The sequence below is a fragment of the Mustelus asterias genome, chromosome 15 (assembly GCF_964213995.1).
Source record: "Mustelus asterias chromosome 15, sMusAst1.hap1.1, whole genome shotgun sequence".
Taxonomy (NCBI): domain Eukaryota; kingdom Metazoa; phylum Chordata; class Chondrichthyes; order Carcharhiniformes; family Triakidae; genus Mustelus; species Mustelus asterias.
This window is the reverse complement of record NC_135815.1, coordinates 2,121,347-2,193,435: the sequence shown is the minus strand read 5'-3', so window position 1 is coordinate 2,193,435 and position 72,089 is coordinate 2,121,347. Positions and strand designations below refer to the sequence as shown.

The window sequence follows — 72,089 nt, the reverse complement described above, 5'->3', positions numbered from 1 at the left end:
ATTTGGTTTTTTGTATTCGCTGCACCCAATGCCTCTCCTTCATACTGGGGAGACTAAACGCAGACTGGGTGACCGCTTTGTGGAACATCGTTTCTCAGTCCACAAGCACAGCCCCAACCTTCTGTCGGCATTTTAATTCGGCATCTTGTTCTGTCCACATGTCCGCCTTCGGCCTGCTGCAATGTTCCAGTGAAGGTTGAGAGGGATATGGGCCAAGTGCAGGCAAATAGGGTTCGCTTAGATGGGCTTATTGGTCGGCATGGACCAGTTTGGGCCGAAGGGTCTGTCTCCATGCTGTTAATTCTATGATTCTATGATCTCATCTTCCAAGTGGGTACCTTACATCCCTGAGGACTCACCATTGAGTTTAACAGCTTTATATTGTCAATTCTCTCCTCCAGTTTGATTCCGTTTTTTGCCGTGCGCTGATTGGAATTTTATTTTTCATGTTTTTGCTTTCAGTTCAAACTGTTCATGATTCTGCCATTTGACACCCCCGCCCCCCCCCCCCCCCGACCACCTGCTAAAACTGCTTCATTTCTTCACTACAACTATTACCACTCTGTTTGTCTTTTGTTTATTTCCAAGTTCTTTCATGGGATGTGGGCGTCGCCGGCTGGACCAGCATTTGTTGCCCATCCCTAATTTCCCTTGAACTGAATGACTTGCTCGGCCATTTCAGGGGGCAGTTAAGAGTCAACCTCATTGTTCCAGGACATCTCTGCTGCTGAATTTCTCTTACCCTTTACCCTATCCCAGACCTCCTGATTTTGTTCTTTCTCCCACTTCCCTTCCAGATGCCATAAAACTTATCGGAGTTCTACCCGCCTTCTGTTCCAGACGGGTTATATTCCATTCAAAACATTGACTCACTTCCCTTACCCTGGCTGATCTGCTGAGTATTTCCAGCATTCATTATAATCCAGATTCATGTCACTCCCACCATCCCCCTCACTTAAAAGTTTAATATTTATTTATTAATGTCACAAATAGGCTTGCATTAACACTGCAATGAAATGTTTTGAGTATAAGGATAGGGATGATTTGCTGCAATTGTATAGGGCATTGGTGAGGCCACACCTGGAGTATTGTGTGCAGTTTTGGTGTCCTTATCTGAGGAAGGATGTCCTTGCTACAGAGGGAGTGCAGCAAAGGTTTACCAGGCTGATTCCTGGGATGGCAGGTCTGTTATAAGAGGAGAGACTAAGTCGGTTAGGATTATATTCACTGGAGTTCAGAAGAGTGAGAGGGGATCTCATAGAAACTTATAAAATTCTAACAGGGTTAGACAGGGTAGATTCAGAAATAATGTTCCTAATGGTGAGGTTGGGGAGGGGGGGGGGGGGGGTCCAGAACTAGGGGTCATAGTTTGAGGATAAGGGGTAAACCTTTTAGAACTGAGGTGAGGAGAAATTTCTTCACCCAGAGGGTGGTGAATGTGTGGAATTCACTACCACAGAAAGTAGTTGAGGCCAAAACATTGTGTGATTTCAAGAAGAAATTAGATATAGCTCTTGGGGCTAAAGGATCAAGGGATATGGGAGGAAGGGGGGATCAGGATATTGAATTTGATGATCCGCCTTGATCATAATGAATGGCAGAGCAGGCTCAAAGGCCTACTCCTGCTTCTAGTTTCTATGTAATTTGGTTTATTATTGTCACACATATTAGCATACAGTGAAAAGTATTGTTTCTTGCGCTGTATACAGACAAAGCATACCGTTCATAGAGAAGGAAAGGAGAGAGTGCAGAATGTAGTGTTACAGTCATAGCTAGGGTGTAGAGAAAGATCAACTTAATGCAAGGTAGGTTCATTCAAAAGTCTGATGGCAGCAGGGACGAAGCTGTTCTTGAGTCGGTTGGTATGTGATCTCAAACTTTTGTATCCTTTTCCCAATGGAAGAAGGTGGAAGAGAGAATGTCCAGGGTGAGGGGGTCCTTAATTATGCTGGCTGCTTTGCCGAGGCAGCAGGAAGTGTAGACAGTGATTGACTGGGCTACGTACACAACCTTTTGTAGTTTATTGCGGTCTTGGGCAGAGCAGGAGCCATACCAAGCTGTGATACAACCATAAAGAATGCTTTCTATGGTGCATCTGTAAAAGTTGGTGAGAGTCATAGCTGACATGCCAAATTTCCTTAGCTTCTAAGAAAGTAGAGATGCTGTTGAGTTTTCTTAACTATAGTGTCAGCATGGGAGGGACCAGGACAGGTTGTTGGTGATCTGGACACCTAGAAACTTGAAGCTCTCAACCATTTCTACTTTGTCCCCATTGATGTAGACAGTAACGTAGATGTAATGAAGTTACTGTGAAAATCTCCTCATTACCACACTCGAGCGTCTGTTTGGGAACACTGAGGGAGAATTTAGCACGGCCAATGCACCTAACCAGCATGTCTTTCAGACTGTGGGAGGAAATCCATGCAGACATGGGGAGAACATGCAGACTTTGCACAGTGACCAGAGGCCGGAATTGAACTTGGGTCCCTGGCACTGTGAGGCAGCAGTGCTAACCACTGTGCCACCTTTGAAATTTTCATAAATTATAAAACAAAACTGCAGTTGCTTTTATTCTGCTGGGTCCAGGAATCTTGGCAAAAAGAGAAATGAAGTTTGAATGCTGAATTGAGTCAGTATTAAAACTCCAGGCCGGGTTTTGTGAATAGCTTGTACAACTGCTTGTAAACAGCACACACGCGGCAGGAACTGTGAATGGACAAAGTGGCATTGGGAATAGAGGGAGAGTGGGATTTGTGTGGGATCTATAGTGAATAGAGAGGGTGTGAGATTTGTTGGGAATAGGGAGTGGAATTGGGGTTTACTGGGAACTGGAACAGGAATTTTGAGGAGGGAATGGGGAGAAGGAATGTGGCTGAGATTGGGAAGTGGGATGGGATTTGGGGCTGTGGAGAGGGAATGTGATTGGGATAGGGGAATTCCCGGGATGGGGAAAGATTGGATTCCCAGTGAGTGTCAGGGACTGAGATAATCAGCTGGCAGAATGGGCTGAACGCTCTGGGTGCAGTTTATCATTCTGATTTTTAATCTCCGGATTTTACATTGCTATTCTTGGATATCACTCGGCTTCCTTCATCCGCTTGAAGTGTTTCTGCTTTTGGACAGTTTTGCGATATTGTCGCTCCGGATTGATGAGGTCAGTGTAATGTCGCTGTGCTCAGTGCTGAGTTCCAGCCAGTGCTGAGTTCCACTGAGTTCCAGCCAGCCAGTGCTGGCAGCTCCGGCTGTACCTGCGTGCAGATCGTGTTGTTCAATGTTCTTGTCTCTGGCCCCTCCTCTCAGCGTGTTCTCTTGCTCAGGGTATTCATAGTGTACGTGCCAAGTCTCACATCGCAGCCCGACCCCTCCCTCTGCCCGCTTCCAGAAAGAACTCAGTGAACTGTGCTGCAGTGAGAGAGCAGCCTCCACACCTCGTCCTCCCTCCCCGCCCCGCCACACACACACACAGGTCTCAGATACAGCATCCCCCCTCCCCTTTCCACACACACTGAGACACTGCAAACTCTCTCTCACACACACACAGTGCTGTCAGACCCTGCCCTGCCCCTCAGCCCCCAGCTGTTTCCAATGTGCTGAATCTACTTTCAGGGACTGAATCACAGCAGAATTAGAAGCATAGATATGGAACCACGTGAGGAGAGAAGGCAGACAGCTCAAAACTTGGTCAAAGGTTTTTGGGTTCATAGAGTCATAGAGGTTTACAGCATGGAAACAGGCCCTTCAGCCCAACTTGTCCATTCCGCCCTTTTTTTTTTAAACCCCTAAACTAATCCCAATTGCCCGCATTTGGCCCATATCCCTCTATACCCATCTTACCCATGTATCTGAACGCTTTTTAAAAGACAAAATTGTACCCGCCTCTACTACTGCCTCTGGCAGCTTGTTCCAAACACTCACCACCCTCTGTGTGAAAAAATCGCTCCTCTGGACACTTTTGTATCTCCCCCCTCTCACCTTAAACCTATGCCCTCTAGTTTTAGACTCCCCTACCTTTGGGAAAAGATATTGACTAGCTGATCTGTGCCCCTCATTATTTTATAGACCTCTATAAGGTCACCCCTCAGCCTCCTACGCTCCAGAGAAAAAAGTCTCAGTCTATCCAGCCTCTCCTTATAACTCAATCCATCAAGTCCCGGTAGCATCCGAGTAAATCTTTTCTGCACTCTTTCTAATATCCTTGTTTTAAAGGTGTTTTAAAGGGGAGATTTAGGGAGAGAATCCCTGGCACCCTGACAGTGCGGCACTCCCTCAGCACTGCACTGGAGTCTCAGCGCCAGCAGCTGGGAATGTGAGTGGGTGGGAGTGGGGGGAAAAGAGGAGGTGCGGAGTGGGATTTTGAGGGTACGGAGCGTGGGTGGGGATATGAGGGGTGGGGGAGTGAGTGGGTTGGGATATGAGGGGTGGGGATATGAAGGGTGGGGTATGTGAGTGGGTGGGGATATGAGGGGTGGGGGAGTGAGTGGGTGGGGATATGAGGGGTGGGGGAGTGAGTGGGTGGGGATATGAGGGGTGGGGGAGTGAGTGGGTGGGGATATGAGGGGTGGGGATATGAAGGGTGGGGTATGTGAGTGGGTGGGGATATGAGGGGTGGGGATATGAAGGGTGGGGTATGTGAGTGGGTGGGGATATGAGGGGTGGGGATATGAAGGGTGGGGTATGTGAGTGGGTGGGGGCAATTGCTCCAGTTCCACTCTCACAGCCCAGCTGTTAGATTACAATTAAAACCAGGGCCATGAAGGAATTTTGGAATGATGTTTCTTCTCTGTTTTTCCTTGAGCTGTGATTCCAGAGCTTCCTCAGGGGTTCCCTCAGTTTACAGAAGGTGTGAATAGTAACTGATCTTTGTTGTGTATTCTGCAGCGACAGACCATGGATCGAATCCAGATAAAAAGTATCTCAGTGACCAGCCTCTGAGCAGCCCCTGATTCCAGTTCCTGCAGCGTGCGGAAGATCAGAGCATGAGCTGCTCTCATTGTCTGGGGTGATCTGAGCTGCTGTGTACGATGCTGTAAGGTCTCAAACCCTTGTTCAGAAGCAGGAATTGTCTGCCATTGTGAAGCAGAGAGCTCTTGGACATGGGCTATCTGTTTGTAAGAACCATGATGTGGAGATGCCGGCGTTGGACTGGGGTGAACACAGTAAGAAGTTTAACAACACCAGGTTAAAGTCCAACAGGTTTATTCGGTCCAAATAAACCTGTTGGACTTTAACCTGGTGTTGTTAAACTTCTTACCCATCACATTGTCAATGTTGTGTCCACAGTACAGGTGGGATTGTGAATGGAGTTTCACCAGGGAGTGATTCAGAGACAGGACATTGAGGTTTCAGCATTTCTAATTGATGATTTTACAGCTATTAAAATTAACAGTTGTAATATGACGGCTGGAGAAGCTGAATTTCCTGTGACACAGTCAGAGTGTCGTGAAGGCTGCCTTGGAGAACGACACGCGACAGCGCAGAGTCGCTGAACAGAAACTGATAGCCAAGTTCCGCACACATGAGGACGGCCTAAACCGGGATGTTGGATTTATGTCACATTATCAGTAACCCCCACAGCTTGCCTCCTAGACTTGCAGAATTTCACTAGCTGTTCTGTCTGGAGACAATACACATCTCTTTAACCTGTGTTTAATGCTCCCTCCACCCACATTGTCTGTACCTTTAAGACCTGGCTGGTTGTAGGGATTCACATTCTAATCAGTATTCTGTAACTTGATTTTGTGTCTCTGTGCACTGTTTGAGAGCACATTTCCACTCCATCTGACGAAGGAGCAGCGCTCCGAAAGCTTATGGTATTTGCTACCAAATAAACCTGTTGGACTTTAACCTGGTGCTGTGAGACTTCTTACTGTGTTCACCCCAGTCCAACGCCGGCATCTCCACATCATGAACACCACTAGTCACAGGCATCCAGCCGGAAAAAGACCCTTCCACTACCACCCTCTGTCTTCTGTGACCAAGCCAGTTTTCCACCCATCTAGCCACCTCCCCCTTTATCCCATGAGATCCAACCTTTTGCACCAACCTACCATGAGGGACTTTGTCAAACGCTTTACTAAAGTCCATGTAGACGATATCCACGGCCCTTCCCTCGTCAACCATTCTAGTCACTTCTTCAAAAAACTCCACCAGGTTAGTGAGGCATGATCTCCCTCTCACAAAACCATGCTGACTATCATTAATGAGTTTATTCCTTTCTAAATGCGCATATATCCTATCTCTAAGAATCTTCTCCAACAACTTCCTGACCACGGACGTCAAGCTCACCGGCCTATAATTTCCCGGGTTATCCTTCCTACCCTTCTTAAATAACGGGACCACATTAGCTATCCTCCAATCTTCTGGGACCTCACCTGTGTCCAGTGACGAGACAAAGATTTGCGTCAGAGGCCCAGCGATTTCATCTCTCGTCTCCGTGAGCAGCCTTGGATAGATTCCATCAGGCCCTGGGAATTTGTCAGTCTTTATATTCCCTAAAAAACCTCACACTTCCTCCCTTGTAATGGAGATTTTCGCTAACGGGTCAACACTCCCCTCCGAGACACTCCCAGTCAACACATCCCTCTCCTTTGTGAATACTGACGCAAAGTATTCATTTAGGATCTCCCCTACTTCTTTGGGCTCTAAGCATAATTCTCCACTTTTGTCCCTGAGAGGTCCGATTTTTTCCCTGACAACCCTTTTGTTCCTAACGTATGAATAAAATGCCTTGGGATTCTCCTTAATCCTGTCTGCCAAGGACATTTCGTGACCCCTTTTTGCTCTTCTAATTCCTCGTTTGAGTTCTTTCCTACTTTGTATTCCCCCAGAGCTCCCTCCGTTTTTAGCTGCCTGGACCTAACGTCTCTTCTTTTTTGACCAATCCCTCAATTTCCCTGGTTATCCACGGTTCCCGAATCCTACCCTTCCTATTCTTTTTTACAGGCACATGCCTATCCTGCAGCCCTAACACCTGTTCCTTAAAAGACTCCCACATGCCTGATGTGGATTTACCCTCAAACAGCCTCTCCCAATCAACAGCTGCCAATTTCTGCCTAATCCTACTAAAGTTAGCCTTCCCCAAATCCAACACCGGCACAGTGGCGCAGTAGTTAGCACTGCTGCTTCACAGCGCAGGGGGAGTTAGCACTTCTGGACAATTGTCGGGTAAACCCTCACCTGGGACCTTCCTAAACGGATTCCCCAGCACATCACTGGGGTACTCCCCAAATCTGACACTGGGGCGTTAAGGGCCATTATGTTACCACAGCTTGAACTTCTGACTTTTTATATTTAATTTAAAAAACTTTAGATTTTGCCATAACAATTAATATTAAAATATATTGAAGAAAGAGAAGCATTTATGTTAAAATACAGTTATAAAACCTCCTCCACAATCATCCTGAACACTGGTGCCCCACAAGGTTTTGTCCTCAGCCCCCTACTATACTCCTTATGACTGTGCGGCCAAATTCCCCTCCAACTTGATTTTCAAGTTTGCTGACGACACCACCGTAGTCGGTTGGATCTCAAACAATGATGAGACAGAGTACAGGAAAGAAATAGAGAACCAGGCGAACTGTTGCGGCAACAATAATCTCCCCTCAATGTCAGGAAAATGAAGGAAATAGTCAGCAACATCAGGAAGCGTATTGGAGAACATGCCCCTGTCTACATCAATGGGGTGAAGTGGAAATGGTCGAAAGCTTCAAGTTTTTAGGTGTCCAGATCACCAACAATCTGTCCTGCTCCCCCCCATGACGACACTATAGTTAAGAATGCACACCAATGCCTCTACTTTCTCAGAAGGCTAAGGAAATTTGGCATGTCAGCTATGACTCTCACCAACTTTTACAGATGCACCATAGAAAGCATTCTTTCTGGTTGTATCACAGCTTGGTATGGATCCTGCTCTGTTCAAGACCGCAATAAACTACAAAGGGTCGTAAATAAAGCCCAGTCCATCACTCAAACCAGCCTCCATTCCATTGAGTCCATCTACACTTCCTGCTGCCTTGGAAAAGCAACCAGCGTAACCAAGGACCCCACGCACCCCGGAGATCCTCTCTTGCACTTTCGTCCATCGGGAAAAAGATACAAAAGTCTGAGGTCACATACCAACTGACTCAAGAACAGCTTCTTCTCTGCTGCTGTCAGACTTTTCATAGAATCATAGAAACCATAGAAACCCTACAGTGCAGAAAGAGGCCATTCGGCCCATCGAGTCTGCACCGACCACGATCCCACCCAGGCCCTATCCCCATATCCTACCTGCTAATCCCTCTAACCTACACATCCCGGGACACTAAGGGGCAATTTAGCATGGCCAATTAACCTAACCCGCACATCTTTGGATTGTGGGGGGAAACCGGAGCACCCGGAGGAAACCCACGCAGACACGGGGAGAATGTACAAACTCCACACAGACAGTGACCCAAGCCGGGAATCGAACCCAGGTCCCTGGAGCTGTGAAGCAGCGGTGCTAACCACTGTGCTACCGTGCCGCATGGGGAAAGTGTACTCGGGGAAAGGGGCCCATTGTACTGTAGCGTGACGCTCTTGAATGGAACTACCTCACATTAAGTTGATCTTTCTCTACACCCTAGCTATGACTGTAACACTACATTCTGCACCCTCTCATTTCCTTCTCTATGAATGGTATGCTTTGTATAGGGTGCAAGAAACAATACTTTTCACTGTGTGTTAATACATGTTACAATAATAAATGAAAAATAAAATCCCACTCTCCGAGCTCCGTTGTATCTGTGCAGATTGCAGGATTGAAGACTCAATGGTTGCTGCCCCTGTTTGGTTTCTGCTTTGCTATAGTTCCATTTTTCAGGATGACATTGCCTCTTCCCCACAGGATGCAGTGTGCGGCAGCTCCCTCAGGGTGATATTCCCAATCACTATGCAGAATATCCTAAACTCTAGACAAATATGAATGAACACAGGGGATTGTCAAAGCTTCTTCTTGACCCTGAGGAATTACAGACACTCTCAAGAGCTGCCTGCAGATTCTGTAGCAATGCCAGGGAGCACATTTAACCCACGGATCCAGGAACATTTGCATTGTCTCTTCCTCCTGAGTGATGCGTGCATCACGGTGCATCATGCACCTAGAAAACCAGCATTCACCATGAAGGAGGCTTTGATTTGATTTGATTTCATTTGATTTATTATTGTCACATGTATTAGTATACAGTGAAAAGCATTGTTTCTTGCACACTATACAGACAAAACATACCGTTCATAGAGAAGGAAACGAGAGAGTGCAGAATGTAGTGTTACAGTCAAAGCTAGGGTGTACAGAAAGATCAACTTAATGCAAGGTAGGTCCATTCAAAAGTCTGACAGCAGCAGGGAAGAAGCTGTTCTTGAGTCAGTTGGTACGTGACCTCAGACTTTTGTATCTTTTTCTCGATGGAAGAAGGTGGAAGAGAGAATGTCCGGGGTGCGTGGGGTCCTTAATTATGCTGGCTGCTTTTCTGAGACAGCGGGAAGTGTAGACAGAGTCAATGGATGGGAGGCTGTTTTGCGTGATGGATTGGGTTACATTCACGACCTTTTGTAGTTCTTTGCAGTCTTGGGCAGAGCAGGAGCCGTACCAAGCTGTGATACAACCAGAAAGAATGCTTTCTATGGTGCATCTGTAAAAGTTGGTGAGAGTCGGAGCGGACATGCCAAATTTCCTTAGTGACAGTGTGGTGCAGTGGGCAGCACCCCTCCCACTGGACCAGAGGCTCCAGGTTCGAGTCCAACACCAGGACTAGTTGGCCAAAGAAGGAGCATTCAGTGAGTTTCAGTGGGCTAATAATCAGCTCAGAAATCCTTCTCCTCTATTCCTCAAAGGGTTTACAATCACACTATGGGTGTGAAGATATGCTAACAACAACAACAACAATCTTGTTTAGGGATAAACAAGCTTCCAGATCCGGTTAAAGGGACATCTTCGAAACAGTATGAATGGTCCCTGGGGAGTGACAGAGCTTGTAAAATGAACTCTCAGTCTGTCCCTTTGAAAGGCAGGGGCTAAGATTTGAAAATCATCTTAACCATCATTATCAAACTGTCTCAAAGTGGGTTACACGGTCTATTACGCTCCGAATGTATGGGACGTTTGACAGTAAATAAAAATATCTTTCGCAAGTGGACTGAAATAGAGGGTACGGGATTTTAAACAGGACACTGCTTCCTCATGAGTGTGAGTCAGCCCAAACTATTTCATGTCTGAACCAAATCATTGCCTTGAGGCAGTGTGTCAATTTGCTCGGAACAACAGTGTGTGGTTTACTCAGGCAAAGACTAACGAGCTGAAATGACAGAAGTGCAGTGCATTTGAGGCTGCAGTGGGTCTGTTGTAACACGTTCAGTTAGAGCACCTGCTGAGACAGCTCATCATTGCTGCTAAACTGTCAGGAAAGCAATCCAAACCCAGACACCATTGAAAGCAGCAAAGTACACAGAGCACTCAGCGCAAATTCTGATCCTCACATTTACCATATACTGTTCAATAATTACAGCCTGACAGCAGCAGGGAAGAAGCTGTTCTTGAGTCGGTTGGTCCGTGACCTCAGAGTTTTGTATCTTTTTCCCGAAGGAAGAAGGTGGAAGAGAGAATGTCCGGGGTGCGTGGGGACCTTAATTATGCTGGCTGCTTTACCGAGACAGCTGGAAGTGTAGACAGAGTCAATGGATGGGAGGCTGGTTTGAGTGATGGATTTGCATACATTCACGACCTTTTGTGGTTCCTTGCAGTCTTGGGCAGAGCAGGAGCCATACCAAGCTTTGATACAACCAGAAAGAATGCAGATCATCTGGCCCCTTGAGCCTGCTCCGCCATTCAATAAGATCATGGCTGATCTTTTTGTGGACTCATCTCCACTTACCCGCCCACTCACCATAACCCTTAATTCCTTTACTGTTCAAAAATTTATCTATCCTTGCCTTAAAAACATTCAATGAGGCAGCCTCAACTGCTTCACTGGGCAGGGAATTCCACAGATTCACAACCCTTTGTGTGAAGAAGTTCCTCCTCAACTCGGTCCTAAATCTGCTCCCCCTTATTTTGAGGCCATGCCCCCTAGTTCTAGTTTCACCTGCCAGTGGAAACAACTTCCCTGCTTCTATCTTATCTATTCCCTTCATAATCTTATATGTTTCGATAAGATCTCCCCTCATTCTTCTGAATTCTAATGAGTATAGCCCCAGTCTATTCAGTCTCTCCTCATAAGCCAACCCTCTCAACTCCGGAATCAACCTAGTGAATCTCCTCTGCACCCCCTCCAGTGCCAGTATATCCTTTCTCAAGTAAGGAGACCAAAACTGTACACAGTACTCCAGGTGTGGCCTCACCAGCTCCTTATACAGCTGCAACATAACCTCGCTGTTTTTAAACTCCATCCCTCTAGCAATGAAGGACAAAATTCCATTTGCCTTCTTAATTACCTGCTAGACCTGCAAACCAACGTTTTTGAGATTCATGCACAAGGACACCCAAGTGCCTCTGTCCTGGTCCCCCCCATGCCAACACTATAGTTAAGAAAGCCCATCAACGCCTCTACTTTCTCAGAAGACTAAAGAAATTTGGCATGTCAGCTACGATTCTCACCAACCTTTACAGATGCACCATAGAAAGCATTCTTTCTGGTTGTATCACAGCTTGGTATAGCTCCTGCGCTGCCCAAGATCGCCAGGAACTACAAAAGGTCATGAATGTAGCCCAATCCATCACGCAAACCAGCCAATCATCCACTGACTCTGTCTACACTTCCCGCTGCCTCGGAAAAGCAGCCAGCGTAATTAAGGACCCCACACACCCCGGACATTCTCTCTTCCACCTTCTTCCATCGGGAAAAAGATACAAAAGTCTGAGGTCACGTACCAACTGACTCAAGAACAGCTTCTTCCCTGCTACTGTCAGACTTTTGAATGGACTTACCTTGTATTAAGTTGATCTTTCTCTACACCCTAGCTATGACTGTAACACTACATTCTGCACTCTCCCCTTTCCTTCTCTATGAACGGTATGTTTTGTCTGTACAGTGCGCAAGAAACAATACTTTTCACTGTAAATACATGTGACAATAATAAATCAAACAGCAGCATGCTGCAATTTTTTTACCATTTACCACTGTTTGTGTTTGGTTCTTATCCAGGTGTGAGTGCTGTTTATGTTAGTATGTGACCCTGCTCTTGTGGGAAACTCATCGAGGTATACAAAATTACGAGGGACATAGATAGGGTAGGATAGAAAGGAGCCTTTCCCCTTAGTAGAGGGGTCATTAACCAGAGGGTATAGATTTAAGATGAGGGGCAGGAGATTTAGAGGGGATTTGAGGAGAAACTTTTTCACCCAGGGGGTGGTGGGAGTCTAGAACTCACTGCCTGAAAGGGTGGGAGAGGCGGGAACCCTCAGAACATTGAAGAATCATTTAGATGAGAACTTGAAATGCCAAGGCTATGGAAGTGCTGGAAAATGGGATTAGAATGGATAGGTGCTTGATGGCCAGTACAGACAGGATGAGCCAAAGGGCCTATTTTTGTGTCGTAAAACTCTATGACTTTGACTCAATCTCTTTGTAGTATTCACATCAACCAACCAATTATCTTTCCCCAGTGCCTCTCCTCCATATCTGACTGCCTCAGCCCCTCCCTTCCATGTACCTCCTGCCCCTTGGTGATCTCACTGGGAGGCAAGGGTACATCCTCCACATACGTTGCTAGAACCATCTCTATCTCCAGGACCTCAGTATTGTCAGGCTGTTTGTCCAACAGCTGATCTTGAATGAGACGCCTTTTCCTTCAGTTCAATGTTGACAAGACCAAAGCAAGTTTAGAAGAGTGAGAGGGGATCTCATAGGAATTAGTAAAATTCTAACAGATTTAGACAGGGTTCCCGATGGTGGGGGAGTCCAGAGCTAGGGATCAGAGTTTGAGAATAAGGGGTAAACCTTTTAGAACTGAGGTGAGGAGAAATTTCTTCACCCAGCGGGTGGTGAATGTGTGGAATTCACTACCACAGAAAGTAGTTGAGGCCAAAACGTCTGATTTCAAGAAAGAATTATGATGTGGAGATGCTGTTGTTGGCCTGGGGTGGACAAGGTGAGAGGCCACACAACACCAGGTTATAGACCAACAGGTTTGATTGAAATCACAAGTGTTCGGAGCTTCCCGATGAAGAAGAAACACTCCAAAGGCTTGTGATTCCAAATGAACCTGTTGGACTATAAGCTGGTGTCGTGTGACCTCTCCAAGAAGAAATCAGATGTAGCTCTTGGGGCTAATGGGATCAAGGGATATGGGAGAAAGTGGGGGGGGCGGGGAGATCAGGATTTTGAATTCGATGATCAGTCATGATCATAATGAATGGTGTAGCAGGCTTAAAGGGCCGAATGGCCTCCTCCTGCTTCTAGTTTCTATGTTTCATCAGCTGCAGCTGGGAGCTCCTTACCCTCACGAATTATTCCACATACAAACATACAAAATTAAGAGCAGGAGTAGGCCATTCAGCCCCTCAAGTCTGCTCCAGCATTCAGTGGAATCATGGCTGATCTGGCTGTGGCCTCAGCTCTACTTTCCTTCCTACCTCTGATACCCTTTGACTTCCTTGTCAATCCTGAACCCCTCTAACTCAGCCTTAAATATATTCAATGACCCTGTCACTTAAGAGAAACAATATCTCCGCATCGGCACGGTAGCACAGTGGTTAGCACTGCTGCTTCACAGCTCCAGGATCCCGGGTTCGATTCCCGGCTCGGGTCACTGTCTGTGTGGAGTTTGCACATTCTCCTCGTGTCTGCGTGGGTTTCCTCCGGGTGCTCCGGTTTCCTCCCACAGTCCAAAGATGTGTGGGTTAGGTTGATTGGCCAGGTTAAAAATTGTCCCTTAGAGTCCTGGGATGCATAGGTTAGAGGGATTAGTGGGTAAAATATGTGGGGGGAGGGCCTGGGTGGGATTGTGGTCGGTGCAGACTCGATGGGCCGAATGGCCTCCTTCTGCACTGTAGGGTTTCTATGTTTCTATCTGAAACTGGAGACCCCTTATTTTTCAAATATTCTGATCTTTCCCACAAGGGGAAACATCCTTTCAGCATCCACCCCCATCACGTACCAGATATCCCCATTGCTCACCGTCTCGGACTGAACAAATACTCAGATAAAGTGGGAGAAAATTCTTGCTGTTTCTGGGGGGGAGGTGGGCGGCGGGAGGGGGGGGGGGGGGGGGGGGCGGGGGGGAGGTTGGGACCCTGCAACCCCCCCCCGAGAGTGGACCTCTTTGCCAGGTTTCCTACCCGATGTCTTCACAACTTGTACCCTGGATATTCCCCATGGATATTTTAAAGAGGGTATCTAACAACTCCCAGTTATCTACTGGGGGTTGGGAGACGAGGTTCTTCAAGAAGTATTCCCAACTCTTTGTACGGTTTTCCAATCCCACTTTGAATTCAGCCAATCAGAGCTCCAACATTCCATTACAGTGGCAATTAGGAACAGCCTTCCAGAGAATTCCCTCTCTTCCCACTCATTTTGAATTTTTGTTTGGTGCGTGACGGGATATAACAGGGAATCCTGGAGTGCTCCCTAAACAATCTTTATCACCACCCACTGATAGCTCAGTTTTACTCAAAGCTGTTGTCCGATGATGTCTGTATCTCTGCACGTCCCCACTCTGAAACAAGCGGGCACCGATTCTTCAGTGAGTAACAACATGAAGAAAATCCAGCGTTACTGATAACAATCCCACCCTTGCAGCATTTCCCAGTAACACAGAGTGTAGCAGCCTCCCTCTTTAAAAACAAACAAGGATATCCCTAGAATAATTGTAAAGAAAGATTAGCATCCACTATAAAGAGGGTCTATTATAGAGAGAGGTCAGATCACTGCCTCCAATCTAAAGAGTGTCTAGAAGCAGGTCCATGCTTACACAGGGGTTCATGTCACCCAAGATTGGGATCATGTCACACTATCTGTAACCCCCACGACTTGCCTGGGCTTGCAAAATCTCACTAACTGTCCTGTCTGGAGACAATACACATCTCTTTAACCTGGGCTTAACGCTCTCTCCACTGACATTGTCTGTACCTTTAAGACTTGATTACCTGTAAAGACTCGCATTCCAACCATTATTTTGTAAATTGAGTTTGTGTCTTTATATGCCCTGTTTGTGACCAGAACTCCCACTTACCTGACGAAGGAGCAGCGCTCCGAAAGCTAGTGGCTTTTGCTACCAAATAAACCTGTTGGACTTTAACCTGGTGTTGTGAGACTTCTTACTATTATTTTCATGTTCAGTTTCTCCTTCATAGCAAGCTGTCACCAGTAACTGTGAGCAGGAAACAGTCAGATTATTGTGATTGCTTCACCAACCTTGGTTGCAGAAAGAAATTTGTGGTTGTTGCCCAGTCTGGGCCCTCTGGGTGACCAATAACTGCAAGGCAGTCATTTATTCAAACTGAAGACCCATCGGCATCTTGGTGAATGGTGCAAGTGAAATAAATTCAGTAGTACAGGCGGGTACAATTTTGTCTTTTAAAAAGCATTTAGACAGTTGCATGGGTAAGATGGGTATAGAGGGATATGGGCCAAACGCAGGCAATTGGGACTAGTTTAGGGGTTTAAAAAAAATGGGTGGCATGGGCAAGTTGGGCCAAAGGGCTTGTTTCCATGCTGTAAACCTCTATCACTCTATTACCCTTCGCAATAATACCCTCATCCTGAGAATAAATTAGACTTTTTAAAATAATTTGAAATGGACAGTTATACACTCACAGTTTAATGATATTCAGAAAACCTCCAGGAGAAAACTGAAGGAAGGCAGGGCGACACTTCACCCAGGGAACCCCTATTAAACTGCTCACGGCAACTCCAGTCTCCTGTTAAAACGCAACAATTGGACAATAAACCTGCTCCTTCAGCATGTGTTCATGTCGAGTCAGGGACTGCAAAGGCCTTTAAGCACATATTGACCGTGTTTCCTGTATAGTGTTTAAGACACAGGAGCCAGGAGTCCTTTCCAATCTGTTGGTGATGTCCTCGTGGTACAGACTGTTTAGAAATCCCATCCAATCCTGGAGCAGTGGTTAAAAGCAGGACTGCCTCAGCATCATACAAGTTTACCCAGAGTTGTACCGTTGTGTGTGGCAACAGAACAGCGATCCTCATTGATATTGGAATCAGCAGACACCCAATCATCCCTCGAGGCTTCATCAGATGCTGTGTCCACCAATGTCTGAAAAGTGAAAATGGTTAACGTGGAGCAGTTATTAACATTCCCGAGACCTGACTCCGGAATATAGGAACAGGAGCAGGCATTTTGATTGAAAAAATGGGAAGACAACTTATTATCTAAACAGGGAGAGACTTTGGGGAGCTCCAGTGCAGAGGGATCTGGGTGTCCTCATTCATAGTCATAGAAAACTAACATGCAGCGACAGCAGACAATAAAGAAAGCGAATGGAATGTTGACATTTATAGCTAAAGGAATAGAATATAAAGGTGAGGAAGTATTGCTGCAACTATACAAGGCATTGGTGAGGCCGCACCTGGAGTATTGTGCACAGTTTTGGTCCCCTTATTTGAGGAAAGATGCAGTGCCATTGGAGGCAGTTCAGAGGAGGTTCACTAGATTGATTCCAGAGATGAGGGGTTTGTCGTATGAAGGGAGATTGAACAGTTTAGGCCGATATTCTCTGGAATTTAGAAGAATGAGGGGAGATCAAATTGAGGTATACAAGATGATAAAAGGTATGGATAAAGTAGACGTGGAGCGAATGCTTCCGCTTGTGGGGCATTCTAGGACGAGAGGTCATAGTCTCAGGATAAGGGGCAGCAAATTTAAAACAGAGTTGAGGAGAAACTACTTCTCCCAAAGGGTTGTGAATCTGTGGAATTCGCTGCCCCAAAGTGCGGTGGATGCTGGGACAGTGAGTAAATTTAAGGAGAAGTTAGACAGATTTTTAATTGGTAATGGGTTGAAGGGTTATTTGGAGGAGGCAGGAAAATGGGGATGAGGAACATATCAGACATGATCGAATGGTGGAGCGGACTGGATGGGCCAATTGGTCTAATTCTGTTCCTATATATCTTCTGAATTTATGAACTAGGAGGAGGTCATTCAAGTCCCTGAGCCTGTTCTTCCATTCAAACATACCATGGATAATCTGTGACCCAATTCCATATTCCTTAATCAATGGGGTTAACAATCTCAGTTTTAAAATGAATAATGGACCCAGCATCCATTGCCAATTGTGGAGAGATTTCCAAACCTGCACTCCCTATTGTCTGAAGGAGTGTTTCCTCTCCTGAGAAGTCTAGCTCTGAATTTTAAACTCTCTCCCTGAATCCTAGACTCCAGGCAAGGAAAAATTGGTTCTCGCTATCTGTCCTATTTATCCCCTTTAACATCCAGAAAGCGACATCTAATCATCACCTAACATTGTAAAATGATCCAATTATTCTAACCTAATAAAATTCCAGTCTGTATAAACTCCCCTCGAAATCTGCTCTGCACTCCCTCCAGGGCTAATATGTCCTTCTGAAGGTGTGGTGTCCAGAGCTGTTGCTGAGGTCTAATCCGAGTTTGGGATAGCGAAGGCATGTCTTTGACCTACCTTGACTGACTGAGATAGGGAAACATTTCTTCATCAAAGGGTCGTGACCTTCTGGAATTCTCTACCACAGAATGCTGTGAAGATCAAGTCACTGATATATTTAAGAAAGAGATAGATAATTGTTTAGAGTTTAACGGCACCACGGGCTATGGGGAGAAAGCGGGAATATGGCATTGGGTCGAGAATCAGCCATGATCATATTGAAAGGCGGAGAGGCTCAAAGAGCCGAATGGCCTCCTCCCAGCTTCCATGTTTCAATGTATTCGTGTCCTCCAGAAATAATGGCCTGTGTAATAATTACCATTTTGATTCTATTCTGTCCCTGTGCATGACACTTTAATGGGCGATATACCGATACACTCGCACTCTGATCCACAACAGTTTCAGCATTTCACCATTTAGAAAGTTCCTTGTTTTTCATCCTGTCTCCATCAAATACTCCCAGGACAGGTACAACACGGGTTAGACACAGAGTGAAGCTTCCTCTACACTGTCCCCATCAAACACTCACAGGACAGGTACAGCACAAGGTTAGATCTAAGAGGAAGAGCATTCTGGGGGAGGATGACCTCAGTGGTCCTGGAGGTCTGGAGTGCATCTGCTTCAATGCAAGAGCGTCACGGGCAAGACAGACGAGCTTAGAGCCTTAATGCTTGAATGGAACTTGGATGTGGTTGCAGTGACGGAGACTTGGTTAAAAGAAGGACAGGACTGGCAGCTGAATATTCCGGGGTATAAGTGTTTTAGGCGAGACAGAGGAGGGGCGAGGAGAGGTGGGAGAGTAGCAATGCTGGTTAGGGAGCATATTACAGTGATACAGAGGGTGGACAATATGGAAGGATCATGTAACGAGACACTGTGGGTGGAGCTCAGAAACAGGAAGGGCGCAGTCACTATGCTGGGGGTATACTACAGGCCTCCCAACAGCCCACGGGAAGTTGAGGAACGGATATGTAAGGAGATTCTGGACAGGTGCAGAAAAAATAGGGTTGTTGTAGTGGGAGACTTTAATTTCCCTCACATAGACTGGAAATCGCTTAGGGCTGGGGGCCTGGACGGGAAAGAATTTATAAAATGCGTAGAGGAAGGTTCTTTGGAACAAAATGTTGACAGTCCAACTAGAGAGGGGGCTATCCTGGACCTAGTACTGGGGAATGAGCCCAGTCAGATCATCCAAGTTGCAGTAGGGGAACATGTGGCAAATAGTGACCACAATTCTGTAAACCTTAGGATAGTAATGGAAAAAGATGAATGTTGTCTTATGGGTAAGGTGCTGAATTGGAGGAAGGCTAACTACAGCTGGATTAGGCAGGATTTGGTGGCTGTTGATTGGGAGAGGCTGTTCGAGGGTAAATCCACATCTGGCATGTGGGAGTCTTTTAAGGAGCAGTTGATAGGACTGCAGGACAGGCATGTGCCTGTAAAGAGGAAGGATAGAAAAGGTAGGATTCGGGAGCCGTGGATAACCAGTGAAATTGTGGGTCTAATCAAAAAGAAAAAAGAGGCATACATGAGGTCCAGGCAGCTAAAAACAGATGGAGCACTGGAGGAATACAGAGAAAGTAGAAAAGAACTCAAACAGGGAGTTAGAAGGGCAAAAAGGGGTCACGAAATGTCCTTGGCAGACAGGATTAAGGAGAATGCTAAGGCATTTTATACATACGTTAGGAGCAAGAGGGTTGTTCAGGAAAGAATTGGACCTCTCAGGGACAAGCTTAGAACCAAAGGAAGTTGGAGAGATCCTAAACGAATACTTTGCATCAGTATTCACAAAGGAGAGGGACATGTTGACTGGGAGTGTCTCAGAGAGATGTGTTGACTCGTTAGAAAAAATCTCAATTATAAGGGAGGAAGTGTTAGGTTTTTTAGGAAACATTAAGACAGACAAATCCCCAGGGCCAGATGGCATCTACCCTAGACTCCTCAGGGAGGCAAGAGATGAAATTGCTGGGCCTCTAACAGAAATCTTTGTCTCTTCACTGGATACAGGTGAGGTCCCAGAGGATTGGAGGATAGCAAATGTGGTCCCGTTATTTAAGAAGGATAGCAAAGATAACCCGGGTAATTATAGGCCGGTGAGCTTGACGTCCGTGGTAGGGAAATTGTTGGAGAAGATTCTTAGAGATAGGATATATGCGCATTTAGAACTGAATAATCTCATTAGTGATAGACAGCATGGTTTTGTACGAGGGAGGCCATGCCTCACAAATTTGGTTGCGTTTTTTGAGGAGGTGACAAAAACGATTGACGAGGGAAGGGCCGTGGATGTCGTCTCCATGGATTTTAGTAAAGTGTTTGACAAGGTCCCTCATGGCAGGCTGGTGCAAAAGGTTAAATCTCACGGGATAAAAGGTGAGCGAGCTCGATGGTTGGAGAACTGGCTTAGCCATAGAAGACAGAGGGTTACAGTGGAGGGATCTTTTTCTGGTTGGAGGTCTGTGACCAGTGGTGTTTGTGATGTGGAGATGCCGGCGTTGGACTGGGGTAAACACAGTAAGAAGTTTAACAACACCAGGTTAAAGTCCAACAGGTTTATTTGGTAGCAAAAGCCACACAAGCTTTCGGAGCTGCAAGCCCCTTCTTCAGGTGAGTGGGAATTCTGTTCACAAACAGAGCATATAAAGACACAAACTCAATTTACATGAATAATGGTTGGAATGCAAATACTTACAACTAATCAAGTCTTTAAGATGTTGTTTTGTTTCTTAAAGACTTGATTAGTTGTAAGTATTCGCATTCCAACCATTATTCATGTAAATTGAGTTTGTGTCTTTATATGCTCTGTTTGTGAACAGAATTCCTACTCACCTGAAGAAGGGGCTTGCAGCTCCGAAAGCTTGTGTGGCTTTTGCTACCAAATAAACCTGTTGGACTTTAACCTGATGTTGTTAAACTTCTTACCAGTGGTGTTTCGCAGGGCTCTGTACTGGGACCTCTGCTGTTTGTGATTTATATAAATGATTTGGAGGAAGGTGTAGCTGGTGTGATCAGTAAGTTTGCGGACGACACAAGGATTGCTGGAGTTGCGGATAGTGATGAACATTGTCAGAGAATACAGCAGGATATAGATAGGCTGGAAAATTGGGCGGAGAAATGGCAGATGGAATTTAATCCAGATAAATGCGAAGTGATGCATTTCGGTAGATCTAATGTAAGGGGGAGCTATACAATAAATGGCAGAACCATCAGGAGTATAGATACACAGAGGGACCTGGGTGTACAAGTCCACAGATCCTTAAAGGTGGCAGAACAGGTGGAGAGGGTGGTCAAGAAGGCATGCTTGCCTTTATTGGACTGGGCACAGAATATAAAAGTTGGCATATGATGTTGCAGCTGTATAGAACGTTGGTTAGGCCACATTTGGAATACTGCGTCCAGTTCTGGTCGCCACATTACCAGAAGGACGTGGAGGCTTTGGAGAGAGTGCAGAGAAGGTTTACCAGGATGTTGCCTGGTATGGAGAGTCTTAGCTATGAGGAGAGATTGGATAAACTGGGGTTGTTCTCCCTGGAGAGACGGAGGATGAGGGGCGACCTAATAGAGGTGTATAAAATTATGAAGGGCATAGATATGGTGAACAGTGGGAAGCTTTTTCCCAGGTCGGAGGTGACGAACACAAGGGGTCACGGGTTCAAGGTGAGGGGGGCAAGGTTCAACACAGATGTCAAGGGGACGTATTTTACACAGAGGGTGGTGGGGGCCTGGAATGCACTGCCAAGCAAGGTGATTGAGGCGGACACGCTGGGATCGTTTAAGACTTATCTAGATAGCCACATGAACAGACTGGGAATAGAGGGATACAAATGAATGGTCTAGTTGGGCACATGAGCGGCGCGGGCTTGGAGGGCCAAAGGGCCTGTTCCAGTGCTGTATTGTTCTTTGTTCTTTCTTTCTTCTAGATATAGAGTAAAGCTCCCTCTACACTGTCCCCATCAAACACTCCCAGGACAGGTACAGCACGGGGTTAGATACAGAGTAAAGCTCCCTCTACACTGTCCCCATCAAACACTCCCAGGACAGGTACAGCACGGGGTTAGATACAGAGTAAAGCTCCCTCTACACTGTCCCCATCAAACATTCCCAGGACAGGTACAGCACGGGGTTAGATACAGAGTAAAGCTCCCTCTACGCTGTCCCCCATCAAACACTCCCAGGACAGGTACAGCACGGGGTTAGATACAGAGTAAAGCTCCCTCTACACTGTCTCCATCAAACACTCCCAGGACAGGTACAGCACGGGGTTAGATACAGAGTAAAGCTCCCTCTACACTGTCCCCATCAAACATTCCCAGGACAGGTACAGCACGGGGTTAGATACAGAGTAAAGCTCCCTCTACACTGTCTCCATCAAACATTCCCAGGACAGGTACAGCACGGGGTTAGATACAGAGTAAAGCTCCCTCTACACTGTCCCCATCAAACATTCCCAGGACAGGTACAGCACGGGGTTAGATACAGAGTAAAGCTCCCTCTACACTGTCCCCATCAAACATTCCCAGGACAGGTACAGCACGGGGTTAGATACAGAGTAAAGCTCCCTCGACACTGTCCCCATCAAACACTCCCAGGACAGGTACAGCCAGGGGTTAGATACAGAGTAAAGCTCCCTCTACACTGTCTCCATCAAACATTCCCAGGACAGGTACAGCACGGGGTTAGATACAGAGTAAAGCTCCCTCTACACTGTCCCCATCAAACACTCCCAGGACAGATACAGCACGGGGTTAGATACAGAGTAAAGCTCCCTCTACACTGTCTCCATCAAACACTCCCAGGACAGGTACAGCACGGGGTTAGATACAGAGTAAAGCTCCCTCTACACTGTCCCCATCAAACATTCCCAGGACAGGTACAGCACGGGGTTAGATACAGAGTAAAGCTCCCTCTACACTGTCTCCATCAAACATTCCCAGGACAGGTACAGCACGGGGTTAGATACAGAGTAAAGCTCCCTCTACACTGTCCCCATCAAACATTCCCAGGACAGGTACAGCACGGGGTTAGATACAGAGTAAAGCTCCCTCTACACTGTCCCCATCAAACATTCCCAGGACAGGTACAGCACGGGGTTAGATACAGAGTAAAGCTCCCTCGACACTGTCCCCATCAAACACTCCCAGGACAGGTACAGCCAGGGGTTAGATACAGAGTAAAGCTCCCTCTACACTGTCTCCATCAAACATTCCCAGGACAGGTACAGCACGGGGTTAGATACAGAGTAAAGCTCCCTCGACACTGTCCCCATCAAACACACCCAGGACATGTACAGCATGGGGTTAGATACAGAGTAAAGCTCCCTCTACACTCTCCCCATCAAACACTCCCAGGACAGGTACAGCACGGGGTTAGATACAGAGTAAAGCTCCCTCTACACTGTCCTCATCAAGTACTCCCAGGACAGGTACAGCACAGTTTGGAGAGGGGACTAAAAGGATTGAAGGTGATCAGGAAAGCGTGAGGCTGAACTGAAGAAAGGGAGTGAGGAATTGATGCAATGAGGAAGACTGAAGAAGAAAGGGTGGCACATGGTTAGCACCACTGCCTCACAGCGCCAGGGTCCCGGGTTCGATTCCAGGGGGCACAGTAGCACAGTGGTTAGCGCTGCTGCCTCACAGCGCCAGGGTCCCGGGTTCGATTCCCGGGGGCACAGTAGCACAGTGGTTAGCGCTGCTGCCTCACAGCGCCAGGGACCCGGGTTCGATTCCCGGGGGCACGGTGACACAGTGGTTAGCACCGCTGCCTCACAGCGCCAGGGACCCGGGTTCGATTCCCGGGGGCACGGTGACACAGTGGTTAGCACTGCTGCCTCACAGCGCCAGGGTCCCGGGTTCGATTCTGGCCTTGGATCACTGTCTGTGTGGAGTTTGCACATTCTCCCCGTGTCTGCGTGGGTTTCCTCCGGGTGCCCCGGTTTTCTCCCACATTCCAAGGGTGTGCAGGTTATGTTGATTGGCCATGCTAAATTGCCACATCATGTCGGATGGAATAGCAGGGTAAATATGTGGGGTTGGGGGGATAGGGCCTAGGTGGGATTGTGGTTGGTGCAGAATCGATGGGCCAAGTGGCCTCTTTCTGCACTGTAGGGATTCTAAGTGTTGGGGTGAGGAAACGTGTGGGAAAGAGAAGGACGGGGGGAGGGGGGGCGGGAAGGAAAATGATGGGTTTGACAGGTGAGAGTCAATGTTAACGTGTTGTACTTGATTTCTGACCTTGCTGTTAGGTGACTCACTGACCACAACATCATCACTGACGTCACTGAAACATTTCTCAGGGATGGGTGGAGGTTCCTCCTCATCCTGCACATTCTCAGGACATGTCGAAGGGCCGGGACGGTTCAGTGATGAGCCTTGCTTTGGTTTTTTGCTGACTTTGGCATACACAGGTGCCACTTTCCCCAACTGGCAGCCAGCCTCATCGCTGCCAACATCGTCCTGAATGATGAACTCAGTCTTTGGTGTTTCCAGGCTGAACTGGTTGGAAGCTGCGTAGGGTGGTTCAATGGTGTCCTCTCCAAACTGCCCGTCTGCGCCAGCTGCCAGCTCGCTCGCTGTTTGGTACACAGGGTCAACCTTCCCATCGGAATTCTCCTTACTGAGAGAGGCATTGGGAATCTCTGGCAGGGCTCTGCTGTGTTGAGATGGGAAGTCTCCACGTTCTGGTGTACCAGTCACATGTATGTCATTCTGCCAACTTACTTTCCGTGATCCAGGGGCACCTGTGATGGTCCAAGAGGAAGGGGAAATGTGATGTAAACACAAGTTTGTCACACACCTTACACCGAGGCCTGGACTGATCTTCAATGAAAGACAGAGCCTCAAGTTATATGAAGCTTCATTAATGTCCCAAGGCCCTTCACAGACAACAACCTACCTTTGAGGTGTAGATACAGCTGGGATGTAGGAACCCAGCGACAACTTTCTAAACAGCAAACTGCCAGAGAGCATTGTGATGAAGGGCCTGTTTTTAGTGATCGTCCTTTGGGGTAACCTTTGGACAGGACACTGGGAAGAACATCCCTGCCCGCTTCAAAGGAATAATCTGAAAGTGATTTGGATTTAGGTCAGAGAGAGTTGAGTGCTGCCAGTTGCTGATCTGCGAGTGTCACAATCCCCGAGTGCAACAATCCCCGAGTGCATGCTGAGTGTCTTGAGTTGTGAAAATGCAATCAGCTCTTCAATGATTCAGTCTGTGATGTAACTTCTGCAAACCACAGTCAAAGATAATCTCACAGTCTGTTTATACACATCAACATAGCCCTTGCAGCTAAAAAGATCGAAGGGGGAAAGTGGGGGTGGGATACTGAAAGTGCATGATCAGCCATGATCATATTGAATGGTGATGTAGGCTCGATGGGCCGAATGGCCTCCTCCTGCACCTGTTTTCTATGTTTCCAACAAGTCAGTTTCAACACAAACCTTTCCTAATGAACAGACTTGCCAAATACATCAAGACAAAGAAATGTGCCTCGTTGCAGATAGCTGGGTGAAGTATGTACATGTGCCTCACCCACACAGAGTTGTGTGCACACACATGTAGCACAGAGTCACACTCACACACACACACTCACACACTCACTCACACACACTCACATGCACACACACACGCACACACACACTCACACACACACTCACACACACACTCACACTCACACACATACACACTCTCACACACTCACACACACACACTCACACACTCACTCACACACACACACGCTCTCACACACACACACACACTCACACACAGACACACTGTCACACACACACACTCTCACACACACTCACACACTCACTGACACAAGAGGTGCAGCAATATCCAACAAAGCCAATCGAGGAAACTCCTCCATTGCAGCATTAGGATGTGGGATTGAGTCACTGCAATGATTTCACCAGCTCTGACTTCCCAGCCTGTCACTCAGACACAAACGCAGCATCTTCACAATTCCCAATTCATTTAACAAGGTGAAACTGAGGGCAAGGCACTGAAACCAAATAGTTCCAACCTCAAACCAGAAACCCAATAGCTCCAACCTCAAACCAGAAACCAAATAGCTCCAACCTCAAACCAGAAACCCAATAGCTCCAACCTCAAACCAGAAACCCAATAGCTCCAACCTCAAACCAGAACAGGAGCACACACACAGCAAACAAACCTCTCAAAGCACCCTTCCACCACACACAATCACCCTCACCCTCACCCTTGCCCTCACCCTCGCCTCACCTTCACACTTGCCCTCACCCTGGTATGTCACGCACTCACTCTGGAACAGGTTCTAGACCGGGCTCTCCACTGGGTTCTAGATTCTCTTCTCTCTTACCTTTTATTGTTGCCTTGGAGATGTTCTTTGGATAATTGGGATCTTCTAATTGGCTCTGGAGAAAGAGGACAGAATTTCTTATTATTTCAACTCAACATAACTTGCATTATCAATTCAACATAGAAACATAGATAATAGCTGCAGGAGAAGGCCATTCGGCCCTTCGAGCCTGCTTCACCATTCAATGTGACCATGGATGTTCATGCACTCTCGGTATCCCACTCCCGCTTTCTCTCCATCCCCCTCGATCCCTTTAGCCACAAAGGCCACGTCCAGCTCCCTCTTGAACATATCTAACGAACTGCCCCCAACAGCTTTCTGTTGGAGAGAATTCCACAGGTTCACAACTCTCTGAGTGAAGAAGTTCTTCCTCATCTCAGTCCTGAATGGCTTACCCCTTATTCTTGGGCTGTAACACTCTCATGTGTGTGAATATATAATCTTACGAGCATATGAATTAGGAGCAGGAGGAGGCCACTCGGCCCCTCAAGCCTGCTCTGCCAGTCAATAAGATCATGGCTGATCTGACTGTATCCTCAACCCCACATTCTTGCCCACCCTGTTGTTAATCAAAGATCTATCTAGCCCTGGGTTAAAAATGTTCAAAAATTCTGCTTCCACTGCCTTTGAGGAAGAGAGTTCCAGAGACTCACGATTCTTTAAGAGAAAAAACTTCTCCCCCCCTCTGTCTTAAATGGGTGACCCTTATTTTTAAACAGTGACTCCTCATTCCCGATTCTCCGACTAGAGGAAACATCCTCTCCACATCCACCCTGTCAATACCCCTCAAGCTCTTAAATATTTCAGTCAAGCCGTCTCTTATTCTTCTAAACTCTAGTGGATACAAACGTAACCTCCCTAACCTTTCCTCAATAGACAACTCACAAACCTTCTCTGAACTGCTTCCAATGCATTTACATCTTTCCTTAAATAAGGAGACCAATTCTGAACACAATACTCCAAATATCCTGTACAACTGAAGCACACTCTCACTATTTTTGTAATGAATTCCCCTCACATTAAATAATATTCTATTAGCTTTCTGAATTCATTGTTGTACCTGTATACCAACTTTCTGTGATTCATGAACAAGGACACCCAGATCCCTCTGCCTCTCGGAGCTCTCCAATCTCTCACTGTTTAGATAATAGGCTTCTTTTTATTCTTCCTGCCAAAATGGACAATTTCACATTTTCCTACATTATCGTCCATTTGCCTGATTTTTGTCCACTCCCCTAGCCTATCTATACATAATAGCAAAATACTCACCATGCACACTCCTCTCTGTCCTGTGTCCAAGATAAATTTGTCAATATCTCCTTTTCCCTGAACTGTCCCTGGTCTTCCATTCTGCCCCACCTCCTCCACCCTCTTTCCCATTCCATAATTGTGTACATTTCTACCTTCGGTTCTATAGAAGGGTCATTTAGACCCAAAGTGTTAACTCTGCTTCTCTCTCCACACGCGCTGAGTTTATCCAGCATTTTCTGTTTTTATAACCTTTAGTTATAAGTTTAGAAGAGTGAGAGGGGATTTCATAGAAGGTTATAAAATTCTAACAGGGTTAGACAGGGTAGATTCAGAAAGAATCTTCCCAATGGTGGGGGGAGTCCAGAACTAGGGGGTCATAGTTTGAGGATAAGGGGTAAACCTTTTAGAACTGAGGGGAGGAGAAATTTCATCACCCAGAGGGCGGTGAATGTGTGGAATTCACTCCCACTGAGGCCAAAACATTGTCTGATTTCAAGAAGAAATCAGATATAGCTCTTGGGGCTAAAGGGATCAAGGGATATGGGAGGGGGGACGGGGGGATCAGGATATTGAATTTGATGATCAGCCATGATCAAAATGAATGGTAGAGCCGGCTGGAAGGGCCGAATGGCCTCCTCCTGCTTCTAGTTTCTGTTTCTGTGTAATTTGATTTATTATTGTCACATGTATTGGGATACAGTGAAAAGCATTGTTTTGCGGAGCAGGCCCAAAGCTCCGAATGGCCTATTCCTCTTCTAGTTTCTATGTTTTATATGTCTCTATAGCTTTGTGTCATCAACATATTTAGCAACCATACATTTAGTCCTTTTATCCAAGTCATTGATATAAATTGTGAACAGTTGAGGCCTCAGCACTGATTCCTATGGGACGCCACTTCTCCCATTCTGCCAACCAGAAAATGATCCATTTTAGCCAGCTCTTTGCTTCCTGTTAGCGAGGCAATCTTCTATCTATGCCAATATGTTACCCTCTACACGATTGGCTGTTTTTTCTGCAATAACCTTTGATGTGGCATCTTATCAAATGCTTTCTGGGAATCTAAGTACAGTACATTCACCTGTTCCCCTTTATTCACATGTTATTTCCTCAAAAGAATTGAAATTAATTGGTTAAAGATCTAGTATAGTCTGCTCTCTGGTTGGTTCATGAACTTGCTGTTCTAAGAAACTATCTATGAATTCTTCATCTCAGCTACCTTTGTCTATCTGATTTTCTGATGCGTACATTAAAATTCCCCCATGACTATTGCCATACCTCTCCGAGCAGCTCACATTTTTTCTTCTTTTATACTTTATCCTATGGTGCCGTTACAATTCGGCATTCCCACAAGTGACTTTTTGCTTTTATCATTTCTTATCTCCATCTAAACTGTTTTTACATCCTGATTTCCTGAACTTGGGCCCTCCCTCTCTGATGTGCTAACACCATCATGAATTAACAGAACCACCCCTTCCTGTTCTTCCTAAATGTTAAGAAGTGACTCACCTCAGGGAGGAGCAGTGCTCCGAAAGCTCGTGATCCCAAATAAACCTGTTGGACTTTAACCTGGTGTTGTGAGACTTTGAAATCATAGAAACCCCACAGTGCAGAAAGAGGCCATTCGGCCCATCGAGTCTGCACCGACCACAATCCCACCCAGGCCCTACCCCCTTATCCCTACACATTTACCCGCTAATCCCTTTAACCTATGCATCTCAGGACACTAAGGGGCAATTTTAGCATGGCCAATCCACCTAACCCGCACATCTTTAGACTGTGGGAGGAAACCGGAGCACCCGGAGGAAACCCACGCAGACACGAGGAGAATGTGCAAACTCCACACAGACAGTGACCCAAGCCGGGAATCGAACCCAGGTCCCTGGAGCTGTGAAGCAGCAGTGCTAACCACTGTGCTACCCCAGTCCAACGCCGGCATCTCCACATCATTCCTAAATGTTACATAACTTTCAATATTCAGGTCCCAATCTATGTCGCCCTGTAGCCATGTCTCTGTAATGGTTATCTGATTGTATTGATTTATTTTGATTTGCAGTATCTGTTAATCTGTTTTGTTTCGGATGTTACATGAATTCTGATACAGAGCATTTTTGTCCTTTTATTTATTTTAGAATTTCCAGCATTATCTGCTGATTTACGCTTCGATTCTCTGTCCCTCCATTTCCGATATTAATACCTTCCTCTTTTATCTTGTCTCGATGCTTTAATTTACCTTCCCAAATTGGACACTTTTCTTCCATGAGTCAGTTTAAGGCCCTCTCTGCTTCCCCAGTTATGTGGTTTACTAGAACATAATCCGAGCACAGTTCAGGTACAGACCATCCCATTGATACAGCCCTCTCTTTCCCCAGTCCTGATGCCAGCATCCCTCAAACTGAAACCCATTCCTCCAACAGCAGTCTTTGAGCCGCTCATTCATCTCTCCAATCTGATTTGTCCTCTGCCAATTTGCACGTGGCTCAGGTAATGATTCTGAGATGATTACCTTGGAGGTTCTGTTGTTTAATTGAGTGCCTCGCTCCTCATAATCTCTATGTAGAACCTCTTTCCGAGTTCCACCGATAACATTGGTACCTACATGGACCATGGCAATGGAATCCTCCCCCTCCCACTGCAAGTTCCTCTTCAGTCCTGAGGTGCTGTCCTGAACCTGGCACCAGGCAGGCAACACAGCTGCCTGGACTCTGGTTCCTTGCTACAGAGAACAGCTTTACTCTACTTTCCTAACAGTGGCAATCCCCCTGACTATACTGTCCGCCACTATCACTACATTCTGTTTAATTCCCCACACGTGCCCGGCTGCCAGTACCATGATGCCCAGCTCAGTCTGCTCACCCACACTACAGCCCTCATTCGTCTCCTCACAAGCCGCAAGAACTTCAAACTTGTTGCTCAGTTGCAATGGCTGAGGTTCCTCCACGCCCACTTTCTCCATTCCCTTACCTCCCTGTCTCACAATCACATCCTCCTGTACCTGACCGACCACTCACCAAATCAGGTGATGCTAACCTGAGAAATGTGACTGCAAGCTGGAATAAAGTGTCCAGGAAACGATCACCCTCCCTGATGTGTCGCAGTGTCTGCAGCTCAGCCTCCAGCTCATTAACTCTGAGCTAAAGCTCCTCAAACTCTAGATACTTACTAAAGATGTGGTTCCCATGGATTGCAGTCACATACAGGAGCTCCCGCACACTGTTGCTACCAACAGACAGACAGAGAGGCTGACAGACGGAGAGATAGCCAGAGAGGCAGAGAGAGACAGAGAGACAGGAAAGGACAGACAAACAGAGTCAGACAGAGCGACAGAGCATCAGACAGATAGACAAACGGAGAGACAGAGTGACCGACAGACGGAGAGATGGACAGTGAGGCAGAGAGAGAGAGAGACAGAAGGAGACAGCAAGACAGAGACAGAGAGACACATAGAGAGAGAGAGAGAGACAAACAGAGAAAGACAAAGACATAGAGAAACAGAGAGACAGAAAAAGACAGAGAAACAGAGAGACAAGCAGAGTGACAGGCAGAGAGACAGACAAACGAACAGACAGAGAGACAGAGAGAAAGAGGCAGAGAGACAGAAAGAGAGAGAGACAAAGAGAGAGAAACAGAGAGAGAGAGAGAGACAGAGAGACAGGCAGAGACAGACAGACACCCTCCTGGCTTGACACTGTGAACTCAAAACAACACTCAGTGTATAGAAGCAGCACTGAGGAATTCCAGTTTTCACTTTTCTGAAAAACAAACTATTCAAGCTCTGAAATCGGGGTTAAGATCGTTCGTTAATTAACCGACCGTGGCTGCTCTGAGAGAGCTTGTATAATTCTTCCGCCTGCCACTCCCCCCTCACAGCTCTACCCCGACACCCTGTGAAAGCTGGAATAAGCTTAACTCCTCCTCACTGAAGAAGCAACTGTTAGCTGATTGCTGAACAAAAGAGAGTGAACTTAGCTTCAGAGATCAATTAACCCTTAAAACTCCCTCACTCACCAAACTCAGCAACACTCTGAGACTCCGGTGAGGAGCCCAGGTTGGGTGTAGAGTTCTCCTCTCTCTGTGCTGCCCGCACTGTGGCAAGCCTGAAGATTACTCTTTAACTTTGCTGCTCCGAGTCCCCAATGAAGCCTCACAAACACTTGGCAGAAATCTCACTTCCGTGGGAAAACAGGATTTTCCATCGCACATCTGGCACCTGAATGGAGGAATTTCAGGATAATTCTTCCCCCTTACACTCCCCACAGCTCTATCCCGACACCCCATACCCCTACACCCCATACCCCTACACCCCATACCCCTACACCCCATACCCCTACACCCCATACCCCTACATCCCATACCCCTACACCCCATACCCCCACACCCCGTACCCCTACACCCCATACACCTATATCCCATACCCCTACACCCCGTACCCCTACACCCCATATCCCTACACCCCATACCCCTACATCCCATACCCCTACACCCCATACCCCTACACCCCATACACCCCATACCCCTACACCCCATACCCCTACACCCCATACCCCTACACCCCATACCCCTACACCTCATACACCTACATCCCATACCCCTACACCCCGTACCCCTACACCCCATACACCTACATCCCATACCCCTACACCCCGTACCCCTACACCCCATACCCCCACATCCCATACCCCTACACCCCATACCCCTACACCCCATACACCCCATACCCCTACACCCCATACCCCTACACCCCATACCCCTACACCCCATATCCCTACACCCCATACCCCTACACCCCATACCCCTACACCCCATACCCTTACACCCCATACCCCTACACCCCATACCCCTACACCCCATACCCCTACACCCCATACCCCTACACCCCTATACCCCTACACCCCATACCCCTACACCCCATACCCCTACACCCCATACCCCTACACCCCATATCCCTACACCCCATACCCCTACACCCTATACCCCTACACCCATACCCCTACACCCCATACCCCTACATCCCATACCCCTACATCCCATACCCCTACACCCCATACCCCCACACCCCGTACCCCTACACCCCATGCCCCTACATCCCATACCCCTACACCCCATACCCCAACAACCCATACACCCCATACCCCTACACCCCATACCCCTACACCCCATACCCCTACACCCCTATACCCCTACACCCCATACCCCTTTACCCCATACCCCTACACCCCATATCCCTACACCCCATATCCCTACACCCCATACCCCTACACCCCATACCTCTGCATCCCATAACCCTATACCCCTACACCCCATACCTCTACACCCCATACCCCTACACCCCATATCCCTACACCCCAAACCCCTACACCCTATACCCCTACACCCCATACCCTTACACCCCATACCCCTACACCCCATACCCCTACACCCATACCCCTACACCCCATACCCCTACATCCCATACCCCTACACCCCATACCCTTACACCCCATACCCCTACACCCTATACCCCTACACCCATACCCCTACACCCCATACCCTTACACCCCATACCCCTACATCCCATACCCCTACGTCCCATACCCCTACACCCCATACCCCCACACCTCGTACCCCCACACCTCGTACCCCTACACCCCATACCCCTACACCCCATATCCCTACACCCCATACCCCTACACCCCATACCCCTACACCCCTACACCCCATACCCATACACCCCATACCCCTACACCCCAAACCCCTACACCCCATACCTCTACACCCCATATCCCTACACCCCATACCCCTACACCCCATACCCCTACACCCCTATACCCCTACACCCCATACCCCTACACCCCTATACCCCTACACCCCATACCCCTACACCCCATACCTCTACACCCCATATCCCTACACCCCATACCCCTACACCCCTATACCCCTACACCCCATACCCCTACACCCCTATACCCCTACACCCCATACCCATACACCCCATACCCCTACACCCCAAACCCCTACACCCCATACCTCTACACCCCATACCCCTACACCCCATATCCCTACACCCCGTACCCCTACACCCCATACCCCTACACCCCATATCCCTACACCCCATACCCCTACACCCCTATACCCCTACACCCCATATCCCTACATCCCATACCCCTACACCCCATATCCCTACACCCCATACCCCTACATCCCTACACCCCATACCTCTACATCCATACCCCTACACCCCATATCCCTACACCCCTATACCCTTACACCCCATACCCATGCACCCCATACCCCTACACCCCAAACCCCTACACTCCATACCTCTACACCCCATCCCCCTACACCCCATACCCCTACACCCCTATACCCCTACACCCCATACCCATACACCCCATACCCCTACACCCCAAACCCCTACACCCCATACCCCTACACCCCATACCCCTACATCCCTACACCCCATACCCCTACACCCCATACCCCTACACCCCAAACCCCTACACCCCATACCCCTACACCCCATACCCCTACATCCCTACACCCCATACCCCTACACCCCATATCCCTACACCCCCAACTCCAACGCCCCAAACCACCTCCTTGCCAAATGTGAACAATCTGATTCATTGTTTCATCAACTTACAATTCTGAGGAGTTGAGAGTCACTTTTAGCGTCTGTGTAGCTCCTCTCCGGGAACAATTCAGCTGATTTCCTGCAGGAGGAAGAGATGGTAAATGTTAGAAAATCCCTGAACTGCTTTGATCCACTCTACTCATGATGTGGAGATGCCGGCGTTGGACTGGGGTAAACACAGTAAGAAGTACCTGATATGCTGCAGGAAAGGATGACCCGAGGCACGGTATATTGGGGAGACCATGCAGACGCTACAACAATGGATGAATGAACACCGCTCGACAATCACCAGGCAAGACTGTTCTCTTCCTGTTGGGGAACACTTCAGCGGTCACGGGCATTCAGCCTCTGATCTTCATGTAAGCGTTCTCCAAGGCGGCCTTCACGATACACGACAACGCAGAGTTGCTGAGCAGAGACTGATAGCCAAGTTCTGCACACATGAGGACAGCCTCAACCAGGATCTTGGGTTCATGTCACACTATCTGTAACCCCCACGACTTGCCTGGGCTTGCAAAATCTCACTAACTGTCCTGGCTGGAGACAACACACATCTCTTTAACCTGTGCTTAACCCTCTCTCCGCTCATTGTCTGTACCTTTAAGACTTGATTACCTGTAAAGATTTGCATTCCAACCATTATTCTCTAAATTGAGTTTGTGTCTTTATATGCCCTGCTTGTGAACAGAACTCCCACTTACCTGACAAAGGAGCAGCAAGCTCTCCGAAAGCTAGTGGCTTTTGTTACCAAATAAACCTGTTGGACTTTAACCTGGTGTTGTGACACTTCTTACTGTGTTGATCCACTCTAACAGTTTTGACAACACCAGGTTAAAGTCCAACAGGTTTATTTCGTAGCAAATACCATTAACATTCAGAGCGCTGCTCCTCCGTCTGATTGAGTGGAAATCCATCTGACGAATTTGACGGATATCCACTCCATCTGACGAAGGAGCAGCGCTCTGAAAGCTAATGGTATTTGTGACGACATAAACCTGTTGGACTTTAACCTGGTGTTGTTAAAACTGTTTCTGTGTTTACCCCAGTCCAACGCCGGCATCTCCACATCATTGATCCACTCTGCCAGCTCTGCACCAGACTGAGTGTGTACAGACATGGTTTGTACAGTGTGAAATCTCTCAGGCTAATCGGTTCCATTCTCAGTTGGTGCTGCGGTCAGTTGATGGTGGATGCTGCTTGATTGGAACGGGACAGCGGTGTTGTTAAACGCTGGAGCCTGCCACTGCCTCACCCTCTGCCGATCCTCATCCTTGCTTCAAGCTGTCAGTCTCCAGTTCAAAAGGAAAAGTGCTGAGCTGAGAGACAGCCACACAAAGCTACCTTCAAACTAACCTGACCTGGCAGCTACTCATGAACGGTTAATTTTATTCCCAGGGAGGAGGGCATCGTTAACCATTTCATGCGAATGAGGATTCATTTCAGACAGATATATTTTAAGAATCAAGTCACCACAAGCCAGAGTGATGCTTGACACACTCGCCCCAGGCACACTCGCCCCAGACACACTCGCCCCAGGCACACTCGCCCCAGGCACACTCGCCCCAGACACACTCGCCCCAGACACACTCGCCCCAGACACACTCGCCCCAGTTACACTCGCCCCAGACACACTCGCCCCAGACACACTCGCCCCAGTTACACTCACCCCAGACACACTCGCCCCAGACACACTCGCCCCAGACACACTCGCCCCAGACACACTCGCCCCAGACACACTCGCCTCAGACACACACACCCCAGACACACTCGCCCCAGACACACTCACCCCAGACACACTCGCCTCAGACACACTCGCCTCAGACACACTCGCCTCAGACACACTCACCCCAGACACACTCGCCTCAGACACAATCGCTTCAGACACACTCGCCCCAGACACACTCGCCCCAGACACACTCACCCCAGACACACTCGCCTCAGACACACACACCCCAGACACACTCACCCCAGACACACTCGCCTCAGACACACTCGCCTCAGACACACACATCCCAGGCACACTCACCCCAGACAAACTTGCCCCAGACACACTCGCCCCAGACACACTCGCCCCAGACACACTCGCCCCAGACACACTCGCCTCAGACACACTCGCCTCAGACACACTCATCCCACACACACTCACCCCAAACACACTCGCCCCAGACACACACGCCCCAAACACACTTGCCCCAGACACACTCGCCTCAGACACACACGCCCCAGACACACTCGCACCAGACACACTCGCCTCAGACACACTCGCCCCAGACACACTCGCCTCAGACACACTCACCTCAAACACACTCGCCTCAGACACACTCGCCCCAGACACACTTGCCTGAGACACACTCGCCTCAGACACACTCACCTCAAACACACTCGCTTCAGACACACTCGCCCCAGACACACTTGCCAGAGACACACTCGCCTCAAACACACTCGCCTCAGACACACTCGCCTCAGACACACTCGCCTCAGACACACTCGCCTCAGACTCACTCGCCCCAGACACACTCGCCCCAAACACACTTGCCCCAGTCACACACACCTCAGACACACTCGCCCCAGACACACTCGCCTCAGACACACTCGCCTCAGACACACTCGCCTCAGACACACTCGCCTCAGACACACTCGCCTTAGACACACTCATCCCAGACACACTCGCCCCAAACACACTCGCCCCAGTCACACTCGCCCCAAACACACTCGCCCCAGTCACACACACCTCAGACACACTCGCCCCAGACACACTCGCCCCAGACACACTCGCCTCAGACACACTCGCCCCAGACCCACTCACCTCAGACACACTCGCCTCAAACACACTCGCCTCAAACACACTCGCCCCAGACACACTCGCCTCAGACACACTCACCTCAAACACACTCGCCCCAGACACACTCGCCCCAGACACACTCGCCTCAGACACACTCGCCCCAGACCCACTCACCTCAGACACACTCGCCTCAAACACACTCGCCTCAAACACACTCGCCCCAGACACACTCGCCTCAGACACACTCACCTCAAACACACTCGCCTCAGACACACTCGCCCCAGACACACTTGCCTGAGACCCACTCGCCTCAAACACACTCGCCTCAGACACACTCGCCTCAGACACACTCGCCCCAGACACACTCACCCCAGACACACTCGCCTCAGACACACTCGCCCCAGACACACTCACCCCAGACACACTCGCCTCAGACACACTCGCCTCAGTTACACACACCTCAGACACACTTGCCCCAGACACACTCGCCCCAGACACACTCGCCCCAGACACACTTGCCTGAGACCCACTCGCCTCAAACACACTCGCCTCAGACACACTCGCCTCAGACACACTCGCCCCAGACACACTCACCCCAGACACACGCGCCTCAGACACACTCGCCCCAGACACACTCACCCCAGACACACTCGCCTCAGACACACTCGCCTCAGTTACACACACCTCAGACACACTTGCCCCAGACACACTCGCCCCAGACACACTCGCCCCAGACACACTCGCTTCAGACACACACGCCCCAGACACATTTGCCTGACACACACTCGCCTCAGACACACTCGCCACAGACACACTCGCCCCAAACTCACTCGCCCCAAACACACTCGCCCCAAACACACTTGCCCCAGTCACACTCGCCTCAGACACACTCACCTCAAACACACTCGCCTCAGACACACTCGCCCCAGACACACTCGCCTCAGACACACTCGCCTCAGACACACTCGCCTCAGACACACTCGCCTCAGACACACTCGCCTCAGACACACTCGCCTCAGACACACTCGCCTTAGGCACACTCATCCCAGACACACTCGCCCCAGACACACTCGCCTCAGACACACTCGCCCCAAACACACTTGCCCCAGTCACACACACCTCAGACACACTCGCCCCAGACACACTCGCCTCAGACACACTCGCCTCAGACACACTCGCCTCAGACACACTCGCCTCAGACACACTCGCCTCAGACACACTCGCCTCAGACACACTCGCCTTAGGCACACTCATCCCAGACACACTCGCCCCAGACACACTCGCCTCAGACACACTCGCCTCAGACACACTCGCCTCAGACACACTCGCCTTAGGCACACTCATCCCAGACACACTCGCCCCAAACACACTCGCCCCAGACACACTCGCCCCAAACACACTTGCCCCAGTTACACACACCTCAGACACACTCGCCCCAGACACACTCGCCTCAGACACACTCGCCCCAGACCCACTCACCCCTGACACACTCGCCTCAAACACACTCGCCTCAGACACACTCGCCCCAGACACACTCGCCTCAGACACACTCGCCTCAGACACACTCGCCTCAGACACACTCGCCTTAGGCACACTCATCCCAGACACACTCGCCCCAAACACACTCGCCCCAGACACACTCGCCCCAAACACACTTGCCCCAGTTACACACACCTCAGACACACTCGCCCCAGACACACTCGCCCCAGACACACTCGCCTCAGACACACTCGCCTCAGACACACTCGCCTCAGACATACTCGCCCCAGACCCACTCACCCCTGACACACTCGCCTCAAACACACTCGCCTCAGACACACTCGCCCCAGACACACTCGCCCCAGACACACTCGCCTCGGACACACTCGCCTCAGACACACTCGCCCCAGACACACTTGCCTGAGACACACTCGCCTCAAATACACTCGCCTCAGACACACTCGCCTCAGACAGACTCGCCCCAGACACACTCGCCCCAGACACACTCACCTCAAACACACTCACCCCAGACACACTCGCCTCAGACACACTCGCCTCAGACACACACACCTCAGACACACTCGCCTCAGACACACACACCTCAGACACACTCGCCCCAAACACACTCGCCCCAAACACACTTGCCCCAAACACACTTGCCCCAGTCACACTCACCTCAAACACACTCGCTTCAGACACACTCGCCCCAGACACACTTGCCTGAGACACACTCGCCTCAAACACACTTGCCCCAGTCACACTCACCTCAAACACACTCGCTTCAGACACACTCGCCCCAGACACACTTGCCTCAGACACACTCGCCTCAGACACACTCGCCTCAGACACACTCGCCTCAGACACACTCGCCTCAGACTCACTCGCCCCAGACACACTCGCCCCAGACACACTCGCCTCAGACACACTCGCCTCAGACACACTCGCCTCAGACACACTCGCCCCAGACACACTCGCCTCAAACACACTCGCCCCAGACACACTCGCCTCAGACACACTCACCTCAAACACACTCGCCCCAGACACACTCGCCCCAGACACACTCGCCTCAGACACACTCGCCCCAGACCCACTCACCTCAGACACACTCGCCTCAAACACACTCGCCTCAAACACACTCGCCCCAGACACACTCGCCTCAGACACACTCACCTCAAACACACTCGCCTCAGACACACTCGCCCCAGACACACTTGCCTGAGACCCACCCGCCTCAAACACACTCGCCTCAGACACACTCGCCTCAGACACACTCGCCCCAGACACACTCACCCCAGACACACTCGCCTCAGACACACTCGCCCCAGACACACTCACCCCAGACACACTCGCCTCAGACACACTCGCCTCAGTTACACACACCTCAGACACACTTGCCCCAGACACACTCGCCCCAGACACACTCGCCCCAGACACACTTGCCTGAGACCCACTCGCCTCAAACACACTCGCCTCAGACACACTCGCCTCAGACACACTCGCCCCAGACACACTCACCCCAGACACACGCGCCTCAGACACACTCGCCCCAGACACACTCACCCCAGACACACTCGCCTCAGACACACTCGCCTCAGTTACACACACCTCAGACACACTTGCCCCAGACACACTCGCCCCAGACACACTCACCCCAGACACACTCGCCTCAGACACACTCGCCCCAGACACACTCACCCCAGACACACTCGCCTCAGACACACTCGCCTCAGTTACACACACCTCAGACACACTTGCCCCAGACACACTAGCCCCAGACACACTCGCCCCAGACACACTTGCCTGAGACCCACTCGCCTCAAACACACTCGCCTCAGACACACTCGCCTCAGACACACTCGCCCCAGACACACTCACCCCAGACACACGCGCCTCAGACACACTCGCCCCAGACACACTCACCCCAGACACACTCGCCTCAGACACACTCGCCTCAGTTACACACACCTCAGACACACTTGCCCCAGACACACTCGCCCCAGACACACTCGCCCCAGACACACTCGCTTCAGACACACACGCCCCAGACACATTTGCCTGACACACACTCGCCTCAGACACACTCGCCACAGACTCACTCGCCCCAAACACACTTGCCCCAGTCACACACACCTCAGACACACTCGCCCCAGACACACTCGCCTCAGACACACTCGCCTCAGACACACTCGCCTCAGACACACTCGCCTTAGGCACACTCATCCCAGACACACTCGCCCCAAACACACTCGCCCCAAACACACTCGCCCCAAACACACTTGCCCCAGTCACACACACCTCAGACACACTCGCCCCAGACACACTCGCCTCAGACACACTCGCCTCAGACACACTCGCCTCAGACACACTCGCCTTAGGCACACTCATCCCAGACACACTCGCCCCAAACACACTCGCCCCAGACACACTCGCCCCAAACACACTTGCCCCAGTTACACACACCTCAGACACACTCGCCCCAGACACACTCGCCTCAGACACACTCGCCCCAGACCCACTCACCCCTGACACACTCGCCTCAAACACACTCGCCTCAGACACACTCGCCCCAGACACACTCGCCCCAAACACACTCGCCCCAGACACACTCGCCCCAAACACACTTGCCCCAGTTACACACACCTCAGACACACTCGCCCCAGACACACTCGCCCCAGACACACTCGCCTCAGACATACTCGCCCCAGACCCACTCACCCCTGACACACTCGCCTCAAACACACTCGCCTCAGACACACTCGCCCCAGACACACTCGCCCCAGACACACTCGCCTCGGACACACTCGCCTCAGACACACTCGCCCCAGACACACTTGCCTGAGACACACTCGCCTCAAATACACTCGCCTCAGACACACTCGCCTCAGACAGACTCGCCCCAGACACACTCGCCCCAGACACACTCACCTCAAACACACTCACCCCAGACACACTCGCCTCAGACACACTCGCCTCAGACACACACACCTCAGACACACTCGCCTCAGACACACACACCTCAGACACACTCGCCCCAAACACACTCGCCCCAAACACACTTGCCCCAGTCACACTCACCTCAAACACACTCGCTTCAGACACACTCGCCCCAGACACACTTGCCTGAGACACACTCGCCTCAAACACACTCGCCTCAGACACACTCGCCTCAGACACACTCGCCTCAGACACACTCGCCTCAGACTCACTCGCCCCAGACACACTCGCCCCAGACACACTCGCCTCAGACACACTCGCCTCAGACACACTCGCCTCAGACACACTCGCCCCAGACACACTCGCCTCAAACACACTCGCCCCAGACACACTCGCCTCAGACACACTCACCTCAAACACACTCGCCCCAGACACACTCGCCCCAGACACACTCGCCTCAGACACACTCGCCCCAGACCCACTCACCTCAGACACACTCGCCTCAAACACACTCGCCTCAAACACACTCGCCCCAGACACACTCGCCTCAGACACACTCACCTCAAACACACTCGCCTCAGACACACTCGCCCCAGACACACTTGCCTGAGACCCACCCGCCTCAAACACACTCGCCTCAGACACACTCGCCTCAGACACACTCGCCCCAGACACACTCACCCCAGACACACTCGCCTCAGACACACTCGCCCCAGACACACTCACCCCAGACACACTCGCCTCAGACACACTCGCCTCAGTTACACACACCTCAGACACACTTGCCCCAGACACACTCGCCCCAGACACACTCGCCCCAGACACACTTGCCTGAGACCCACTCGCCTCAAACACACTCGCCTCAGACACACTCGCCTCAGACACACTCGCCCCAGACACACTCACCCCAGACACACGCGCCTCAGACACACTCGCCCCAGACACACTCACCCCAGACACACTCGCCTCAGACACACTCGCCTCAGTTACACACACCTCAGACACACTTGCCCCAGACACACTCGCCCCAGACACACTCACCCCAGACACACTCGCCTCAGACACACTCGCCCCAGACACACTCACCCCAGACACACTCGCCTCAGACACACTCGCCTCAGTTACACACACCTCAGACACACTTGCCCCAGACACACTAGCCCCAGACACACTCGCCCCAGACACACTTGCCTGAGACCCACTCGCCTCAAACACACTCGCCTCAGACACACTCGCCTCAGACACACTCGCCCCAGACACACTCACCCCAGACACACGCGCCTCAGACACACTCGCCCCAGACACACTCACCCCAGACACACTCGCCTCAGACACACTCGCCTCAGTTACACACACCTCAGACACACTTGCCCCAGACACACTCGCCCCAGACACACTCGCCCCAGACACACTCGCTTCAGACACACACGCCCCAGACACATTTGCCTGACACACACTCGCCTCAGACACACTCGCCACAGACTCACTCGCCCCAAACACACTTGCCCCAGTCACACACACCTCAGACACACTCGCCCCAGACACACTCGCCTCAGACACACTCGCCTCAGACACACTCGCCTCAGACACACTCGCCTTAGGCACACTCATCCCAGACACACTCGCCCCAAACACACTCGCCCCAAACACACTCGCCCCAAACACACTTGCCCCAGTCACACACACCTCAGACACACTCGCCCCAGACACACTCGCCTCAGACACACTCGCCTCAGACACACTCGCCTCAGACACACTCGCCTTAGGCACACTCATCCCAGACACACTCGCCCCAAACACACTCGCCCCAGACACACTCGCCCCAAACACACTTGCCCCAGTTACACACACCTCAGACACACTCGCCCCAGACACACTCGCCTCAGACACACTCGCCCCAGACCCACTCACCCCTGACACACTCGCCTCAAACACACTCGCCTCAGACACACTCGCCCCAGACACACTCGCCCCAAACACACTCGCCCCAGACACACTCGCCCCAAACACACTTGCCCCAGTTACACACACCTCAGACACACTCGCCCCAGACACACTCGCCCCAGACACACTCGCCTCAGACATACTCGCCCCAGACCCACTCACCCCTGACACACTCGCCTCAAACACACTCGCCTCAGACACACTCGCCCCAGACAGACTCGCCCCAGACACACTCGCCCCAGACACACTCACCTCAAACACACTCACCCCAGACACACTCGCCTCAGACACACTCGCCTCAGACACACACACCTCAGACACACTCGCCTCAGACACACTCGCCCCAGACTCACTCGCCCCAAACACACTCGCCCCAGTCACACTCACCTCAAACACACTCGCTTCAGACACACTCGCCCCAGACACACTTGCCTGAGACACACTCGCCTCAAACACACTCGCCTCAGACACACTCGCCTCAGACACACTCGCCTCAGACACACTCGCCTCAGACTCACTCGCCCCAGACACACTCGCCCCAAACACACTTGCCCCAGTCACACACACCTCAGACACACTCGCCCCAGACACACTCGCCCCAGACACACTCGCCTCAGACACACTCGCCTCAGACACACTCGCCTCAGACACACTCGCCTTAGACACACTCATCCCAGACACACTCGCCCCAAACACACTCGCCCCAGTCACACTCGCCCCAAACACACTCGCCTCAGACACACTCGCCCCAAACACACTCGCCCCAAACACACTCGCCCCAGTCACACTCGCCTCAGACACACTCGCCCCAGACACACTCGCCCCAGACACACTCGCCCCAGACACACTCGCCTCAGACACACTCGCCTCAGACACACTCGCCCCAGACCCACTCACCTCAGACACACTCGCCTCAGACACACTCGCCCCAGACACACTCGCCCCAGACACACTCGCCTCAGACACACTCGCCCCAGACCCACTCACCTCAGACACACTCGCCTCAAACACACTCGCCTCAAACACACTCGCCCCAGACACACTCGCCTCAGACACACTCACCTCAAACACACTCGCCCCAGACACACTCGCCCCAGACACACTCGCCTCAGACACACTCGCCCCAGACCCACTCACCTCAGACACACTCGCCTCAAACACACTCGCCTCAAACACACTCGCCCCAGACACACTCGCCTCAGACACACTCACCTCAAACACACTCGCCTCAGACACACTCGCCCCAGACACACTTGCCTGAGACCCACTCGCCTCAAACACACTCGCCTCAGACACACTCGCCTCAGACACACTCGCCCCAGACACACTCACCCCAGACACACTCGCCTCAGACACACTCGCCCCAGACACACTCACCCCAGACACACTCGCCTCAGACACACTCGCCTCAGTTACACACACCTCAGACACACTTGCCCCAGACACACTCGCCCCAGACACACTCGCCCCAGACACACTTGCCTGAGACCCACTCGCCTCAAACACACTCGCCTCAGACACACTCGCCTCAGACACACTCGCCCCAGACACACTCACCCCAGACACACGCGCCTCAGACACACTCGCCCCAGACACACTCACCCCAGACACACTCGCCTCAGACACACTCGCCTCAGTTACACACACCTCAGACACACTTGCCCCAGACACACTCGCCCCAGACACACTCGCCCCAGACACACTCGCTTCAGACACACACGCCCCAGACACATTTGCCTGACACACACTCGCCTCAGACACACTCGCCACAGACACACTCGCCCCAAACACACTCACCCCAGACACACTTGCCCCAGTCACACACACCTCAGACACACTCGCCCCAGACACACTCGCCTCAGACACACTCGCCTCAGACACACTCGCCTCAGACACACTCGCCTTAGGCACACTCATCCCAGACACACTCGCCCCAAACACACTCGCCCCAGACACACTCGCCCCAAACACACTTGCCCCAGTTACACACACCTCAGACACACTCGCCCCAGACACACCCGCCTCAGACACACTCGCCCCAGACCCACTCACCCCTGACACACTCGCCTCAAACACACTCGCCTCAGACACACTCGCCCCAGACACACTCGCCCCAAACACACTTGCCCCAGACACACTCGCCTCAGACACACTCGCCCCAGACACACTCGCCCCAGTCACACACACCCCTGACACACTCGCCTCAAACACACTCGCCTCAGACACACTCGCCTCAGACACACTCGCCTCAGACACACTCGCCTCAGACACACTCGCCTCAGACACACTCGCCCCAGACACACTTGCCCCAGTCACACTCGCCCCAAACACACTCGCCCCAGACACACTCGCCTCAGACACACTCGCCTCAGACACACTCGCCTCAGACACACTCGCCCCAAACACACTTGCCCCAGACACACTCGCCTCAGACACACTCGCCTCAGACACACTCGCCTTAGGCACACTCATCCCAGACACACTCGCCCCAAACACACTCGCCCCAGACACACTCGCCCCAAACACACTTGCCCCAGTTACACACACCTCAGACACACTCGCCCCAGACACACTCGCCCCAGACACACTCGCCTCAGACACACTCGCCCCAGACCCACTCACCCCTGACACACTCGCCTCAAACACACTCGCCTCAGACACACTCGCCCCAGACACACTCGCCTCAGACACACTCGCCTCAGACACACTCGCCCCAGACACACTTGCCTGAGACACACTCGCCTCAAACACACTCGCCTCAGACACACTCGCCTCAGACACACTCGCCCCAGACCCACTCACCTCAGACACACTCGCCTCAAACACACTCGCCTCAAACACACTCGCCCCAGACACACTCGCCTCAGACACACTCACCTCAAACACACTCGCCCCAGACACACTCGCCCCAGACACACTCGCCTCAGACACACTCGCCCCAGACCCACTCACCTCAGACACACTCGCCTCAAACACACTCGCCTCAAACACACTCGCCCCAGACACACTCGCCTCAGACACACTCACCTCAAACACACTCGCCTCAGACACACTCGCCCCAGACACACTTGCCTGAGACCCACTCGCCTCAAACACACTCGCCTCAGACACACTCGCCCCAGACACACTCACCCCAGACACACTCGCCTCAGACACACTCGCCCCAGACACACTCACCCCAGACACACTCGCCTCAGACACACTCGCCTCAGTTACACACACCTCAGACACACTTGCCCCAGACACACTCGCCCCAGACACACTCGCCCCAGACACACTTGCCTGAGACCCACTCGCCTCAAACACACTCGCCTCAGACACACTCGCCTCAGACACACTCGCCCCAGACACACTCACCCCAGACACACGCGCCTCAGACACACTCGCCCCAGACACACTCACCCCAGACACACTCGCCTCAGACACACTCGCCTCAGTTACACACACCTCAGACACACTTGCCCCAGACACACTCGCCCCAGACACACTCGCCCCAGACACACTCGCTTCAGACACACTCGCCTCAGACACACTCGCCTCAGTTACACACACCTCAGACACACTTGCCCCAGACACACTCGCCCCAGACACACTCGCCTCAGACACACTCGCTTCAGACACACACGCCCCAGACACATTTGCCTGACACACACTCGCCTCAGACACACTCGCCACAGACACACTCGCCCCAAACTCACTCGCCCCAAACACACTCGCCCCAAACACACTCGCCCCAGACACACTTGCCCCAGACACACTCGCCTCAGACACACTCGCCTCAGACACACTCGCCTCAGACACACTCGCCTCAGACACACTCGCCCCAAACACACTCGCCCCAGTCACACACACCTCAGACACACTCGCCCCAGACACACTCGCCTCAGACACACTCGCCTCAGACACACTCGCCCCAGACACACTTGCCTGAGACACACTCGCCTCAGACACACTCACCTCAGACACACTCGCCTCAGACTCACTCGCCCCAGACACACTCGCCTCAGACACACTCGCCTCAGACACACTCGCCCCAAACACACTCGCCCCAGTCACACACACCTCAGACACACTCGCCCCAGACACACTCGCCTCAGACACACTCGCCTCAGACACACTCGCCCCAGACACACTTGCCTGAGACACACTCGCCTCAGACACACTCACCTCAGACACACTCGCCTCAGACTCACTCGCCCCAGACACACTCGCCCCAAACACACTTGCCCCAAACACACTCGCCTCAGACACACTTGCCCCAGACACACTCGCCTCAGACACACTCGCCCCAAACTCACTCGCCCCAAACACACTTGCCCCAGTTACACACACCTCAGACACACTCGCCTCAGACACACTCGCCTCAGACACACTCGCCCCAGACACACTCGCCTCAGACACACTCGCCCCAGTCACACTCGCCCCAAACACACTTGCCCCAGTCACACACACCTCAGACACACTCGCCCCAGACACACTCGCCTCAGACACACTCGCCCCAGACACACTCGCCTCAGACACACTCGCCCCAGTCACACTCGCCCCAAACACACTTGCCCCAGTCACACACACCTCAGACACACTCGCCTCAGACACACTCGCCTCAGACACACTCGCCTCAGACACACTCGCCTTAGGCACACTCATCCCAGACACACTCGCCCCAAACACACTCGCCCCAGACACACTCGCCCCAAACACACTTGCCCCAGTTACACACACCTCAGACACACTCGCCCCAGACACACTCGCCCTAGACACACTCGCCTCAGACACACTCGCCCCAGACCCACTCACCCCTGACACACTCGCCTCAAACACACTCGCCTCAGACACACTCGCCCCAGACACACTCGCCTCAGACACACTCGCCTCAGACACACTCGCCCCAGACACACTTGCCTGAGACACACTCGCCTCAAACACACTCGCCTCAGACACACTCGCCTCAGACACACTCGCCCCAGACACACTCGCCCCAGACACACTCACTTCAAACACACTCGCCCCAGACACACTCGCCTCAGACACACTCGCCTCAGACACACACACCTCAGACACACTCGCCTCAGACACACTCGCCCCAGACACACCCACACCTCAAACATGACCTAGATTTAATACAATTGGTAGAAAGACCAGAGTGAGAGTTGGGGAGTTAATTTCTTCACCCGGACGTTGGTGAGACTTCACTGTCTGAAAGGGTGGAAGAGGCTGAATCGTCACTGTGTTGAAAATATACTCAGATACACTGTGAGAATGCTGGAATCCAGACCAAAAACTGGCAGGGGAGATTCGAGTGGCTCTTCATAAATCAGCATGGGCACAATGGACCGAATGGCCTCATTCTGTGCATAAATTGCTGTGATTCTGGATTTGGTGACGCTGGACTAAGGCTTTAGTTATCTGCTCTAATGTCTCCTTAGTTTCCTCAGTGTCCGACTGTGCTCGATTACACTCTTGTGAAGTAACTCGTGTTATGTTCTGACGTTATATGGCTATATCAATGCATGATGTTGTTGCTGTGACCAATCCCCACCCCTTGCCCCTGTCTCATGTCACCAGCCCCTTACTGTGAATTTGAATGTGGCTAACGAGGAGTAGCAGGATTTGAAATGAAATCTCAGCAAACTGTAGCAGCAGAGAAACATGAGTGGGGCGTTTCTGAGGGTCTTTCCTCATCCCACAGGGAAAGTCTGAGTCTGGAACTCATACATCGGAATTACTGAATGTGAAAAGATCAAACTCAGAGAAATTGACAACATGGAAGGAAGCTCCACGTAGTTCACACTCTATCACTGCGGTAACCACATGGTGTGGAGATGTCGGCATTGGACTGGGGTAAGCACAATAAGAAGGCTCACAACACCAGGTTAAAGTCCAACAGGTGATAAACAAAATAAACTTGTTGGACTTTAACCTGGTGTTGTGAGACTTCTTACTGTAATCACATGACCCAATGATAAGGGATTTGTTGACTTACCAGGTGATCAGTGAGTCTACAGCAGGATCAGACATGAGGTGAGGACACCCCTCGAGTGGTTGGGAGCTTTGGGACCCAGCGCTCCAATGTCACCCACACCTCCCACACAGCATGTCTCAACTTACTCAGATAATGAGTCTCAGAATGTTACTTTCAATAAGAAATCTATCTCACACAAATCGCCACTCGCAGTTTCTTACACTCATCATGATATTTGCAAGAATACTTGCTATTTGTTAAATAATTTGCCAAATAATTATTTGCTAAATAATCCTCAAAGTGCTAAAATTATGCCGACACCAATTAAAGATTGCTAAATGTGCTCACAGTGTGGTGTATTTATGTATCCTGGAAGCTGCATATATTGATACGCAGGTCCCGGTTCTTTGAAGACAGAAAGAACAGATGCACACATTGCACTTGTTTCAGCCATTCGGCCATTCACTGGTTCATTCCTCAGGGCAATGCCTTGACCAATCAGAGCCAAATTTCGAACAATACTTACAAGTCAGTCACCATCAATTGGCTATGCCTTTACAAATCAGTGTCCACTTGCCAACAAATCAACATTCTCTTCTCATTCAGTAAAAGTTGTTGCTTCTCCCTCTTATTGGTATCCTTGCAATGAGTCCTGATGAGTGCAAGGTGAAAAGCTTCTACAAAATGTCTTTTTTTCAGCAATACTCAAAAACTAGTTTCCTAAATATCTAAATTAGTCATTTCAGCCAATGAGGATTCATTGTGGTATCTCTGACAAGACTGTCACAACCTGTGTAAATGCTTCAATCAATCCCTCTGCCTCCTTCAGCCACTCACCCTGCTGACTCACAACCTCCCCAGCCCAATCCCAACCTTTGGGGCGGCACGGTGACACAGTGATTAGCACTGCTGCCTCACAGCGCCAGGGACCCGGGTTCGATTCTCGGCTTGGGTCAATGTCTGTGCGGAGTCTGCATGTTCTCCCCGTGTCTGTGTGGGTTTCCTCTGAGGGCTCCGGTTTCCTCTGAAAGACGTGCAGGTTAGGTGCATTGGCCATGCTAAATTCTCCCTCAGTGTACACGAACAGGTGCCAGAGTGTGGCGACTAGGGGATTTTCACAGTAACTTCATTGCAGTGTTAATGTTAGCCTACTTGTGACAGTAATAAATAAACCTAAACTTCCCTGCTCTTACCTCGTGCAGTTCCCACAGGCGATCAGCAGCAGGATGAGCAGCAGCAAGGACAGGGTGAAGAACAGTCCCAGATGCGTTGGATAGGGTCCAGTGGTCAGGGACCAAAACTCTGGGCCCATTATCAAAGATGGAGTTACAAGGTGCTGGAGTTAATTTATCTGAAACAGCGATAATAAAATTCCTCACTGACAGAGATTTCAACAGAAAATATCAAGACAATTGATTCAGAAAGTCAGGTGTTGAGACATTTGAAGGTTATGGGATGGGTGTTCAGTGTGATCGCTGGGGCAGAGATCTCCATTTCTGGGGCAATGTACTGCTCGCAGAGGGTGTGGGTCTTGTTTACCACAGGCCTGGATCCCCGCACCTGCCCCTCATCCACATTAAGTAGAAATTTCAAAATCAACCACTCAGCGGGGGTGGGGGGGGGGGGGGGGGGGGGGGGGGGGGGGGGGGGGGGGGGGGGGGGTGGGGGGGGGGGGGGGGTGGGGGGGGGGTGGGGGTGGGGGGTGGGGGGGGGGGGCCGGGGGGGGGGAGAATCTGGGATGCAGGAGGCTGGTTGGGCCTCCATTGGAAGCAGGGGGAGTCTGACCTCTTTTTAGCCTCTGAAAGGAAGCTTCGCTGGTGTTTATGGCATTAATACGTTCTGGGATTTGGGCGTCACGGGCAGGGCCGACATTTGTTGCCCACTGGGTTAGCTGCTCTGGGAGGTGCCGCTGGGTCTTATCCATGGTATGGCAGTGGGAGGTTCACAATATTATGAGTGGCATGGACAGGGTGGATAGTCAGATAATCTTTCCTAGGGTAGAAAAGTCAAGTACTAGGTTTAAGGTGCGTGGGGGCAAGTTTAGAGGAGATGTGCAAGGCAGGTTTTTTTACACAGAGGGTGGGGAATGTCTGGAACACGCTGCCTGGGGAGGGGGTGGGAGCGGGTACGATAGCGGCATTTAAGGGGCATCTAGACGAACACATGAATAGATGGGAATGGAAGGATACGGACTCCATTATTGCATCAGGTTTTAGTTCAATGCAGGCTTAGACCATAAGACATAGGAGCAGAATTAGGCCATTCGGCCCATCGAGTCTGCTCCGACATTCAATCATGGCTGATATTTTTCTCATCCCCATTCTCCAGCCTTCTCCCCATAACCCCTGATCCCCTCACTAATCAAGAACCCATCTATCTCCATCACGGAGATGTCTGCGTGGGTTTCCTCCGGGTGCTCCGGTTTCCTCCCACAGTCCAAAGATGTGCGGGTTAGGTTGATTGTCCATGCTAAAATTGCCCCTTAGTGTCCTGAGATGAGTAGATTAGTGGGTAAAATATGTAGGGATATGGGGGTAGGGCCTGGGTGGGATTGTGGTCGGTGCAGACTCGATGGGCCGAATGGCCTCTTTCTGTACTGTAGGGTTTCTATGATTTCTATGATCTTAAAGACACTCAATGACCCGGCCTCCACAGCCTTCTGCGGCAAAGAGTTCCACAGATTCACCACTACCTGGCTGAAGAAATTTCTCCTCATCTCTTGGAGGGCCGAAGGGTCTGTTCTTTTGTTCTTTGTTTGTTTGCTCAGCTACTTCTGAGGATAGCGAGCAGACCATCCACTCTGGGCGGGAGACAGACCTAAACACAGGCTGGGTCACCGGGCGTCTCTCTCTGACTAGTACGAGTCAGACTAGAACTTTCTACATCCATCTGGCAGCTTCATGGTCAGTTTTTTGAAAAACTGAATTCAAATTCTCAAAATGCAAGGTGGGGTCTGAGCTCCAACTACACTCGCACGCAGCGGGAGTGCTCCACACCCCTTCCATCGCAACTCCACCAAGCCCTCCCTATAAGATCAGATCAGTCCAGTTTGCGGAGTTTTACTTGGTGAGATTTTGTCAGGACAATGAAACTCCACCTCAGTTTTTATTGATGTTGAAGTCTCCCGTTTTACAACAATTCCCAAGCTCACAGTCCACCCACTTTTCCCTCTAAATGGAGTTTATTTCCCTGTGGATCTGTCTGTCACTGGGCTAGATTTCATCCGGCAAGGCTGTTCTCCTATCCTGTCTCCTCCCAATCCCCTTGTACAGTGTCTCATTGGGATTGCAGTGTCTCTGCTCCTGTTCAGCTCCCAGTTGGTTAAAGACTGTTAAATCCACTTTGTACTCACAGATATCTCTGGTGTCACAGACGGAGTGATGGTCTGCAATGCTGTCTGCACCTTGCATGCTGCTTTCCTCTCAGGGGCAAGTAGCTATCCATTATACCGAAGGAGGTGAATGAAGGAATGTCTCCACATAACAGCTCCACAAAGCCCAAAGCAAACTTCAGTATGAAGTTGCAGAGTAGGCTGTGCAGAAATCTGGTGCGACTCAGCCACACGACCTTTGCACAGGCACACTGCACGGTGACAGAGAACTCTTCACTTCCTCACTCTGTCCTTTCCTTTCCCCCCAAGGAAAGTCAGAAAAACTCCACTGTCAGACCAGCTGTAGCGAGGGAAGGTCAACTAGAACGTGTCCTTCACTCAGCCAGTGCGCTCTGACCCTGAAACACAGCAGCTCATCACCCGGCCAGCTTTAACTGTTTCATAGCTGCAATCCTCTCGCATCACAGCTGCTGTCACCCAGCACTCCTCCACACTATGGGGTTCGGTTCAGTCAGGGCAGTGTATCTTTGCCTGTGCTGGCCACTAGCTAACTGAAGTGCCCCCTCCCTCGTTTCCCATTCTATTTGTGTCCTGTGTCCAACACTAACCCACCACCCTTCCCTGTAGCTTTCATCAGGATCTGAATTTACCATGGAGCAAGGAACCGCCTCCTCCTCCAATGGGACGCAGTCAAGGAGCAGTCTGGTCATAGTGAAGGGATGTGAAATGAACAAGTAGGTTCATCCGGGAAAATGTACTTGCACTTTGGAAGGAAGTTCAATGAGTTAGGAGAGTGTCTGATGGGGGGGTGCGGGGGGGAGTATCTGAGGGGGAGTATCTGATAGGGGAGGCTATTTGAAAGGGGAGGGATACAGGATCATAGAATCTACAGCATGGAGACAGGCCCTTCCGCCCAAACTGGTCCATGCCGACCAAAATGCCCATCTAAGTTAACCACATTTGTCTGCATTTGGCCCATATCCCTCTAAACCTTCCCTATCCATGTCTCTGTCCAAATGCCTTTTAAACATTGTCAATGTCCCTGCCTCAACCACTTCCCCCAGCAGCTCATTCCACACACGTACCACCCTCTGTGTAAAAAAGTTGCTCCTCAGGTTCCCATTAATTCTTTCCCCTCTTAACTTAAACCTCTGCCCTCTCGTTCTGGATTCCCCAACCCCTGGAAAAAGACTGAGTGCATTCACCCTATCCATGCCTCTCATGATCTTATACACCCCTATAAGATCACCCCTCAGTCTCCTACGCTCCAAAGAAAAAGGTCCTACCCTGTCCAATCTCTCCCTATAATTCAGTCCCTTGAGTCCTGGCAATATCCTTGTAAATCTCTTCTGCACTCTCTCCAGTTTAATAACATCTTTTACAGGAGGTAGTAAGTCCACTTGCTGCTCCTCCCTTGGGTTAGTCAGTTGAAGAGAGAGTGAGGGCAGTGTGGTTGATTACTGACCCTCTCACGCTCTGTATAACCCTCCTGACTCTCTGCATTCTAGATAGGGGTGAACCATTGATACAGTAAGAGTTTTAATAACACCAGGTTAAAGTCCAACAGGTTTATTTGGTAGCAAATGCCATTAGCTTTCGGAGCCCTGCTCCTTCGTCAGATGGGGTGGAAATCTGCTCACAACTACACGACACTTTGAGAGCAGATATCCACTCCATCTGACGAAGGAGCAGGGCTCCGAAAGCTAATGGCATTTGCTACCAAATAAACCTGTTGGACTTTAACCTGGTGTTGTTAAAACTCTTACTGTGTTCACCCCAGTCCAACGCCGGCATCTCCACATCATGAACCATTGATAGCCAGACTGCAGCCACCAATCAAACAGCAGCACTGTGCTTCATTTAGACACAGCCCTCAGTGCAGAAACTGCAGCAGAATCTGTGCAAAGAATAATTGGAAAGTTGAGGCGTAGACATGTTGTCCCTGTCAGGATGTCTGTCCTTGGGAGGAGGCTGCTCGCACTAATTTAATCAGTCTGTGTAACAAGAACAAGTGAGGGCTTGCTCAACAATCCCTATTTACCCAATTGATATGATCCCAATAACATTCAACCTTCCTGACAATTAGTTCCCTACATCACATAACACAAACAGAGGGACAGACAGAGAGAGAGAGACAGAGAGAGGGAGAGAGGAGGGGAGCGAGACAGAGAGAGAGGGGGGAAGAAGAGAGAGAAAGGGGGGAAGAGAGAAGGGGGGACAAGAGAGAGAGGGGAAGAGAGAGTGGGGGAGGGAGAGAGAGAGAGAGAGGGGAAGGAAGGAACAGAGAGAGGGGGAAGAGAAATTGAGGGGGGAAGAGAGAGATGGGGAAGAGAGAGGGGGGAGAGAGGGAGAGAGGGGGGAGAGAGACAGAGAGAGGGGAGGGAGAGAGACAGAGAGAGGGGGGAGAGAGACAGAGAGAGGGGGGGAAGAGAGAGAGAGGGTGAAGAGAAAGAGGAGGGAAGAGAAAGCGGGAGAGAGGGGGCAGGAGAGACAAAGGGGGGAGAAGACAGAAGGGGGGAAGAGAGAGAGAGGGGTGAAAAAGGAAGAGGGGAAGAGAGAGAGAGGGGGTGAAGAGAAAGGGGGGAAGAGAGAGAGGGAGGAAGAGAGAGAGAGGGGGTGGGGAGAGAGAGAGAGGGGATGGGGAGAGAGAGAGGGGGTGGGGAGGAAGAGAGGGGGTGGGGAGAGAGAGAAGGGCAGACAGGGAGAGAGCTTCTGCAGTGGGTATCTGATAGTGTCCCCTTAAAATCGGACCTCACAGAGAATGTACTTGGAGCTTAGCAAATCAAAAAAACTTGTTTTGTAACAAATTTCATGGTCCCGGAACATTCCAAAGAGTTTCAAAGCCAATGAAATATTTTTGAAGTGTAGCCACTGTTGTAAAGTAGGAGTGACTGGCATGGTGTTTTTTATTCATTCTTTTCTGGAATGTGAGTGTCGCTGGCTAGACCACCATTTTTTGTCCATCCCTAATTGCCCCCGAGAAGGTGGTGCTGAGCTGCCTTCTGAACCGCTGGAGTTGCGCCTTCTCGTGTGGCTCGGCCAACGTTGTCTACCTGATACGCTGCAGGAAAGGATGTCCCGAGGCATGGTACATTGGGGAGACCATGCAGACGCTATGACAACGGATGAATGAACACCGCTCGACAATCACCAGGCAGGAGTGTTCCCTTCCTGTCGGCGAACACTTCAGCAGTCACAGGCATTCAGCCTCTGATCTTCGGGTAAGCGGCCTTCAAGACACATGACAACGCAGAGTTGCTGAGCAGAAACTGATAGCCAAGTTCCGCACACATGAAGATGGCCTCAACTGGAATCTTGGGTTCAAGTCACACTATCTGTAACCCCCACCATTTGGCCTGGGTTGCAAAATCTCACTCACTGTCCTAGCTTGAGACAATTCACACCCCTTTAACCTGCGCTTAACCCTCTCTCCACTCACATTGTCTGGACCTGGAAAGACTTGAATACCTGTTAAGACTCGCATTTCAACCATTATCTTGCAATTGAGTTTGTGTCTATATATACCCTGTTTGTGAACCCAACTCTCCACTCACCTGATGAATGAGCGGTGCAACGAAAACTCGTGCTACCAAATAAACCTGTTGGACTCTAACCTGGTGTTGTGAGACTTCTTACTTCTAGGGGGGAACGGTGGTTTGGGGTAATGTGGTTGGACAAGTAATCCAGGGCCCCAGGCTAATACTCTGGGTCCAATTCCCACCAGGGCAGCTGGAGGAATTTAAATTCAATTAATAAAATCTGTATTGAAAGCTGGTCTCAGTGCCGTCCTTACCTGGCCCGGCCTACATGTGACTCCAGAACCGCAGCAATGTGATTGACTATTAATTACCCTCTAAAATTGTCCACTGAGTATTTCCTCAGTGTGGAGGAGGAGGCATCGAACCAGCCCACAAAAGTGGTGGTGAGGTATCCCAGCGATAGTGAAAGAACGGCGATAGAATTCCAATTCAAGACAGTGTCAGCAATGGCAACAAGATAAATAGACAGATAGTGTGATAGATTTGAAGTGTAGGTTATTTGGAGGCTCAGTCCAGTTTGAGGGTTGGACGCGACAGTGTGTGAGCTGCCAGGACACATCGAGGACCATCGCAGGACTAGGCCGCAATGTCAACCTCCAGGTGGATAGAGGATCGATTGGGTCATGGAGCTTGGTCCACTCTTGTGGTGCCTGGGAGGTTATTCCTGCTCCTCCCAGTCCCACAACAACAAATAGAAGACTTACCCATGAGATCCTCTGCAGCTGGTAGGGCTGATATCAGGAGACGCTGGCATGCCTCCAACCTGCTCCACTCCAGCCCTCCTCAGTTGGCTAGCAGCTTCCTGTTCATGTTGTCGGGTCCATGAACCCATGTACAGTGGCTCTGCGGCCTAGCTGAGGATTGCTATCAGAACAGGACACATTCCACTGGGTCTGCAGGGCCCGGTCTGCCAGCTGATTGAAATATTGTCTCAGGCAGTGGCCAGAATCCCCCCTACTCTTCTTCCAATAATGCCGCAGGATCTTTTACACTCACCTGAGCAGTGAGGAGGGAGCGGAGGGAGATACCCTTCACCTGAGAGGCAGCACCTCCCACAGTGCAGCACTCAGCCTGTACAGCCCTGAAGTGGGAACTAAGATAATGGATTCAAGCCTCTGGATTGAAAACTTAAACCCAGAACCTTGACGGCACAATGGCACAGTGGTTAACCCTGCTGCTTCACAGCTCCAGGTACCTGAATTCCCAGCTTGGATCACTGTCTGTGTGGAGTCTGCATGTTCTCCCCATGTCTGCGTGGGTTTCCTCCAGGTGCTCCAGTTTCTTCCCACAGTCCAAAGATGTGCGGGTTAGGTGGATTGGCCATTCTAAATTGCCCCTTAGTGTCAGGGGGACTATCAGGGTAAATACGTGGGGTTACAGGGATAGGGGCTGGGAGGGATTGTAGTTGGTGCAGACTTTTTGGACCGAGTGGCCTCTTTCTGCACTGTAGGGATTCTATGAACCTTCTGCCACAGAGGCATGAGTGCAAGGAACCCTGACACAAGCTAAAGTGAATGGGCTGAACATTTACCATACCACCTATCAGTGCCTTTCACATTGTGTATACGAGTCCGATTTAGTCATGGATTTGTTATACATAAAGCTAGATTCAGTCAACTGGAACCCTGGCTTCAGGAGAGTGTAGTCACGTGGATTCAAATATTATCAAACATTCAAGATAGATACACTAAACAAGGTCATGCATAGCAAACTGTGCCAGATAGATAGCCAGAAACATCAGCTAGAAAAGATAGCTACAGTGCGAGGGTGTTACAGGCAGGGCTAATTCCAGACTGTTACACCGTGGGTCATATCAGAGAGAAATTGCAGACTCTAGGCTAAATCACTTATGCTAAACTGGGAGTGATATCAGAGGTTTACACAGCAAGTTTCCCTTAAACTGTACCTGATAGGAATGAGGTCAAAGAAAATGCTTGATTCCTGCCAACTCTGGGCGGCACGGTAGCACAGTGGTTAGCACTGCTACCTCACAGCGCCAGGGACCTGGGTTCAATTCCCGGCTCGGGTCACTGTCTGTGTGGAGTTTGCACATTCTTCCCGTGTCTGCGTGGGTTTCCTCCGGGTGCTCCGGTTTCCTCCCACATTCTGAAAGATGTGCTGGTTAGGTGCATTGACCCGAACAGGTGCTGGACTGTGGCGACTAGGGGAATTTCACAGTAACTTCATTGCAGTGCGAATGTAAGCCTTACTTGTGACTAATAAATAAACTTTAATTTATCATATAATGCCCATGTTTCAATACCACTGTCACACTGTCCATTCTCCATGAGGTCAGAGTGTGTGGGTCAGTGTCAGTGTGTCCATTCCCTGTGCGGTCAGTGTGTTGGTCAGAGTCAGTGTGTCCATTCCCTGTGGGGTCAGTGTGTGGGTCAGTGTCAGTGTGTCCATTCCCCGTGCGGTCAGTGTGTTGGTCAGTGTCAGTGTGTCCATTCCCCGTGCGGTCAGTGTGTGGGTCAGTGTCAGTGTGTCCATTCCCCGTGCAGTCAGTGTGTTGGTCAGAGTCAGTGTGTCCATTCCCTGTGCAGTCAGTGTGTGGGTCAGTGTCAGTGTGTCCATTCCCCGTGCGGTCAGTGTGTCGGTCAGTGTCAGTGTGTCCATTCCCCGTGCAGTCAGTGTGTTGGTCAGAGTCAGTGTGTCCATTCCCCGTGCAGTCAGTGTGTTGGTCAGAGTCAGTGTGTCCATTCCCCGTGCAGTCAGTGTGTGGGTCAGTGTCAGTGTGTCCATTCCCCGTGCGGTCAGTGTGTGGGTCAGTGTCAGTGTGTCCATTCCCCGTGCAGTCAGTGTGTTGGTCAGTGTCAGTGTGTCCATTCCCCGTGCAGTCAGTGTGTTGGTCAGTGTCAGTGTGTCCATTCCCCGTGCGGTCAGTGTGTTGGTCAGAGTCAGTGTGTCCATTCCCCGTGCAGTCAGTGTGTGGGTCAGTGTCAGTGTGTCCATTCCCCGTGCAGTCAGTGTGTTGGTCAGAGTCAGTGTGTCCATTCCCCGTGCAGTCAGTGTGTGGGTCAGTGTCAGTGTGTCCATTCCCCGTGCGGTCAGTGTGTCGGTCAGTGTCAGTGTGTCCATTCCCCGTGCAGTCAGTGTGTTGGTCAGAGTCAGTGTGTCCATTCCCCGTGCAGTCAGTGTGTGGGTCAGTGTCAGTGTGTCCATTCCCCGTGCGGTCAGTGTGTCGGTCAGTGTCAGTGTGTCCATTCCCCGTGCAGTCAGTGTGTTGGTCAGTGTCAGTGTGTCCATTCCCCGTGCAGTCAGTGTGTTGGTCAGAGTCAGTGTGTCCATTCCCCGTGCAGTCAGTGTGTTGGTCAGAGTCAGTGTGTCCATTCCCTGTGGGGTCAGAGTGTGTTGGTCAGTCTCTTAGTGTGTCCATTCCCCATGGGGCCACAGTCTCAAGATAATGGGGCAGCTCTGCCCATTCCAATCTCTCAACCCCTCTCAGCTTTTTCAAAGATTTGATTCATTTCCTGCATAAACTCTTTCATAGATCACATCCCACAGAGAGGAAACCACAGAATTAAATCACTACTTCAGTGTCACTTCTTGTACAGCTCAACTGACTCCACCCAACCATTGAACTCCAATAGCCCCATGTACCTTCACCCCATCACTGACTCTAATCCCCCCATTGAAACTCTAATAGCCCCATGTACCCTCTCCCCCATCATTGACTCTAACCCCCCCCCATTGAAACTCCAATAGCCCCATGTACCCTCTCTCCATCACTGAATCCAACCCCCCCATTGAAGCTCCAATAGCCCCATGTACCCTCTCCCAACCCTGAGTCTAACCCCCCATTGCCTCTAATAGCCCCATGTACCCTCTCCCCCATCATTGACTCTAACCCCCCCCATTGAAGCTCCAATAGCCCCATGTACCCTCTCCCCAACCCTGAGTCTAACCCCCCATTGCCTCTAATAGCCCCATGTACCCTCTCCCACATCATTGACTCTAACCCCCCCCGTTGAAATTCCAATAGCCCCATGTACCCTCTCCCCCAACCCTGAGTCTAACTCTCCCATTGAACCTCTAATTGCCCCATGTGCCCTCTCCCCATCACTGATTCTAATCTCCCCCCATTGATCCTTCAATCATCCCATGTGCCCACCCCCATCATTTAGTCATGGCCAACAACAACACTTATTTATATAGTACCTTTAATATTATTCATTTATATAGCACCAAGAGACACATAAGTGAACATAACTGAACAACTTTTAAGTTGCACAGAATCGTCAGCATCAAGTAGTGGAGGAGATTGCTGAGAGATAGACACAGAGGTCGCGGGTCCAATTCCATTATTACAAACTGTGACATTAAATTTAACAATCTGGCAATTGAGGCTATTAAGACCTTAAAACTTGCGAGATTCTTCTCAGAATGCCAGTAAAAGTAATTCTGAGGTCTCAACTTGCTTGGGTTTTACTGAGTTGCGAAGGATGGACTCTGTGTCACTCTGATTCCAAGAGCACATTCAAACCAAACTCCTTGTGGGATTACATGGCTTTCCCCCTGTAACTTTAATGGGAGCTGGGGAGAATCCTCAGAGGCTGGGTAAACCCTTTCCCAGAGATCACCCCAATGTCTTTTGAAAATGATGGTGAGAGTCTGGGTGAAGTCTGATGGAAGGTCAGGTCTAATGATCTGAGTGGAGGCTCAGAACGATCATTCCCAACCCTCCAAAGATAATAGGGGGAAATCCCCAATCTTCATCCGTTCTACTTGTTATGTATGTTGGGGCATAGCCCCTTTAAAGGAATAGGTCAGGTGACCCTGGGTGTGGGGTGATCTGTCCGGGGACTCCCTGAGAGGGCAGTTGTCATTTGGAGTGTGGAGTGAGTAAAGCTGCAATAAATACCAGTGTCCCCTGACGTACTTCTCTGATGTCCTACTGAGGCTGTGTAAGGCTCTGGTCAGACCTCATTTGGAATATTGTGAGCTGTTTTGGGCCTTGTATCTAAGGAAGGATGTGCTGGCCTTGGAAAGGGTCCAGAGGAGGTTCACAAGAATGATCCCTGGAATGAAGAGCTTGTCGTATGAGGAACGGTTGAAGACTCTGGGTCTGTACTCGTTGGAGTTTAGAAGGATGAGGGGGGATCTTATTGAAACTTACAGGATACTGCGAGACCTGGATAGAGTGGACATGGAGAGGATGTTCCACTAGTAGGAACCTCAGGCTAAAGGGACGATCCTTTAAAGCAGAAATAAGGAGGAATTTCTTCAGCCAGAGAGTGGTGAATTTGTGGAACTCTTTGCTGTAGAAGGCTGTGGAGGCCGGGTCATTGAGTGTCTTTAAGACAGAGATAGATAGGTTCTTGATTAATAAGGGGATCACGGGTTATGGGGAAAAGGCAGGAGAATGGGGATGAAGAAAATATCAGCCATGATTGAATGATGGAGCAGACTCGATGGGCCGAGTGGCCTAATTCTGCTCCTATGTCTTATGGTCTGTCTGTGGACTGAGTTCCTGAAGATACTCCTCAGTGGTAAAGAACTCGTAAATATCCAAAACTGTTCAGCTCCCACCGCTCACACTGGCTTAAACCAATCACCACTCATTCATCTACCAGTGCTCACCACTGCTCAATTCTGCCTGAAATTCCCCAAACCCTAATTCACTGATTGGACTGAAACTGAATGACTCAGCAAATGGAACTGAATTGAAGATGGTATTTCTCTGCACAGGATGGTGGGTTCAGCCCTCTCTCACTTCCAATGGTTATCCTGTATGTCGGCGCCACCTGCTGTTTTACACAGAGACTGACTGACCCATTGTACTAAATTACACAGTCAAAGAATACAGGCATATCTAAAATTAAAGGAGAAGTGGGACTCTGACATTCACTTCCCTTGACAATCATTCATCTTGCTGAACAGTTTTAAAATTATACAAGTATATAAATCAACACTTCATTCATTTTCAAACATTTCGGTTCAGATTTTAGCTAAGCAACAGTCCCAGGACAGGTACAGCACAGGGTTAGATACAAAATAAAGCTCCCTCGACACTGATCCCCATCAAAACTCCCAGGACAGGTACAGCACAGGGTTAGATACAGAGTAAAGCTCCCTCTACACTGTCCCCATCAAATACTCCCAGGACAGGTACAACACGGGGTTAGATACAGAGTAAAGCTCCCTCTACACTGTCTCCATCAAACACTCCCAGGACAGGTACAGCACAGGGTTAGATACAGAGTAAAGCTCCCTCTACACTGTCCCCCATCAAACACTCCCAGGACAGGTACAACACGGGATTAGATACAGAGTAAAGCTCCCTCTACACTGTCCCCATCAAACACTCCCAGGACAGGTACAACACGGGGTTAGATACAGAGTAAAGCTCCCTCTACACCAGTGGTTCCCAAACTTTTTTCACTGGGCCGCTCTTTTGGAATAAAAATTTGCTCGCGCCACACCAAATTTTTTATTGATAAGAAATACATTCAAAAACAAAAAAAAACAACTCCTAGCAGTGCTTGATTCATAACATAGAACACAACTACTTTATAATATGATCATGGGACATACAGAAAGTATAAAACAATCACTTTGGAAAAATATCTAATCCATGTTTAAATGTTTCTTTGATTGTCCTTGAATCTTCCCGCCACACTTGCCATCCTCTCTCGCCGCACCAGTGTGGCGCGCCGCACCCTTTGGGAACCACTGCTCTACACTGTCCCCATCAAACACTCCCAGGACAGGTACAGCACGGGGTTAGATACAGAGTAAAGCTCCCTCTCCACTGCCCCGATCAAACACTCCCAGGACAGGTACAGCACGGGGTTAGATACAGAGTAAAGCTCCCTCTACACTGTCCCCATCAAACACTCCCAGGACAGGTACAGCACGGGGTTAGATACAGAGTAAAGCTCCCTCTACACTGTCCCCCATCAAACACTCCCAGGACAGGTACAGCACGGGGTTAGATACAGAGTAAAGCTCCCTCTCCACTGTCCCGATCAAACACTCCCAGGACAGGTACAGCCAGGGATTAGATACAGAGTAAAGCGTCCCTCTACACTGTCCCCATCAAACACTCCCAGGACAGGGACAGCACGGGGTTAGATACAGAGTAAAGCTCCCTCTACACTGTCCCCATCAAACACTCCCAGGACAGGTGCAGCACGGGGTTAGATACAGAGTAAAGCTCCCTCTACACTGTCCCCATCAAACACTCCCAGGACAGGTACAGCACAGGTTAGATACAGAGTAAAGCTCCCTCTACACTGTCCCCATCAAACACTCCCAGGACAGGTACAACACGGGGTTAGATACAGAGTAAAGCTCCCTCTGCACTGTCCCCATCAAACACTCCCAGGACAGGTACAACACGGGGTTAGATACAGAGTAAAGCTCCCTCTACACTGTCCCCATCAAACACTCCCAGAACAGGTACAGCACGGGGTTAGATACAGAGTAAAGCTCCCTCTACACTGTCCCCATTAAACACTCCCAGGACAGGTACGGCACGGGGTTAGATACAGAGTAAAGCTCCCTCTACACTGTCCCCATCAAACACTCCCAGAACAGGTACAGCACGGGGTTAGATACAGAGTAAAGCTCCCTCTACACTGTCCCCCATCAAACACTCCCAGGACAGGTACGGCACGGGGTTAGATACAGAGTAAAGCTCCCTCTACACTGTCCCCATCAAACACTCCCAGAACAGGTACAGCACGGGGTTAGATACAGAATAAAGCTCCCTCTACACTGTCCCCATTAAACACTCCCAGGACAGGTACAACACGGGGTTAGATACAGAGTAAAGCTCCCTCTACACTGTCCCCATTAAACATTCCCAGGACAGGTACAACACGGGGTTAGATACAGAGTAAAGCTCCCTTTACACTGTCCCCATCAAACACTCCCAGGACAGGTACAGCACGGGGTTAGACATCAAGTTTAATATTTATCCCTTTTTGGATATGATTGTTTTTATTCCTTGACCTGGGACCTGTTAAATTCCAGCTTTGTTGAAGTGTGCTGCTCCTGCCTGTCATCCTTTCCTTCTGGAAGCTTCCTTATCCTTCCCTTATTCCATCTGTGCTCCACAGTGGAGCCTGTCCCAGTTTGGGAAGCTGTGCCAGACCGAACCTAGCGCTCTCAGATCGGTGGCTCAGTGAGCTGTCTCCGATAGCAACAACAGCATCAGCCTCTTACGCTGCTGCAGGATTCCCCCCCTCCCCCCGTGACAGTGAGGCAGGGATGAGGAGAACAGGCACTCACCCCATCCCACCCCAGCTCCCCTCACCAACAAATAAATACAGACAAAACTCTGGAGTCATGTTGGGCCTGGAGATCTGCATATATTCAAAAAGAATCAGTGAAATTTGTTTGAGGGCATTGGTGAGCTCCTGGGGAAAAGGCAGGAATGAAGGTGAAGCCTGTGGACTGGGCCTCAGTTCCTTCGCTTGTCCAGCTTGCGTTTGATGATTCCCCGCAGGTAGAGAGCTGAGAAGCTGCTGCAGGTTATCAACAGGATAAAGTTCATACAGGCAGCGTACACTGTGTCCTTATCACCCCGGGCAAAGAACATCTCGCGCCGGTCCCTGTAGTCGATCAGCACTGCCTCCAGCTGTGCCAGAGTGCAGAGGGACAGAAAGATGTGGAATATCTGGTGGCCGTGCCCCACGATGTCGAAGCTCCCGGGGAAATACTTCTCTGGCACCGGGGAGGAGAAGAATCCGGATGCGATGACAAACAGAACAATCTGCCAGCTGTGGTACCAGATGGCATGGTCCGAGCAGCCCCTGGCCCAACAGCTGCCAATCCGGTGGACAATGGGGCTGATGTCCAGCACGTAGGCCAGAGAGGCAGGCACCACCTGGCAGATCTTCCGACTGATCGGATACGGCCGCTGGAAGTGGATCTTCGAGAAACAGCAGCCCATACAGGAGAGCCAGCCCAGGAGAGCAGCAGTGGGAAGAAAGAAGTGACGGATCAGTTGGTACCACTCGGGCTCTGTGCAATAGTAGTAATGTGCCAGGGCACTGCCGTACTGATACGCACCCACGCCAACATAGTCCAGGAAGTAGAATGAGTAATGAGCCAGCTCAGATTTGGACTGGAAGAGGTGGGCCAGGACACTGCAGGATAGGTAGGTCACACAAGCAATGACAAAGAAGTATAGCGGTAAGCTGTAGACGGTGGGGATTGGCGAGGTAGTCTCCAGGAATGCTCGGAAGCGGATCAGGAGCACCAGAGCAGCCACCAGGTGAGTCCAGACATTGAGGGATTCATTGTGTTGCTGGAAAAGGCTGAGAAGGTAGTATTTCCAATCCTGCTCCACCAACCGGTAGCCGCTGTGGATGTAAGGCTCCCGGAAGAGTTTGGGAACGTCAGTCTCCCTCACGGTACTTGGGACTCTTGGCAACACATCTTCGATAATCTGCTGAGGACTGATGGTGATGGTGCTGAGTTTCTCCAGGACACTGCCAAGCACATTCCCACTGAGAGGATTCTTCAGTTTCATTTCACAGACCATTGGGACCACCTGAGAGAAAAAGAAACAGGTTTAACACCAGCCAGTGATATCGAGCAAACCACACACAAAGAACAAAGAACAATACAGCACAGGAACAGGCCCTTCGGCCCTCCAAGCCCGCGCCACTCATGTGCCCAACTAGACCATTCGTTTGTAAACCCCTCTATTCCCAGTCTGTTCATGTGGTTATCTAGATAAGTCTTAAACGATCCCAGCGTATCCGCCTCAATCACCTTGCTTGGCAGTGCATTCCAAGCCCCCACCACCCTCTGTGTAAAATATGTCCCCCTGACATCGGTATTGAACCTTGCCCCCCTCACCTTGAACCTGTGACCCCTTGTGTTCGTCACCTCCGACCTGGGAAAAAGCTTCCCACCGTTCACTCTATCTATGCCCTTCATAATTTTATACACCTCTATTAGGTCGCCCCTCATTGTCCGTCTTTCCAGGGAGAACAACCCCAGTTTACCCAATCTCTCCTCATAGCTAAGACCCTCCATACCAGGCAACATCCTGGTAAACCTTCTCTGTACTCTCTCCAAAGCCTCCACCTTCCCCTCCAACCCCCTCCCACAGGTCCACACACCCACTTCACAATTCCTCACATGGGAAGAGGCTCTTGGACCCAGGAGGCCTTTGTGCTCCCCGGCAGTTTGGACTGTTGACTCCAATCCCATTTTCCTGCGATTAGGCGAGATTTAGCTGGCATAGTTCGGGGAAGGAAACTGCAGGGGATGGACACAATTGTAATGTGGAACTTGTTCAAGGAACAGCTACTACGCGTCCTTGATAAATATGTACCTGTCAAGCAGGGAGGAAGCAGACGTGTGAGGGAACCGTGGTTTACTAAGGAGGTTGAATCTCTTGTGAAGAGGAAGAAGGAGACTTATGTTAAGATGAGACGTGAAGGCTCAGTTAGGGCGCTTGAGAGTTACAAGTTAGCCAGGAAGGACCTAAAGAAAGAGTTAAGAAGAGCCAGGAGGGGACATGAGAAGTCTTTGACAGGTAGGATCAAGGAAAACCCGAAAGCTTTCTATAGGTATGTCAGGAGTAAAAGAATGACTAGGGTAAGATTAGGGCCAGTCAAGGACAGTAGTGGGAAGTTGTGCGTGGAGTCTGAAGAGATAGGAGAGGCAGTAAATGAATATTTTTTGTCGGTATTCACACTGGAGGGGGACAGTGTTGTCGAGGGGAGTACTGAGATGCAGGCTGTTAGACTGGATGGGATTGATGTTCCTAAGGAGGAGGTGTTAGCAATTCTGGATAGGGTAAAAATAGATAAGTCCCCTGGGCTGGATGGGATTTATCCTAGGATTCTCTGGGAGGCGAGAGAGGAGATTGCAGAGCCTTTGGCTTTGATCTTTGTGTCGTCATTGTCTACAGGAACAGTGCCAGAAGACTGGAGGATAGCAAATGTTGTCCCCTTGTTCAAGAAGGGGAGTAGGGACAACCCTGGTAATTATAGACCGGTGAGCCTTACTTCTGTGGTGGGCAAAGTATTGGAAAGGATTATAAGAGATAGGATTTACAATCACCTAGAAAGGAATAATTTGATTAGGGATAGTCAGCACGGTTTTGTGAAGGCTAGGTCGTGCCTCACAAACCTTACTGAGTTCTTTGAGAAGGTGACCAAAGAGGTGGATGAGGGTAAAGCGGTTGATGTGGTGTATATGGATTTCAGCAAAGCGTTTGATAAGGTTCCCCATGGTAAGCTTTTGCAGAAAATACGGACACATGGGATTGAGGGTGATTTAGTGGTTTGGATCAGGAATTGGCTCGCTGTAAGAAAACAAAGGGTGGTGGTTGATGGGAAATATTCATCCTGGAGTTCAGTTACTAGTGGTGTACCACAAGGATCTGTTTTGGGGCCACTGCTGTTTGTCATTTTTATTAATGACCTGGATGAGGGCGTGGAAGGATGGATTAGTAAATTTGCGGATGACATTAAAGTCGGTGGAGTTGTAGACAGTGCGGAGGGAAGTGGCAGGTTACAGAGGGGCGTCGATAAGCTGCAGAGCTGGGCTGAGAGGTGGCAAATGGAGTTTAATGCGGATAAGTGTGAGGTGATTCACTTTGAAAGGAGTAACAGGAATACAGAGTACTGGGCTAATGGTAAGATACTTGGTAGTGTGGATGAACAGAGGGACCTGGGTGTCCATGTGCATAGATCCCTGAAAGTTGGCACCCAGGTTGATAGGGTTGTTAAGAAGGCGTACGGTGTGTTAGCTTTTATTGGAAGAGGGATTGAGTTTCGGAGCCAGGAGGTCATGCTGCAACTGTACAAAACTCTGGTGCGGCCGCATTTGGAGTATTGCGTACAGTTCTGGCCGCCGCATTATAGGAAAGATGTGGAAGTGTTGGAAAGGGTGCAGAGGAGATTTACCAGGATGTTGCCTGGTATGGTGGGAAAATCGTATGAGGAAAGGCTGAGGGGCTTGAGGTTGTTTTCGTTAGAGAGAAGAAGGTTAAGAGGTGACTTAATAGAGGCATACAAGATGATCAGAGGATTAGATAGGGTGGATAGTGAGAGCCTTTTTCCTCGGATGGTGTTGGCTAGCACGAGGGGACATAGCTTTAAATTGAGGGGTGAGAGATATAGGACAGATGTTAGAGGTAGGTTCTTTACTCAGAGAGTAGTAAGGGCGTGGAATGCCCTGCCTGCAGCAGTAGTGGACTCATCAACATGAAGAGCATTCAAATGGTTATTGGATAAACATATGGATGATATTGGAATAGTGTAGATTAGAGGGGCTTTAGATTGGTTCCACTGGTCGGCGCAACATCGAGGGCCGAAGGGCCTGTACTGCGCTGTAATGTTCTATGTTCTATGTTCTAAACCAAATTCTCTTTCATTATTCTGAAAGATTAATTTGAGTGCCTTGTTGAAAGATATTCCAGTCTCGATCCCAACAACGACAGGAGGAGGCCATTCAGTCCCAGGCACCAGTTCCACTATTCTAGCAGATCATTGTTGATGGTATCTTAGCTCCACTTTCCTGCCTTTGCTCCATGTGCCTTAATACCCCTCACAACAAAACCCTACCCCAATCTGAATCATCTCGATTCACCCCCACCACCTACAGACGTTTGGGGGGGAGAGTTGCTTTGTGTGAAGGAGTGCTTCCCGATTTAACCCTTTGTTCTGGACTGCCCCAGCACATCCCCAAAATAGCCAATCGACCCCTGGCACAATCCCCTCGCCCTGCGCCTCCCACCCCCCTCCCCAGAGCGGGCAATCCAGCCCCAACGCTCCCCTCGACCCGCACCCCACCCCCAGCTCTTCCAATCCACCCCAGCACACTCCCACCGTGCCCCACCCCCCAGCAGGTCCAAACCATCCCCAGCGAACTTCCTTGCCCCACACCCCACCCCCAACACCCCACCCTCACCCCGCATTGATTGGAGCACCACTTGATCTTCTGTACTGGAGGAAATGGAAGCCTAGTCTCTGCACCCTCCCCCATAATACATTCCCTCCCAGTCCACTATGTCCTAAGATGAAATGCCCAGAACTGACCAAAACCCATCAGAACTGCAGCATAAGACTGCCCGCTTGCTCTCAAGGCTAAGATTCCATTTGCTGTACTTTCTGTACCTTTGTGCTAGTTTTTAACATTTTGTGTCGAGGGAGATGAAGTTCCATTACTCCTCTACACTTCCTTATCTGTCATCATTCCAAAACTATCCCAACTCGGTCTTCTCAAATCCCAAGTGGATGAACTCGCACTTCTCCAAATTCAATCCCTTCTGACAAAGTTTCTCTTTTACCGAATCTTCCTCAATCCCTTTGTAACATCTCAATTAAATGCTCACAAGCTCTATGCCTCCTAACATGGTGCTATCAGCTAACTTGCATAGTCACTCTCATCTGATTTCCTGAGGAATATTGTGAAATTCTGTAGCCGCAGTGCAGATCCCAGGAAATTTCAGAAATGTGTCACACCCCACGAATCAATTACCTTATTTTATATTCATGCACGGGATGTCAAGAACCATAGAATCCCGACTGTGCAGAAGGAGGCCATTCGGCCCATCGAGCCCGCACCAACCACAATCCCACCCAGGCTCTAAACCCACGTATTTACCCTGCGAAACCCCCTTTCACTAAGGGGCAATTTAGCATGGCCAATCCATCTAATCTGCACATCTTTGGACCATGGGAGGAAACCGGAGCATCAGGAGAAAACCCACGCAGACACGGGAAGAACGTGCGTCACCCAAGGCCGGAATTGAACCTGGGTCCCTGGCATTGTGAGGCACCATGCTAAACACTGTGCCACCATTTACTGTGTACCCAGCATTTATTGACCTTCCCTAATTGTCCTTGAGAAGATGGTGGGGAATTGTCTTCTGGAACTGCTGCAGCTCAGATGGTGTAGGTAAAGCCACAGTGCTGTTCGGGAAGGAGTTCCCTTTTTCCTCTCTCTGGTATCTTGCTCCCAGAGACAGGCACTGGGATGATCTCTCCACAGGGACATGGTTTGTGACCATCATTCACAGACCCATATCATGTACCTTACTCCAAAACAATGACCCACCTGTCACTACACCCACAGAGCATCGTAAGCTCATAACATCATAAGAAATAGGAGGGAGGAGCCCATTCGGCCCATCAAACCTGCTCCACCATTCAATAAAATTATGGTTGATCTGTCTTGGGCCTCAACCCTCCACTGCTGTTTGTTCATCCATAACCTTTGACTCTATTTCTGATCACAAAGTTTCTTGGAGTCACAGGTGGACAGAGTGGTGAAGAAGGCATTCAGCATGCTTGGTTTCATTGGTCAGAACATTGAATACAGGAGTTGGGACATCTTGTTGAAGTTGTACAAGACATTGGTAAGGCCACACTTGGAATACTGTGTACAGTTCTGGTCACCTATTGTAGAAAGGATATTATTAAACCAGAAATAATGCAGAAAAGATTTACTAGGATGCTACCAGGACTTGATGATTTGACCCCTTGGGACTTTTTTCTCTGGAGCGTAGAAGACCGAGGAGTGATCTTATAGTGGTCTATAAAATAATGAGGGGCACAGATCAGCTAGATAGTCAATATCTTTTCCCAAAGGTAGGGGAGTCTAAAACGAGAGGGCATACGTTTAAAGTGAGAGGGGAGAGATACAAAAGGGTCCAGAGGGGCAATTTTCCACACACAGGGTGGTGAGTGTCTGGAATGAGCTGCCAGAGGTAGTAGTGGAGGCGGGTACAATTTTGTCTTTTAAAAAGCATTTAGACAGTTACATGAGTAAGATGGGTATAGAGGGATATGGGCCAAATGCGGGCAATTGGGACTAGCTCAGTGGTTAAAAAAAGAGGGTGGCATGGACAAGTTGGGCTGAAGGGCCTGTTTCCACGCTGTAAACCTCTATGACTCTATGACCACGTCAACTGCACTGCCCTCATCTACACACCGAGCCACCTCCTTGAAAAATTCAATCAAATTTGGAAGCCATGACCTCCCGTTGACAAAGCCATGCTGACTATCCTTGATTAATCCTTGCCTCCCCAAATGAAGATTAATCCTGTTCCTTAGAATTATTTCCAATAGTTTCCCTACTGTTGACATTAGACTTACTGGCCTGTAATTTCCTCGTTTTTCCCTACTTCCCTTCTTGAGTAATACTCGCACATTAGCTGTCCCCCTGTCCTCTGGCACCTCTCCTGTGGCCAAAGAAGATTTGAAAATTGTCAGAGCCACGGCAATCTCCTCCCTTGCCTCCCACAGCAGCCTGGGACACATCTCATCTGGACCTGGGGATTTATCCACTTGTAGGCCCGTTAAAACCGTTATTACCTCCTCCCTCTCAATGTTAAGTTGTTGAAGTAAATCACAAAACCCCTCCCTGATTTCTGTACCTACATCATCCTTCTCCACAGTGATCACAGATGCAAAATACTCATTTAAAACCTCACCCACGTCTTCTGCCTCCAAATTGTCACTTTGGTTCCTAATGAACCGTACTCTTTCCCCGGTCATCCTGCCCTTAATATACTTAGAAAACACCTTTATTTTATCCACTAGTGTTTTTTAAAGACCCCTCTTTGCTCTCCTTTTTAAGTTCTCCCCCCCCTGTACTCTCCATACTCCTCTATGGTTTCAGCTGTCTTCAGCCCCCTGTCTCTGCCATAAGCCTCCTTTTTCCTTATCCAATCCCTTGACATGGAGGGATCTCTGGACTTGTTGCTCCTCTCTTTATCTTTACCAGAACATGTTAGCTCTGTACCCTCTCCATTTCCTTTTTGAATGACTCTCACTGCTCCAATGTGGATTTTCCTACAAGTAGCTGCTTCCAATCCACTTAAAATGAAAATGAAAATCATGATCAGCTGGATTAGCGGATGGGAATACTCACCAGGCAAATCACTGACAATATTCCTCTCCGAACAATGTTTGGAAAAAGGAAGCCAACAGATGTCTCTCACTTCTCTCTGTAAGGTGAGAAGTGAGACGGGGTCCCAGAAACAGCTGAGGTTGTCCCCCTGCTCCCAGCCTATCAATAGAGAGAGACAGAGGAAGAGAAAGAGAGAGGAGGAGAGAGAGAGAGAGAGAGACAGAGAGGGAAGAGCATACAAGAGGCTGTTGAGTGAAGAGCTGTTTTAGGCCTCAGCTTCCCCAGTCAGTATCATCCTGGACTACAGTCGACCCTGTCAAACTGAGCCAGCCAGGCTCAGACACACAAACACTCCCAGTGTTATACTGACCTGTGGCATTCAGCCCTGTCCAGTTGGGGCCGCACACTCCCTCCTCTCTCTATCTCCCGATCTCTCCAATCCAAATCTCCGCTGATGGAGAAACAGGAACCTTTGTGAATTGGAAGGCCTTCTCCCTAATGAGA

The 72,089-nt window shown here is 50.1% G+C and overlaps 2 protein-coding genes across 3 annotated transcripts in view; both read right to left on the bottom strand.

Moving 5' to 3' along the window:
• Nucleotides 1–15,744: 15,744 nt before the first annotated feature.
• On the bottom strand, nt 15,745–52,492 carry LOC144504259 (uncharacterized). Of its 2 annotated transcripts, XM_078229350.1 has the most exons (6): nt 52,237–52,492; nt 50,078–50,235; nt 33,793–33,862; nt 25,923–25,977; nt 23,818–24,323; nt 15,745–16,227 (listed from the first exon to the last, which is right to left on the bottom strand). In XM_078229350.1, the coding sequence occupies exons 2-6, from the start codon at nt 50,194–50,196 to the stop codon at nt 16,102–16,104; spliced, it is 876 nt and encodes a 291-aa protein (XP_078085476.1). In that variant the 5' UTR covers nt 50,197–50,235; nt 52,237–52,492; the 3' UTR covers nt 15,745–16,101. The 2 variants fall into 2 exon arrangements, with proteins under 2 accessions (XP_078085476.1, XP_078085477.1); XM_078229351.1 differs by lacking the exons at nt 33,793–33,862; nt 50,078–50,235; nt 52,237–52,492 and adding an exon at nt 30,334–31,036 and having other exon boundaries at nt 15,758–16,227.
• An 11,085-nt stretch (nt 52,493–63,577) lies between these two features.
• Nucleotides 63,578–72,089, bottom strand: part of LOC144504768 (membrane progestin receptor beta-like) — an 8,739-nt gene continuing 227 nt past the window's right edge. The window contains exons 2-3 of the mRNA XM_078230512.1: nt 71,956–72,080; nt 63,578–65,259 (exon numbers count right to left, since the gene is read on the bottom strand). Coding sequence (XP_078086638.1) covers nt 64,165–65,259; nt 71,956–71,964 — 1,104 coding nt within the window. The 5' untranslated portion in view covers nt 71,965–72,080 and the 3' untranslated portion in view covers nt 63,578–64,164. The remainder of the gene's footprint in view (nt 65,260–71,955; nt 72,081–72,089) is intronic.

What these genes read in the sequence shown, in the direction of transcription:
- LOC144504259 (XM_078229350.1), bottom strand. Translation starts at nt 50,196, where the DNA reads ATGGGCCCAGAGTTTTGGTCCCTGACCACTGGACCCTATCCAACGCAT. An exon ending in CTCCAAGGCAACAATAAAAG is followed by an intron (nt 24,324 to 25,922) that starts GTAAGAGAGAAG and finishes GGACCATCACAG; the next exon opens with GTGCCCCTGGATCACGGAAA. An exon ending in GTGAGTCACCTAACAGCAAG is followed by an intron (nt 16,228 to 23,817) that starts GTCAGAAATCAA and finishes TTCACTTTTCAG; the next exon opens with ACATTGGTGGACACAGCATC.